General features: G+C 38.5%; 5 protein-coding genes across 12 annotated transcripts in view; 2 read left to right on the plus strand and 3 right to left on the minus strand.

Moving 5' to 3' along the window:
• Window positions 1–28,743, minus strand: part of hook3 (hook microtubule-tethering protein 3) — a 45,386-nt gene extending 16,643 nt beyond the window's left edge. Inside the window, exons 1-26 of one of the 7 annotated variants that reach the window (XR_005204368.1) lie at window positions 28,540–28,743; window positions 21,273–21,358; window positions 20,755–20,827; window positions 20,370–20,420; window positions 20,065–20,197; window positions 19,870–19,937; window positions 19,578–19,640; window positions 18,953–19,036; window positions 17,906–17,968; window positions 15,480–15,643; window positions 15,226–15,366; window positions 14,887–14,974; window positions 14,626–14,739; window positions 14,370–14,480; window positions 14,115–14,199; window positions 13,953–14,022; window positions 11,701–11,841; window positions 11,276–11,363; window positions 10,283–10,288; window positions 9,344–9,378; window positions 9,123–9,205; window positions 8,832–8,932; window positions 8,617–8,721; window positions 8,380–8,451; window positions 6,351–6,487; window positions 3,550–4,223 (exon numbers count right to left, since the gene is read on the minus strand). Coding sequence is in view for 6 of the 7 variants with exons in the window: in XM_037752396.1 (XP_037608324.1) it covers window positions 4,208–4,223; window positions 6,351–6,487; window positions 8,380–8,451; window positions 8,617–8,721; window positions 8,832–8,932; window positions 9,123–9,205; window positions 9,344–9,378; window positions 10,283–10,288; window positions 11,276–11,363; window positions 11,701–11,841; window positions 13,953–14,022; window positions 14,115–14,199; window positions 14,370–14,480; window positions 14,626–14,739; window positions 14,887–14,974; window positions 15,226–15,366; window positions 15,480–15,643; window positions 17,906–17,968; window positions 18,953–19,036; window positions 19,578–19,640; window positions 19,870–19,937; window positions 20,065–20,197; window positions 20,370–20,420; window positions 20,755–20,827; window positions 21,273–21,358; window positions 28,540–28,596 (2,235 nt within the window). In the remaining variant the exon portion in view is untranslated. Of the gene's footprint in view, window positions 1–688; window positions 6,488–8,379; window positions 8,452–8,616; window positions 8,722–8,831; window positions 8,933–9,122; window positions 9,206–9,343; window positions 9,379–10,282; window positions 10,289–11,275; window positions 11,364–11,700; window positions 11,842–13,952; window positions 14,023–14,114; window positions 14,200–14,369; window positions 14,481–14,625; window positions 14,740–14,886; window positions 14,975–15,225; window positions 15,367–15,479; window positions 15,644–17,905; window positions 17,969–18,952; window positions 19,037–19,577; window positions 19,641–19,869; window positions 19,938–20,064; window positions 20,198–20,369; window positions 20,421–20,754; window positions 20,828–21,272; window positions 21,359–28,539 lie in introns of those variants that run through there. The other 6 variants (XM_037752396.1, XM_037752397.1, XM_037752399.1 and 3 more) reach the window with 6 other exon arrangements.
• Window positions 28,744–33,100: 4,357 nt separating this feature from the next.
• Window positions 33,101–38,833, minus strand: rnf170 (ring finger protein 170). 2 transcript variants are annotated; one of them, XM_037753249.1, is made up of 7 exons: window positions 38,618–38,833; window positions 36,745–36,908; window positions 36,147–36,222; window positions 35,797–35,911; window positions 35,521–35,594; window positions 35,053–35,184; window positions 33,101–33,938 (listed from the first exon to the last, which is right to left on the minus strand). In XM_037753249.1, the coding sequence occupies exons 2-7, from the start codon at window positions 36,882–36,884 to the stop codon at window positions 33,669–33,671; spliced, it is 807 nt and encodes a 268-aa protein (XP_037609177.1). In that variant the 5' UTR covers window positions 36,885–36,908; window positions 38,618–38,833; the 3' UTR covers window positions 33,101–33,668. The 2 variants fall into 2 exon arrangements, with proteins under 2 accessions (XP_037609177.1, XP_037609178.1); XM_037753250.1 differs by lacking the exon at window positions 38,618–38,833 and adding an exon at window positions 38,452–38,475.
• Window positions 38,834–41,518: 2,685 nt separating this feature from the next.
• gpn3 (GPN-loop GTPase 3) lies at window positions 41,519–45,809 on the plus strand. The gene is made up of 8 exons (XM_037753248.1): window positions 41,519–41,689; window positions 41,835–41,943; window positions 43,760–43,927; window positions 44,091–44,215; window positions 44,314–44,429; window positions 44,718–44,814; window positions 44,907–45,035; window positions 45,697–45,809. The coding sequence occupies exons 1-8, from the start codon at window positions 41,642–41,644 to the stop codon at window positions 45,760–45,762; spliced, it is 858 nt and encodes a 285-aa protein (XP_037609176.1). The 5' UTR covers window positions 41,519–41,641; the 3' UTR covers window positions 45,763–45,809.
• A 1,823-nt stretch (window positions 45,810–47,632) lies between these two features.
• Window positions 47,633–51,873, plus strand: arpc3 (actin related protein 2/3 complex, subunit 3). The gene is made up of 7 exons (XM_037752958.1): window positions 47,633–47,791; window positions 48,151–48,250; window positions 49,380–49,456; window positions 49,901–49,969; window positions 50,247–50,373; window positions 51,181–51,275; window positions 51,582–51,873. The coding sequence occupies exons 1-7, from the start codon at window positions 47,786–47,788 to the stop codon at window positions 51,642–51,644; spliced, it is 537 nt and encodes a 178-aa protein (XP_037608886.1). The 5' UTR covers window positions 47,633–47,785; the 3' UTR covers window positions 51,645–51,873.
• A 568-nt stretch (window positions 51,874–52,441) lies between these two features.
• On the minus strand, window positions 52,442–58,208 carry ube2g1b (ubiquitin-conjugating enzyme E2G 1b (UBC7 homolog, yeast)). The gene is made up of 6 exons (XM_037752959.1): window positions 57,966–58,208; window positions 56,017–56,119; window positions 55,820–55,917; window positions 55,164–55,342; window positions 53,910–54,022; window positions 52,442–53,781 (listed from the first exon to the last, which is right to left on the minus strand). The coding sequence occupies exons 1-5, from the start codon at window positions 58,006–58,008 to the stop codon at window positions 53,936–53,938; spliced, it is 510 nt and encodes a 169-aa protein (XP_037608887.1). The 5' UTR covers window positions 58,009–58,208; the 3' UTR covers window positions 52,442–53,781; window positions 53,910–53,935.
• Window positions 58,209–69,966: the final 11,758 nt, after the last annotated feature.

Raw genomic sequence — 69,966 nt, forward strand, 5'->3', positions numbered from 1 at the left:
GATACACCTGCGTTAAATTATTTTTTTGGCCACTTGGGGGCAGCGGAAAGAAGTGTACAACATAACCATGTTACGGACAAGGTGAACATGTTAGCGAACAGTTGCTCATTTGCACATCCAGCAGATAGGGGTAAACATTATCATTCATTTGGAGTCGTGTTTCTGGCCACCCGAAGAATCTTAAGTCCAGTATTCACTCTCTTTTAGCTCTGTTTTTGGTCTCTACCAACTATTGGGGGATATATCTGCGTTTTTAGCTGCTAAATTCACCATTATGTACGGGTTAAAATTATTATTATTATTATTATTATTTATTTTTTCTTCAATCATTCAGCGGATGGAATATTTCTTTTCTTCCAGATGTCTAGATGACTCGAATGTATGCTAATACAGTACATGAGAAGCACAAATTTGGGCTTCGGGCCGGTCAGCTAAAGCCGATGAGAGCTGCAGTTTCAGGTGCTGATTCTCTGTAGGTTCATCACTACAAGCGTCCCCTTTAACATTTTCACATTGTCATTTAATACATTGTTATTATAAAAAATATCAATCAATTTTGTTCGCAAACAATGGTATTTGAGGTCATGGATTCATTTATGCCCACAATCCGACTTTAGTCCATATGTGTCCACCTGAAATAAAGAACCTATAAAATAGATGCCAAAAAAGGAGAAAAATAGACGAGCAGCCTGTTTTATACAAGCTTTATTTACAATGTAATTTCCAAGTTTTGCAGTGTAGGAAGCACATTTTTCATCGATAGGTCCTCGTCGGACAAATGCTAATATGAAATCCATCTAACTTGACATGAGTTTTATTTTTCTCATTCTCCAAATGGCCACACACCCCTCCTCTACCACTGTCACATTTAGTATGTACATAGTGTGTTTGTATACAAGCAATATAAAACTTGGCAAATGGAAGGTTATTTGCTACTTCAATATGTAAAGAAAAGTTTTCCCAATGAGTAAAAAAATACAGCAAACACTGCACACGCGTAGTGAAAGAGAAGATTCTGACCTGTTTGACAGCCTCGTGGTGTTTGTTGTGTTCCACCTCTCTAATAACACTTTTGACTGTGAAATTAGCAGTTAAGTAACACTGGGTACTCATTTTAGCTCAGGCATGAATGTAATGCACCACATTATGACCGGGTTTTGTACTGCATTCAGGGATTTGTACTCAAACACAAATATTAGGGAAAGATTCAGGGGTTAAAACTCAACACCTTTTCTTTTTTATTGAGAGGAAATTGGCATTAATAAGGTCTGAAAATGATGCAAACTTGCTGACTTCTGAAGCCAGTTTCTCTGGTGATACTACTGTGGAAATCTTTCCCCCAGTATCTCATTATTTGCCAGAAATATTAAGTATATACACAGACACGTATACGCAACAAAATACAGTGGCTGACTCGATGGGGGGGTAAAAGGGGACAACATAATGTCTTCTCATAGGGAGATATAAAATAACAAAAATGGTTTTCCCCAACATCCCTGATGTAAATTTAAACAGGTCAATCACAATGTGGATGTGTTCCATTATATACAGATTTCTTACCGGATCAATGACTCCCGGGGATGGACGGTTAAAAGAGTTCTGTGTAATATAACTTACAGCTGGATGTTAATGGCGAGTGGTTTACAAAACACATTTTTGGACAGATAACTGGACAAAACATCATCATTACTTTGCAACTGAATAAATACTGCGAATGTTATTTCACCGCTCACTTCTGGAAAATGTATTTATTTGATGCCTCAAATGTAGAATGTAATTTGATTGAGATAAGTTAACCAAATATCTGCGCTAACTTCATTTTTAATGCAATGACACATGCATCACCATCAGTTCATGAGCCTTTTCTATGCTGCTGTCGCTAAAACACTGAAAAATATGATCATTTTGTAGGGTCACAGTAAATTCACCAACAATTTAGTGAATTAAAAGTGTAAAAATGTGCTTTTTTTTTTTTTTGTTAATGAGAAAAACATTCAGTTTCAAACATGACACGGTTTTCTAAGAAACTCCTCTTCCTGAAAAAGACTGGAGGTAAATGGATCCTTTGCACCGTTTTCTCCATTTTTACACTGATCTCAGATGACACTGTTGTCATTTTCATTAGCTGGAGACAAACACTACACTATTTTCAAACCCCATCTCCTCCGTTTGTTGCATAAGACGAGTATTTAACAGTATCTCGATGTCGTATGGAAACTTCACATCCGCTGTAACGGTATAAGTGGTGATATAATAATACTACTGATATATAAAAACAAAATGTAACAACACTGCTGTACAAGCGGCAAAAGAATAAATAAGCCAGTAAGATAAAAATGCACGGCATGAATTAAACCAAGGTTACACAATATAACATTTATGAGTAAAATAGGTTAAAATACAGAGAAGAAAAGCCCTCATTAAGCCTACTTTAGTTGAAGATTTTTGTCAAGACTTTTTTCTTTTCAAATAAAACTGGTCTTTAAAAGGTGGCATGCCTCGCTGCCTTTACTCCTAAAAAGACCAGCCATTCTTGTTTTTTTTTCAAATGTAAAATGTTAAACAAAGGCACTAAAATTGGAGGATTTGACCATCTCTCTCATTTGAAAAATGTATGCACTTATGCCAATAATATGCAAATATCCTTAGGTTCAGGTGTTTATTTTCTCACCATGTTTGCCAACATACTTTTAATATGCTCTGGAAATAAAATTTAAATAACACATTTATTTAAAAAGAAAGCTACACACAACAAACAATATGACTTACAGCAACACAAAGTGAAGTTTCCCTATTACTGATACCATAATGTGTGTCTTGTATAACTCATTCTGTTAACACTGCACATGTAAGCAGTCAACTTCTTCCGTTGATGCCAAAAACTGTTGCATTAATGAAACACTGTAAAAAGTAACGCAGGGTTACTATGACCTAAATAAGGGTTTGATATGCGATCAATAGGATCCTTTGACTTTGTTGCAATGCTTTCCCTTTCTACGTTCTTTTAAAACAGTTAGCCCTTTCAAGCCAACAAAATGAATGCACTGCACATTAGCCTGTGTGAGCTAATGTACAGCTTCACATCCTTATTTTTAAAATATTTTATTATTTATATAATTTTATCATATCGGTATTCGTGATTTATGATAAAATGTATTAAATGTGTGACAAAAATGCTCCGTCTTGCTTTTGGCTAAATTAGAACACAGGTTATTTGCTACTTAGACAAATAGTAGTCAACTACAATCAAGCCACTGACATTACATTTTCATATAAAGAAAAATTGCAAGTAGGCTTAATGGGGGCTTTTGTCCTGCATAAAAGCATATCTGTAACAATGTTATTCGTTTTAAAAAACACTTATTTTGCCATCCTATGCTCCTACTGAAAACTGTCCAACTGTCCTACAGGGCAACACAGTAATGCCCCGTAAGCTCTCCTTGTTGTACTCACTAATACTTGAGGTAAAAACCACTTCTAAGATGCAATATGTTGAGGACGCAGAACCATTGCAGGAGATACACACTTAGAAGTTTAAAGGGGAGATACTTTTTTTTTTGTTATGCAGGCTGATTTGCAGGCTACACCTCTCAAATATTCCTCTCACGCCGACTCTCCTCCGACCGTGTAAATAAAAACAGATATGTGGAAATACGTCATTGAGGTATCCTGAAGCAGCCGGCCGACGTTGAGTAACACACGACAGAAAAGTAATACATCAACTGTTTGATTGACTAGACTATGCTGCGATATTCTGCCCCTGTCCTTGGTGTTTGTAACATAAATTGTAACAGACTTGATGCGATGTGGAAGCATAAGCAGGCATGTCCATGAAGAGGGAGGAGAGGAGAGGAGAAGAGAATGGAGAAAGGGTAACAGAGAGCAAGAGAACATTAGGAGCGAGGAGCTGAAAGGGTGGAAAGGAGTTTTAATTTCTGGCCTCCTCAAGGCTTGTCTGGAAGGTTACAATGATGCATGATACTGCAGAGGGGTTGTTAGTGCTCATGCTGCTGCTGCCGGTGTGCTGGTTATTCGCACAGAGTCATGCAAACAGTAGGCAGACAGGTAGTTCATGCATCGTGTGCCTCAGCCTAGCCCAGCCTAGCCTAGCCCAGCCCAGCCCAGCCCAGCCCTGCCCGGGGGGCCAGCGTATAAGCCAAAGACGGGCCGGGCCGCACGAGGCCTGGCCAGTTCATTGGTGCGCCAGTCATGCAGTGACATTGCTGTTGAGGGAGGAGAGAGAGAAAGAGAGAGACAACAGTCAGACGGCAGGGTTTGTTTAGCCTGAGATTCTGGCCTTGATCTAAACACATAACACGGCAAACGAACAGGGTTAATTCCAAAGCTTCTAAAGGTCCATCATGTTAAAGGTATAATATGCAAACAGTTGTCGGTTGCTGTTTGTAAAACACACCGCATTCAAAGTTGGCTTTTCCTCATCCTCGGCTCAGAAAGAGAGAGCGGCTGTGGTCGAGCGCGCTATAGAGTGAATGAAGAGAGGGAGCGGCGTTAGTGAGAGCAAAGCAGGGAATCGAGACGGGTTCTGATTGCATTCGCGGAGGGGACGTTCCTGTCACGCTACAAGCACGACACTGTTTCGATTGGCTCGTGGAGGACAGGAACGCACACTTTTTCTTTTTCTATACTTTCTCAATGCACCGGATTCTGGCCATATTACCATACGTACTTTGTCATAAAGACACAAAAATGGCAGCAGACAACAATAAGCCAAGATGAGCATTATTCCTATGACTCGGTCAATAGTTATCTTGTGAAGGCTACGTGAGGACATATGGATGTTTATAGTGGCAGTTCAAGCACACGTAGTATTTGGATATTGTGAATTTCTGTATAGCCACCTCGCCTTCGGCGAAAAGTGCAGCCATACACCCTGCAGGGTCTCTGCAGAAACAGACACCACCACACACTTCTAGTGCGGCATAAGTGATGATTGAGAGGGATTATTTTTGTATCAGTCTATACATTGATTTTGTTTTAGGAAAATGCTGCATATTATACCTTTAATAAGAGAGCATTCATGATGTGCCTTAAACAAAGTGACAATGTAAAACGAGCGGAACAACAAATGGGTTAAAGAAAGGGACAGCTACAACAAGCATTCCTATCCAAGATTCCTACTTAAAGTGACATGGGGCAATACAAAACACCCATTAACGCACCTTGAACGACCTTTTCACTATGATAGCAATCAATTGATTCTCACGACTAGCTCTGACACGACTTCAACGCATCTTTCTGTCATGTGAGGAGGGACGCCTGCAGTGTTGCAAGGATAATATGGACCAAATACTGTGGTACATAGATTTAAATTGAACACTATGGCACATAAGGTGTTGTCTGAGACAACCTGGTAAATGCTGGTAAAGCTAAAACCGTGTGAACTGACGCCCTTTCCCAGTATGCTCGATGGTGCTTACTTAAGAAAGATAATGAAAACCAGTCTACACAGTTACGAAGCACATTGATCTTTTCCCGCACACAACCCAGCTGTGGATTGATCACCGGGGAAATGACCATTCGCAATTATTGCAGTCCCAAACCATGTAAGTCCTATTAGAGATCATTTAGCTAAGCAAACATTTCCATGTGATGACTATACATCTTCCTATGCCTCAATGTATTTGTTGCTCAATATTGCATCTAAATTCAAAAAATTCAAAACACGATGACACGACAGAAGATCTCCCCATTTGAAATTCAAACATTGACACGTGTAAAATGAAAATCGCTGCTGAAAGCTACATCGTGAGGACAGAAAATCTGTCAGCTCCAGTTGAGAAACAAGATGATCCTCAAACGCTATGACAGGTAGAGATGTGCGTAGATACTGCATGAACAGGCAGAGCGGTTCCTCTAGACAACAAAAGATGATGAATGAAGAAGATGAGATTTCTTCTCAGCTTTTGGGGTCCAAATGAACCTGGTTGACAAAAGTTGGCCACAGGTTGGGGAAGGTCAGTGGGTTGAGAGGGAGGAAGCGATTAGTCAGACCCTACTAAATATGCTGGGGGTGTTAAAAGGGTAAGAGCCTGGCATCACAGGAATTCAGGGTAAAATATGCTTAGTCAGGGAAAAAAAAAAAAAAAAAGTGGTGCGAGATTTTGGGCAGCCTTGCCTGGCATCTCTACCTCATGGATCTGATCAAGAAGAACAAAAAAAAAAAAGAAAATCAATAGGCAGAATGCAGGAAAACAAGAACGTCCATTAGAAATGAATGGAAAATGCCTTTTAAAAAAAGGCACATCTACTTGTATGTTAAGTTCAGGGGATTTTGTAAGGTAGTTTGTCGCAGTATTTGTTTTATTTTCTGCCCTGCTGCTACCATCTACCTTGCGGTAGCTGGCTGGACGTGGCCCGGATAGGAGCGGCGCGTGCTGGTGGCTTGTCTCTGCCGGGCCAGGAAGGACTGACCGGAGCCGGTGTTGGCGAGTCTGTCTTCAGCCGCCTTCTTCTGCAGAGACATACCCTGTAAAAAAGATACAGTACAATGTTCTTAATGGTCACTATACGTATAACCAGGCGGTGAGTAGATAGAGACTCAATATGAGCCAGAACAACACACAGTCAGTAAGAGAATCAGCTACCATCAGTGCAACTAATCCTGATGCATGAGAAAGCAAACACAACCTCAAACACGATATTAGCACCAATTTAACAACTCATGAACATTAACACCAGCTATTGATCAAATGTGTAACAGAGCAAACATTGTTTTTTAAGCTTATAGAAAAGCATACGCTGCCCTCTAGTGGTTAAAACAGCTTCCTGCATGAGTTAAGAATGATGATTTCTTATATTACATGCAATCCTAGGTAATGCAAAAATATCAGAAGTATTCAAATTCACACATAAAAACATGCAGAATGTCATGTGTAACAAAGAAAGTATGATGTTGTATAGATTCTATAATGTCTATCAAATTAGGAAGTGAGCACAATTGTTTTCTGGACAATTATTTTTGCAATTAATATGTAGGTAAGTGTATGTTTTTCAGTGCCTTAGGTTAGGATTTAATGTTTTACTGCTGGCGACTGCAAATAACTGTCTTTGGGTCAGCTATGCATTACTTTAGGGCTGAAATTAAATGATTATTTTCATTATCAAGTCATCATTTTGTAAATAAAACAGTGAAAAATGCCCATCTCTGTATCTTAGAGCACAATGAGACATCAATAAATGTCTTTTTTTTGTCTGACCAAGAGTCCCAAACCTCAAGATACTCAGTTCACTGTAATGCAAGACTCAGAAAAGTGGGGAATTTTTGAGAAGCTGGAACCATCACATTTGGCATTTTTGCATTAAAAAGGGCTTTAGGGGAGACACCCAAGCCAAACGTTGTTTTTCATGCACTGATCAAATTTGAGATTTTGGGCTATTTTGCTTCCATAATATGTCTTCTTTCAGAATAATGGAAAGAAAACATCAAAAATACATATTTAGATGTTTATTTTACTACTTTGTCTATTTGCATCTGTAGATTTCTCCTAAATTCACCAAAAGTTAAGATTAGATAATGCCTCATTTGCATATATACATAAAAATTTCAAATCAACTGGAAGAGTTTCATGGTGATATCTATTAGTTCAAATTGTTTAACCTATTCACCTGTAGTGTCATCAAAATGTATGGAATCTTACAATCCATATCTTTAAAGGCTGTTTTCTCAAAATGAGGTTTTTCTTCATACTCTTGAGCCCGAAATCCGCATTTACATCCATTCCTATCTATATTCTGAAGGTTTTTACAGAGGGGTTTGTTCATATATCATTCATAGCCTGATTTATAGAACATTTTATTCCTAAAAACATGGTGCAAATGTTTTGTTGTATGGCTGTTGACAGTATTTTCTGATTTATGGAGTGATAAAAAGAGATATCTATAATTCCCTCCCATGACATATTAGAGTAATATGTCAACCAAATGAAACAATAATTTTGAACTTGGCTTCATCCAATGTTCAGATTTCTGTTCTGGAAATGTATGCAGCATATTAACACATATTTGATTAGATTATGTCTAATTTGCATTTTTAAACTTCCATTTTCAGAAAACTGTGTTAATGTAAGTAATCAACTGGAGAAGTTGTCATGGTGATATCTATTAGTTACATTTGTTTACCCTATTCACCCTCAAAATAATCAATTTTAGCCAATAAATTTAGTTTTGATTGACTAATTATTAGATTATGATTAATGGACTAATCGTTGCAGTTCCATATTACTATGATATTATGGACTTTTGTGTATTATGACTTGGGAATTATCACTCTTCCTGGTAACAAATCTCAGCTGAATATTAGTGTGTGCCACATTTAAAATAGCTACATCAACAGTTTCAGGCCGTAAAGGTCTTTCTTACCATGTTGTACCAGGCTGACACAATCAGTTTCTCCTCGTAATCTCTCTGGCTTTTTGTTTTGTCCATCTCTTTCTGTTTGGAGGAAACAAAAAAGACACAAAAAATGAAGTAGTGAAACTGATTTTTTAAGCTACAATACAGTGTTGTCCAATTATTTCCATTGTATTTCCCAGGCTTCCTCTGCCTGGTCCACCCCTTTCCTTTCCAGACCATCCAACTCTTCTAACCCTCGATTACCTCCAATGAGTGCAACATCCTGTCCTTCTCCTGCAGCTGGTTCTTCAGGGCCTGGACCTCTGGACCTGAACCCTGGTTCTGCTTGGGGTCCAAGGTCCGGATCACCTGGAGAAGACACATTCAATCACATCGCATACGTTTTCTTGTTGACCCACACCTACAGCGACCATCGCTTGTTACTAAAGATAGATGTTGGTAATAAAAAATATACTCACGCTCTTGGCTTTTTCCAGGTATTTCTTATATCTCTCCTCCATCAGTTTCATGTCTTCATCTTTCTTCTTCAAGGCCTCTTCCAGGTCCTCCACTCGTTGGGCTGAGAGGCAACAACAGCATTTTGTTTTTGCTAAGTTTATTTGTCCTTTGCTATGCTTTTTATGTCTCTATATGTCTGCACCACAACATAATACATTAAATCATTTCAAATTTAAAAAAAAAATGATCAGAATAGATGGTAAGAGAGGATGGAGGTCAACAAGCGTCACACATTCAGAATTCAAACTCACAGCTGGTGGTGTATTTAGGCTCCATTTCGTCGATGAAGGCATTCTTCTTCAGTAACTCATTGTTCAGCTCTCGTAGTTTCTCCCTGATTAGGAGTCAAAAATGGGTTTTTTTTAGGCCGGGTGTCGTCTAATACTTCATATTAAGCATCCTATTCGAATCAAGTTTCGTGTCATCTTGCCACAGCAAAACATATGTTTGGGTTTGTAAGACAGTAACTTACATGTGCTCCTCATATTTCTTCTTCAGAATGGAAGACTGAAAAAAAGACAAATAAAGGATGTGTTTTATAAAAGCATTATATTACAATCTATACAATTTAAATCTTCAAAAAGGACTAGAAAGAGACACTCTGTTGGATAAATGCAGGAGTTGCAGTAGTCTTCTTCATCTTTATACCTGCAGCCACATTTGTGTGCCATGCTAGTTCTCTCACTTAGTGTGAAAAGGTTGTAATTAAAAAGGCACCACAATACAACATTACCCTTCTCATCCAACAGAGGGAAGTGTTCAGCAGACAATGTTTGGAAAAAGGTCATCATAGTGGTATTATACCACAGTAAGAGATCTGGAATTACTGTAAATGAGGCAACCCAAAACAGAAGAAATGCAGACCTCAAAGCAAAACGTTCAGTGGGAGATAACATGATTCCCAAGGCTGGATGATCACAAAGAATATTTCCAATTACAGGAGTTTTTTTTTTTATGATTTACCACTATCCGTGTGGTGTGCAGCCGAATCATGTGAGAGCAGAAAATCTCTAAAGGAAGAGAGCATCAAGGAAAGGGGGAAAGTTGAGTTTCTACAGAGAGGAGAAATCTACACGTAGAAGATGCCAAAAGGAGTGATTAAAAGATGCTTCTCTGTTTCTAACAAGGAAAAAGAGACCTGCAGAATCTCGACACCTAGCTAGGAAAAAAAGTACTCATGTGCAACAACTCAATCGAACAAATGCATGAAGTTGTAATTCTCTTTTGCAAAAACTGCATTTTGTAGTTTTTGTTTTATTCTCTTAAAACAAATATACTAACACATCGCATTTTTTTTACAATCTGCAAATGTGTTCTGAGTTGTTACACATTTGTTTCAGGAAATCAAAAAAACTAACACCCTGAAAGAACAGAGTCTGAAAGAGGGAACTTGTCAGGAAGTTATACTTACTATAGTCTGTGAGTGGGAGCATTATTTGAAAAGAAAATGCACAAGTATTTAATTGATTGGTAAGAATCATCCATGCGATAATCTGTTGAGGAAGTGTCTTTCCCGTCTTTGCAACCGACATTGGACACACCAGCTCCTTAACCTGACTGAAATTATACTAGTTTTTCTACTTAAATAAGCAATTCCTCTATAATTGTGATAATGTGTTAAGGCAATTGTTTTTTTATAAATTGTACTGCGTCTATAAAACACTGAAAGTGAGTTGTCAAAATACTGAAAATAAGTGTTCAATCATGAGTGAAAAGACAGATTGGTTAAAGCAAGACGGACAACATTTGTGATGGGATGCAAAATCTACACAGGCTTGAAGGAATGGAACCGGCAACCCGCAAAAGAATGATTTTAGTATTTTTAAATCAGGGTTAATTATGCTGTGAAGAAAGATGGCGTTTAGCATGCATGCAAGCTCTCTCTCTCTCTCTCTCACATATAAAGCTTCTTGGGAGGTGCTCCAAACCATCCTAAATACCAGTTGTCCCCTAGTAGGAACTGGTTTGAAGGAGACAAGGAACAGAGAAGAAAGCGATGAAATGAAACACAAGTGTTAATACGAACTGGAACAAATTTGTGTTACTGGTCTAATCTCACATTTAATTAATTAATTCACTGATACTATGAAGGCTATCTTTCGGCTACAACATAGAAACAATGTAAAAGAGCACACACAAACAGAAAAACGTGATCGTGGATACGATGAGTGTTAGAATGAGTGTTAATGTTAGAGTTAGTTGAAACAAAATGCACTGGGGCAAGCGTACACACACAATGTGTTCACATTCGCAATTTACTTTTTCAAAATAAAATATCAAAAGCGTTCAGGAGGAGCGGTGTACTGCAGTCGTGTGTGGTATGATGGGGAATTTGACTCTGTGGTTGCTGGCAACATTTCAACTTGTGCACCCCACGATGCAGAACAAACACGTCGTTACTTACATCGTCTGCTTTGGAACCCTGTTCTTGAAGGTTCTTCTGTAGCTCCTCTACCTGACCCTGTTCCTCCATCAGGCGCTGATTGTTCAACCTAGATAAAGAAAAAGACCAGTTTAACGAGATAGACAGCAATGAGCAAACACCAGAGAGACAGGGCTGCTGGCTAAAAAGGTCATTGACTGAAATTCCAGTAAAGACAAAGAAAATCTTTGTGTGGGGGGAAAGAAATGAGAGATGGATCCACGTTCCCAACACAGGGAAACACAACTCAAAACTACAAGAAGAGACCAAAAGACTTTCATTCAATTTCGATAAGATATTGAGCACGAAATAGAAAAAATGTAAGTGTTTTTCCTAGGCAAATGCAATAAAGGATTCAGCCTCAAGTGTGTTTGCTCTCGCTGCATGTTTCCGTGCTCTTTGCTGACCTGTTCTCCGTCTCCAGCTCATTTTTCCTCCTGTTGGCGTCCTCCAGTAGACTCTGCAACAGCGCGATCTTCTCATTGTCTGATCCCTCCTGGGCAAGCTTCAACATCTTGTTCTCATGCTGAAGACGAATCAAATGTTCTCTGTAAAAAAAAACAACGTCGGACAGAAGCGAAGTGTTAATTTCCAAACAACGCTGATTAAATGATCGCATGTAGTTGCAAACAATATTTGTTTACACCGGTACTCATCAATTCTGTAGAATATTTACCTCGATATGTCACTCTAAAATTAAATCGTACATTATATTTACCACTGGTGAGAATACATTATTACATCAGTTCTTCTTTATGCAAACACATGCAACACATCTGCTGGCTCTGTTTAGTTAATGCTAAAACAATAGCAGCAACAAGACTGCTGTAATGTTGCTGTAATACTACAAGTGTTGGACTGTCAGACTGAGCGACATTACCGTCTACAGAGCTAAAAATATGTTTGAGACGCCCACCGAGAAGCTATATAAAAGTTTATTATCTTGCACTGCTTTCCTGATGACGAACTTTGTACTCAGGTGAACACAAAAATGTTAGGTGGAAAGATCCTTGAGATACTTCCCTCCCTTCAATCCAGCTACCAAACAGATTAGATTGGATCTGTTTTTTTGATAGTGTTGAGCTCTTGGGATTTTTAGGGTGTGGCTGCCAACTCCTTTCCAACTGACTAAATGTTTCCAGACAAACTCACAGCTGCTGGCTCGCAAAGGTCAGGCCAAAGAAGGCAAAGAAAAGATTTGAGAAGAGCTTATTGGGAAAATATTACATCAACTTGACCGGATTTCTTCTGTTTCTGAAGTAGATCGAGAGAATAACTACAATTCCAGCTGTTGTTCTGGCTGTTTTTATAGTTTAGAGGAAACCGACAGGCAAATCGGTCCCAGATGCTGCTTATAAAAGCAACAGGTTGAATCTGTCAAAAAAGGCCCTTATTCAGCTTTTCACACTCACTGTTGGATGCTGAACTGACAAAAAACTAGACATAAAAGAGCATGACTCATCATTCATTTGATATTTCACACAGAGCTCTTCTCTCACAGATATCTCACAGCTATTGCAACACTTTACTTCCACCTTCAAACGCTTGCAGGATATGACATCACCTCAGGATACAACAGCTTTTTTGTTACTCTATCTCTAGAGGGTAATGATTAGAGGTTGACTCAAGTAATGTTTTTTTTTTTTTTTTTCCATTAGTAGCTTTTAGAGGATTTCAAATGTAAGTCCATATTTATTTTGGTTCACAAGTGTTGGGAAACAAAAAAAAATCCAGGCATGGTATGCTGCCAGCAGGAAAACCCAGCCCAGCAGCAGCCAGGCTGATGTAACTCACACACAACTATTACATAAGTCGCTACAGAGCGAGACAGCTCTTTTTAGGCCAAACTCGTCTACCTTTAAAACAGCAGAGAGAGAAAGAGGAGAAGGCTAGAAACCATCTGGCTACAGAGTGAACAACAGCACAACAGACACACTGAACACACACACACACACACACACACACAATATCAACAACATCAGCAGAGGATCCAACTGTCTTCCCCCAGAGCTGCAACAATTAATCGATTTGTTTTCAACTATCAAATTAATCGGCAACTATTTTGATAATCGATTAATCGGTTTGAGTAATGTTTTTAAGAAAAAAAAAAGTCCAAATTCTTTGATTCCAGCTTATTAAATGAGAATATTTTCTGGTTTCTTTACTCCTCTATGACAGGAAACTGAATATCTTTGAGTTGTTGACAAAACAAGACATTTGAGGACGTCATCCTGCTCAATATTTTTCAACATTTTCGGACATTTTATATGCCAAACAACTAATCGGTTAATCGAGATAACGATCAATAGATTAATTAGACAAAGCAAATAATCACTAGTTGCAGCCCTATGACCCTGTCATTGTAAAGCACCTCTCAAATCTTATCCTCTATCTTGACTGATATCTGTTTAGCACGCAAGTTGTAATATTGGGTGCCATAAACTGTGTCCAAAAACTTGGAACCAAGTCTTGTAAAAAATATTTTTTGAACAGAGAATACAAAATACTTTGATGTGATACTTCTTCCTCTGTAACCTACTGAATATAAACACATTAGATGTCCTCTAAGATATTTGTACTGCATCAGCAACTATAACTAACATCATCTTTTTTAAATCACCGAAGCGAAACAAAATGTGGTGGGGTTTAAAATTCCTACCGAATCTCTGGGGTGGTGATCTCAGCAGCCAGCGAATCAGAGCCGTCGTTGCTGGCCATCGGGAACAAGCCTGAAACGAACAGTTAATACAGGTTAAACCCAACCATTTAGGCTTGACCAAGTAGATTATCCGAGCTTCTGTTGACAAGTTGTTCATGTTACCTGATGTAAGCTGTCCCTCCTGGGCTTGGACACAATGTAGCTCCTCAATAGTCTCCTTCAGAGAGTCTCTCTCCGTCCGCATACGCTATAGAGGGGGAGGAAAAGAGCGGGAAGGAGTTATAAAAAAAAAAAGTATGACAAGAGTTAAATAGTGCAGGGTCTGGAATGAAGATACTATGCTGTATCAATTTTCCCCCCCACCCCTCCTGTTGGGTCATAGTGTACCAGTTCTTCTATTGATAACATTGTACATACATCTTTTTCTTTCTGTAGAGAGTCCACTTTCTCTTTGACGCGTTTGTACTCAAACTCCATCTTGTCGGCCTTTTTAGACTCTTCCGACAGTCTGTTCTGAAGTTCAACCACCTGTGCAGAGAAAGGACATATACATATGTGTGAGTACTATTAATAGTGACAGAGTTACATGTAGGGGGTACATCACCAAGCCAAGGGCCCATGTAAATAATGATTACTGCATGTGAGGAAGTCAACACGGCTGCTGGTTGGGTACCTGTCTCTTGTATGTCTCCAGCTGGCCCTTGGTAGCGTTCGCCTTCCGTAGCTCCTCTTCCAAATTGACGCTGCCCTGCATTAACACCGTGTTCTTCTCCTCCAAAAGCTTATTCTGGAAAAATTGATACAGGAAATGTCAATTTGTGCCGTCTAACTTGGACATACAAATATTGCCAGTTGTTAGACTAACAATGTGTAATGTACTGTGTGGAACATTTAGAAGAGCTTGTCACAATAAAAGGCATTGTTGTCCGTGTACCTGTCTCCTGAGGAGTCCCATGTCCTCTAGTTTCTTCTTGTAGTGTTCCACTGTGCCCTCCAGCTTTGACACTTTGTCTGATGAATGCCTGGGGAGGGAAACAACAACAAGCACTTTCATTATCGAGGTTCTGTTTGTGTAGCGGCACACCTATAACAACAGAAGCTTGAAATAACAGGATAGTGGTTCAACAATACATTATTTGGCTTGCATCATCTCCTGTTTTTCTGACTAATTTTATTCCCATTAGGCATTTGGAATCCCCTCTCTTGTTTAGTATTCTTTACTCAGGTAATCGCAGTATAATTAGAGCCCTGATTTTGCTTCACCCCTTCTTACCTGAGGACATCCATCTCGTCCTTGAGAGACTGGGCTTCATCAGCCAGCGACGCAAGCTCTTCGTTCTGCGACTTCACGTCCAGGAGTTCTTTTTCAAGCTCTTCACAACGGATTCGGTAGTCATCTTTTGATGCCTCCAACCTAGAACAAATTAGGGATAATTATCTTTCAAATCTCAGATTTTTGACATCAGCATCAGTCAATTCAACTTTTTTTATATGACAAACTCTCGCTCCTTCTAGCGACGTCCGCACCTGAACGTTTCTTCCTGTAGTTGCTCCAGTTGTGTCTGCAGCTGGAGGTGTCTGCGTCCAGCAGGGCTGTTTATATCCTCTATGGAGTCAGACTGGTTAAGTCTCTCCATCAGAACCTGGTTCTCTGCTAGCAAACTGCTCTTCTCCTCTTGCAGGGCTGCCACCTGTGGGAGGGAAGAGAGGGAAAAAAAGGAGGGCGAAGAATGGAAATAGCAAAAAGAAAACCGGAAACGGGCAGAAAGGAATGGTTGGCATGGAGGACAAAAGGGATAAAAGGGAGCACGAGAGGTGTAGAGAAGGAGAGAGGGAAGGAATGTTAAAGATAGAGAGAAGAGGGGCAGAGAAGGGAAATAAGTTAGTTTTCAAATTGTATTTCTCAAGCTACTTAAATGTACACGTTTCTCTTCACAGCATTCAATCCATTAGATTACTATATCACTGCAGCATTGATTCTGGTAATAAAGCAAGCACACACCAAACACACTTCAACAGTGGCAAACCAACAAACTCCCAACATAGCAGAGAGGGCTACATATGGTTTGATGTTGCCTTCTCAGTGTGATAGACAGGGTTTCAAACTCCACACAAAGCAAAGCAGAAGCAGATTGATTTTGTTTGTTTTGAATGTAACACTAATGACAGTAATTAATTACTAAGTCTGCTGCACCTCAAAACATATACGAACTGATCTTAATATTTTTTAAGAGAAAAAAGATCTGTAAATATGAATCCTTTATTAATTACTTGGCATGTAAAGCCATTACCACATACCGTAAGTTCTCAACTCTGACTGTTTATGAATATGCCAGGATCAAGTCAATAACCCTTCTTCAAAATATTGGGACTTTAAAATAAACGTCAATAGGCATTTCTGACTTTTCTTCTGACACACTAACTATGTTTTTTTTTTTTTAAATGTTGTTTAAGGGCCTTTTCACAAGCCAACATTTAGTCTGTTTTAATCAAACTCTGGTGTGATTCGTGGACGAGAAGGGATTCATGAGCACAGTAGATCGGTGCCGAGTCAAAGTTAAAACACTTCAACAGCAATATATCAAAGTCTGTGATTCCCTACATACAAGTGGCAGCTCTCGAGAGGAAAAAGACACATTTCGCTACTTCATACATGCCCCTCAGGTCAGGTGAAACTGAACCAGACTAGAAATAGAAAACAAACCAAAAGTATCAATTTCACTATGATTTGGATAAGCTAAACAGACTATGGCTTGTGAAAGCACCCTAACACTTCTATGTGTAAAATGTATGCCATTTAAATGTCGGTAACACTGTTACGTGGAAGCGTTCTGGGAGAACTTGCACCACTGTGAAAATTCTCTCAAGAGCCTATATAACAACTAGTCAATATGATTAAGATAAAAAATATGTAAGTAATTAATTTTTATTGTGATTAAGGTACTTTATAAGTAATGAATTGGTATTCTTGATTGATAATGAATTTTTATTTTGATAAGGATAATTATATCAGTAATTCATTTATATTTTTGTATGACAGAGATAAAAAAGGTAATAATTATTATATTTAGACAAGTTTAGGAAAATTAATTAGAGTATATGTTTAGCTCAATAAGGAAGCTGGTTAATTATCTATGAACGACTTATGGAGAAGGGGTGGGATTAAATAAGTTTGTACTTCTCACTCCTTTTCAAATATGTAAACCAAGGCATCAAGTGTTTGACAATTCCTTTTGCTTATGCTTTTCATTGTATGTGAATATTACTTTTTTTTCTGGCTGTCCACTTGTTTGTATGATCATTCTGTTTTTTTAATTTTACATTTTTTTTGTTGTTCGAAAAATACATTTTGAAATGAAAAAATGAAAAATATATCAAAACTGTGTTCAGAACCACTCAAAAAATTCCAATTCCTGCAGGTATTGAGTTACAGTATGGTGCCGCTTACTGCTTTCTGACCAGAGTCCTATTTTTTTATATATATGAAAAGGTTTTTGATGTGCACTTATATCATTTTTCATTCCTAGGGGGAAACGAATCAAAAATAGTAACATCCCATATGAGTAATATACAGTATGTGTAGATACTTCCCCCTTACGGTCTACTATTGCTGTGGGAAAGCAATGAAACACACCGAGGTAAAAAAGGCAGAGGATAATAAGTGAAGGGGTGACAACTGACACACCCACACAGATCTGCAGATGTGGCTGGTGTGCCCCAAAGAGGACCGTGTGTATACGTGTGCACAACAACACTTGTGCACAAACGTGTACACACACACACATGCACACATACAGTAATTAGGAGAAGGGGTTGGGGGGGGGAGATCTGGATTTCGAAAGAGATGCTGGTGCAAGCAGACTGAAAAAATAAAATCCAGGACTATTAAGACACACCACACACCATGGATGGAAGAAAAAAGAGGCAGATAGAAAAGAAAAGTGTGGATTTACCCTCTCTTCTAGCTCATTAAAGTCTAACCTCAGTCTATCACGCTCCTCTTGGACACGGAGGGCCTTTAAAGCAAGGCACACAGTGTGGAAAATAGTCAGGAAATAAGAGGATTCAAGACAACAGGAGAGCAGGTGACACTTTAAAATACAGCTCCATCTTTCTGTGTCATTAGCGGGAAAATAAATGTAAATAAATATGTCCATTATGATTGACTGCTATGAAGATAGATATAGATAGTGTGTTTGAGCAACAGCTCATCACTGTTAAGGTAAAAAAAAAAACAATCTGACAAGGACATCTTTACGTAAATTGGAAAAATCCATCAGTAGCAACAGAATCAGCTGTTTTGATACCATATGCAAAAATAAGAGCTGCTTTTAAAGTGTAACCCGAAAATAGCTATAAGAAGTATGACACAATCAGTTAGATAGTAAAAGAGTTACAAAATATAGCAGAAAAAGTAAGAATAAAACTTAACTTGGAGGACGCGTTATACCATGTTATTTTTTCTGTATACTTTGAATATATTGAACGTAATTAACTACGTTCCTGCAAACAATACAGCTAGTGTACATAAGTGCTCATTTATCTTTTCAGCTTAAAAATTGCATTGCATAATGAGCTAATGAGCAATGCCTAACACTCAACAGTTCAAATTATACATTTGACCACAGCTGCATTTTCCTACAATATTGCTATTTGATTCATATTTGGAAACTCTATGATGGAAGAGAAGGATCATTTTAATTTCAGCACCATGAATGCATAAACCAAATAGACCCTCTCATAATAACAGGCGGCAAATAATAATGTTTTAATGTCAGACTTTAATGCCAGTTATTCACATGCTCAATAGTGTGCCACTGTGATAACTAACTGACCTCTACAACCTCGCCAGGCCCACTGGTGGTGTTATGTCTTTCACGTTAGGTCATTCAGACACACGATAAAGAGTGCCCGCACGCTGCACTATGGTGTCTCCAAAACCAGCGATCAAACAGCCTAAAACATGGGGGGTGGGGGAGTTACAACTGCATAAAACCAACCTGCATGTCAAGCTCCCGACACCTCTGGGCGATCTCCTCCTTGGTAGACAAAGCGTCGTTCAGCTCCTCTGCCGTCTTCTTGAGCTGAGACCAGAAATAAACAATAATGAAAAACCCTGCAGATTTTATTTCATTTCCACACCATTTATTGTCCACTTGGATGAGACTACGTATTTACATCTCAAGGACATGTTGGATCAAGGGCTAAATAAATACCCAGAAGAAAAAAAAAAAAAAAAACAGAGTGAGATGTGTACTTCTGCTGAAGCTAGCTTTTCCACACATCCAGCTGTTTTACGGGTCTGTGGCCGAAAGAGGAGGAGGGTCAAGATCTGGGTCAAGTTTTACAGTGAGCACTTTGTACTTGGGTAATGACATTGGTGTTGAGGTTTCAGTGGAAAATCCTGATACTGGAGGGTATCTCTGTGTTATTTCAAAGAGTTTGGCGTGTGAATGTTCAATAATGTACCTTAAAAGTCAAGTCTATTTAATACGGGCCAGTTTCATTTAAACTTTCTATTTTCTTAAATCTGTCTTCTGAAATTTGAGACCCCATTGATGGCACTGTTAGAAAACAAACATGTTTCAACAGGCATCACAGCTAGGTTCCATAAAGTCTCCATACCTGTCTGTCTAGATCCACGTACGAGTCAGTTCCTCCCATCACTGGAGTCTCTTTACTCATCAGCTGCAGAAACACAAAAGCATAGGTTAAGGGTTGGAAGAAGTTATGTGTACAGTACACGGTGCCAACACTTGTTACACCTTGGTAACCATGACAACCAGCCCACACCCACAGGATTACCATCAGATCCTGCAGATGTGCCATCCCAAATCCCACCCCGTAACACTGCTTCTGACAAATCCCACCTTATTCTCATCATTAATCAATTGTTATAATAAGCATGATAGTTCACCTCTTGGATGGCCGTCATGACGACATGCTGCACCGACTCCTCCATCATCATTATGGTCTGGATGTATTCTAGAGCATGCAAGAGAAATAAGACAAAATGATGAGTCAGTTGTATCATAAAAACCTTGTTTTCCAGTATCAAATTACATATCACACACATGTTGACAAGCACACATACAGAGTATGGGATATGCACCTTGTTTCTGTTCACAGTTGACAGCACAGCCCAGTATAAGCTGAAGCATCCTCCCGAGCTCTGATGCGTCAGAGTGTTCTCCGATAAGGTTAACATCTGGTAGTGTAAAGTCGTTAATGTGCTGGCCTAGGATCTGGACGGGCACAAAAAAGGAGTTTTCAAAATATATCATTATATGAAAACAGGATTATCATGGTCTGTGTTGTTGCTACAGGGATTAAGGGTAGTATCTCTACTAGCAACACATCTGCTTATGTAATGTGAACGCTGATCAAATCAAAATTATTATAGTAGATTCTTCTTACCTCCTGGTTATAGTCTAGGATGCCTTTCAGAACTTTCTTTAGATTGCTGATCTGAAATGAGAAAGCATTTATGAAAGGTGTCCCTAGAATATTAGAAATACAACTGACACAGGCTAGATTGAACCAGAGCTTTAGTAATACGGGTGACACACAAAAAGGTTAAGACAGATATATCAGTATTTCAAAATGTGACAAAGTAGTAGTGGGATCACATAAGTCCATAGGAACATACAATACCAACAAATAATTACCATTTCTGGATAAACACATTATTCATTTACACTTGAAAAGGTCTGCTATGTCATTAACTAATGGGAAAAAAATGGTCTCATAAAACCTAAACCACACACACCTACTAATAAAACAAAGACTAATTGATGCTTACCTTTAACCTCCAGTTGTCCCCAACGTCTGGCTTGATTCTACTAATCCAAGCGTCATTGAAATACACTAGATCTCTAGGAAATTCAGACAGACAAGAGAATAGGGATTAATAGCGTAAAGTTTTGATTTGAGGGGGGGCATGTTCAGAATCTACAGGTTTTACCACTGTAAATAACAAAAACAAAGCAATACACACTTTGAACTACTGTTCATTTGGGATTTTAGATGCCATTAGTGTCAAGCCCTGACAGTAAAAAAAACGAGTACTGGCACATTTTCAGAATTTTGGTACCGAAGCATCACTTCTCGTGACATCCCTAATGTTATTACTTTATTACATTCTGGTCTATTCACTCAACGTATAATTCAGTCTCCACAGGAACAGCAAAACATGCCACCATCAATGTAAAATAACATAGAAAGAAAAAGTATTTTTTTATAAAAATGAAATTGATATAACATATAATGCATTTTTCTTATACACCAAACAGATGACACACCAAACGGATGAAAACTTACATTTTCTGCAGAGCTTGGGCCATGACGATACCGCTCGTCAACTCTTCTACTGTCTTGCATGGAGCCTCCACTCCAAATGTCTGGATCTAAACAACAAACAGACATACACGTTGAGTGCTTGGGTGCATGATAAAACTGTTACTAGTTTATTGATAATCACACCTAAAATATAATGAGCTCCCTGAAGGCCAGAGTAAAATACAGACACAATTGTGCAGCTCAAACCTTACAGTTCCTGCAAAGTTTCTCACAAATCATTGCTCAGTTTCTCTTACATCACTCGATCTTGATTTCTCACTTGGTGTGCCATTGATCCCTTTCCCTCCTATGTATCCTTCTCTACTACTTTTCCTCCAGGCTGAAAGTCTGTTGCCCAGACAGAAGTGAAGATTTTTTCAGTCTACATGCCAACAGTCTACGTGCCAAAGGAGGGGAAATTGAGAGCAGGAATGTTGGAATTCTGACAGGAAGAAAATGACGAGGTTTAAATTCTGCCTGCGCGTCTTTCCGTCGGTCTCGCTTTTCATTACGTGGCTCAACGTGCAGCTCTGCTTAGTCACAGATTTACCAATAGCAGACGGCAACAAACAAGAAATTCTGCAGATTGGTCAAATAGTTTGAGAGGTTAAATCCCTGATGTAGCGTTTTCTCCTGGATCCACATGAAGTAACTGGGTTGAAAATGACCGGAGCAGAGAGCTTTAAGCCAGACTCAAGCTGGACTTTAATACTTCTGGATACATTTGCAGCTCGTCATTGTTTCCAACATAAAACTCATTCATTCACGTTCTTTTTTTTTACTGTGAGAAGCAGCTGCAAGTGTTGGGTACAATATGCCATTTTGCTTGGTGCTGTCTCCACTGCTATGTAACTACCGGCTGTAGAGCAAATCTTCTTAAAATAAACATGATGCAAGAACAACACCATCTCCCGACTACTGTGTTTGCCACGATGCAAGTATTCAAAGTTGAATTAACTGTGCTTGATTGATTCTTTTAAAATGATTTACAATTCTTTCCATAGGTCTGAGACATGGAGCAACATCTTATTAAGCCACAGGAAACTATCTGAGAGCCCTATATTATCACTTATTGGTAGAGACAGAGGTCAGTAAACAAGAAAACATTTGATAAACAGTAAAGGACACACTTCACATGGCATGAGGGCAACATGACACTCAAAATAACATCCACACCTTCACTTGATAAATTCAGATAACACTTCCGAATGTAGTTTAGATTGACTTCTAAACATCTAACTAGGAAGTTCCACTCAAAGTTTCCTACGTTGTTGCTGAATGACTGTATGTATGACAGCTATCAAATGGCAGACTTGTCAACCAGACGACACCCTCCTACACCTGATCTAAAAATATCTGTATGTATCTGTATCAACAAATGTAATCATCATTTTATTGACATCACAATATGGCATGCTGCAATTTTCAAACCGCAGGAGGCGCAATACTTGTTAAAGCTTAAATGTGTGTCAAAATACCATTATAATATTAAATATCGTGGTGCTGCAGAGATGTCCTGTCCTAGACATCATATTCAACAGACTTAAGAAAAGATCAAACAATCACACCATAATCATTTTAATAGGTTTTTCAATAAAAAATGAGAATAATGATGTAAAAATTCAAAAGTCAAATTAAATTGATATTTTTTTCAAAATCATGCAGCCCTATTCAGGTAGCCAAGTAACCAAAAAGAGAGCCTCTCTGTGTATCAGTAAACAGCCAGTAGCTAAAGCCAACCACTGGCCCAGAGCCAACACAAAAACAATACCCCTGATTATTACATAACACCGGTTACCACTGTGACTGTGACACGGAGTGAACCTTAGCCGCTCCAACAATTACCCTGCCAAATTTAAATTACAATCTAAAATGTATACTACATACCACGATCAAGATATTACAGTCTTCCCTGTGATGCTACGCTATCTTGTAGAGTGGGTTACATGCTGACTTCCTGTGTTTACATAGCCTACTATTAGAACACAATACTGGCAAGTGATTTATGTTTTAATACATATTAGAATGGATGGCGTAGTGATAAAACTGTTGGCGTCAACAATGTTGTACTGCGACAAGAACAAATTACTTTTCTCCAGGAGTGACAAAATGAATTGGAAACAAGCCAAGCGTCATGGTAGAAACTTGGTGGCTCTCCACCACAGAAACATTTGGTCTGCATCATTTCCCTTTGCAGGAAAGAGGTGGAAGGAAAGAAAACTTAATCGCTCACAAACACAAAGACAACCCACAAAGGTCAGACACATTTCACCAAGCATGGCAGCATGACAACCAGACTATTAGAAAGCCTATCTGAGAACGAAAGGGATCAATGGCCCTTGACGTACATGTGCCTGGTGCTTGATGTCATGCTGGAATATCAACCAACACCTGTTTTGGCTGGTGCTGATGAGTCAAGGTACTTGAGGTCCAACACATCCAAATATCGGTTGTATTTTGACTGACTGGCCAACAGTATTGTATCCTCCTTTTTGCAGGGCTCTGTAGCTTTACACCCTAAACTATTGTCCCCAAGCAGTAATAGGTTCTCGTGGCCACATGAGCTCCACATGCTTGACTGTATGTTAGGTCAACAAACATGTGGTGTACATACCACTGGATAACAAAGCCCTTTTAACAGGACGTTATGCCCATGTGATGTCTCTTGAAAAGCCACGGTGGAGCGATGCTGGTGAGTCGCTTTATGCTGTATGGGACATTGTTGCCGTCAACGGGCCTTCTGTGAAAGAAGAAGCTCTCTTTTGCCAGCAGCTCTTGTTTCAGCTACTGATAGCACATAACATTGTGCTTTTAAATGTTCGCTATTTTGTGTAGCGCTTGATGCCTTGAATGCTGATCAGGAATGAGATAAAGACGCGTCCATAACAGTCAACAGGCTAAAGATCAAATCTATCGCAGACAGAGGTTTGCCCTGATATCAACATCATTATAGACAAGAATCTTTTCCGAATATTCATCTACAGTGGATAAGAAACAATAACTGCATGTTCAAACTTCATGGATAGTAAGGTTTGTCTAGTTACAATTTGCTGGCTGAATCAAGAGGCCAATTATGATGATTTGGTAAATAATACAGAACAAAGACAGAAACTCTGTTTAGTCGTTGTGCTAAAGCTCTGAGCTGGTGTTCCTGGGCTAAAGGTCATTGACCTGTGGCCCAAACAGTGTAAAAGGATTAATAGGAGCTATCCTCAAGTTGTTGATTAATTCAGTTGTCAGATAGATATCAGAAGTCTTCACAGACAGCTCTGTGCTACACCACGTCATCATGATCAACTCTCAATCAGTTTCTTATGATATTAATCGCCAACCTTGAAGCACTGATCGCAGAAAAGGAGGCGAACAACCACTTCTGCATCTATTGGTCTAATATTTCCTGTATTCTCTTCATTATAGGGCTGGGCGATATGGCCAAAATCTTTCATCTCGATATAGGTATTTTAATATCTTGATTACACTATATATCACGATATAGAATGTTTTCTGGTAGTTCAAAAAATGAATAGTCTATATGAAATAGCGACATGGTAAAGCCAATACTCCTGTGTGAATTACCTATTTGGCAAATGAGTATTGAGAAATATGAGAAATTTCGGTTAGTATGTGCTTGTTATTATCAATTTAGACAAATTAATTGAGTATCACGATATATGACTTCATCACAATATGATTCCATTGAAAGATGCTAAATAATCATAGTGAATTATTGCCCAACTCTACTTCATTATTTTAGAAAACAGCTTTTACAGCTACCATGGTGTGCTGCTCATAGCTAGTTCAACAGCAATAACCATTTGAACAAGTAGATGTACATTTTGGTCACTGAAGGGCCTACATGCCTTCTCAGTACTGGGTGTCTACGGTCAGAACATATTGTGCCATTTTATCTCTACAGTATCTTAGTTCCTGTTGGTGCCCAATCTGTGTGTGGGAGCTGCAATGTGATGATTGAAAACCAATTAATCTGGAAACAAAAGCATCATGTGATCTGAGGGATTTTCAGGTTCTAGTTCAGCTAGATCTACTCATGTTCCACGGTCTTGCCAGATTACATTCAGTCTGCTTTGATCACATCATCCATAGCAATCTGCTAAAAGGGCAGATAAGAAGAGAGCCCGACAGAGTTAAACTGAAAGAAGTTCAAAAGAGACTGCCTGCTTCGCAAATGTCCACGATAACTAATATCTTCATTGAAAAGTGTCTGACAGTGTATGAGACCGTAACAGTTTCAGACAGAAAATGCTTCATCAAAAGGTGCATTTCCCATGATAACCCTCTCAGCTTTCTGAGTCACATGAACAATAACAACATCGTAGCAGCACACAAATGGCCACGAAATAGAAAATAAACAATAGAAATGTAACGTAAACTGAATTTCTTATCTATTCAAAATGAGTATGTGTTCATATTTTGAAAAACCACACACCTAAAGCCATAAAAAAAACAATCTTATCCTTGAAAATATTGGCTTAAGTCCACTACGGACATACACAACTCAGGCGGGGTGGACTGAGGTCAGAAAAGGAAACCCACACCTAGTAGTTTGTGGAAACAGTTGGCAAAGGAGTTGCTGAGGAAAACACAACGTGTCACATGATGACTAGATTAGGACTAGTGATTAGAGTGAAGCAGATAATTTCCCATTTAAACTATTATGTCCACATTAGATTCCGTCATACAGCATATTGGTCAGCTCTTTGGTTGGATTATATGCATTTCTCCAAAAGGAAGAACAGTCCATGCCACATGCAAACCTTGTACAACTTTGACAGCAACAGTGAATGTGCACGGTGCCTGCTGAAATAGTTTCAGCTACAAAAATAACCAAGACACAATGCAATGCGACCAATGCACCTAGTTGCTTTGGTGATGTGTAACCCAGCGCATCAATTCAGTGTAAAGCATGAGCAAGCCATAAATGTCAGACGTGAGTATTTTTAGGCCGTACTGCTATATTGTATGTATTTAGGTTTTTTTTCTTTTGTTAAGCGGTCTTTTCCCTCTATACAACAGAGCTATAGAGCACATTTGTATGAAATGCTTTATTACAGTTATTAATACAAATGGTAATACACATGTGTATTGTTAACTTAAATTACAAGATAGCTCATGTTACTAGGGCCACAGCAAGAGCTCTATTTAACTGAAATCAATCATTTTCTATAGGCTAACAAATACACTATTCAGGCAGGATGTATATGTGAGTAAAAAAATAAAACAAATATCTAGACTGCAACTCCTAAAAAATCTTAAATACCTTTATTTATTTGTTCATCTTCACTTAGTGACTTAGTGACTTAGTACTGTAGCTTCTTATACTTCTGTTATTAATTAATGTATTGTTCAAAATAACATAATAAATGACCACTACTTTGGTAGGAGCTTTGTGTCTTTCAGTATCCCTTCAATCAAAACTACTTGGACCTGTTATTGCACTGGCCTAAAGCAGAAACCGTTGCCTAGATATCTCTACTGCTATTTCGTAAGAGGTACAGACAGTATCATGCGTTTCAGTCACAATCAGTCACACTCAGTGCTGTGACTTCACAGTTAACAGGTATGTGAGGAATGTTTGCCAACCACATCATTACTAGGAACATGAAGGAAATTCTGAGTTGCCATACATAAGCCGAGCCATGACAACAAGAGGAGGAGGCGACAGTAAATGTCACATTAAACACACAATCTCTGAGAAGCCCACGTCTCAATTTCACAAAAGGGGAATCCAGTAATTGATTTCAAGTATGATTAGGTGACATGTATAGAAGCACATGACTATGCAGAAGGAGGGGGTGGCTTGCTTGTACTAAGCTCCACATGCATGTTTTCATCATACACTACTGACATTTATGCCAGTAATGTATATAGTGGAAACATGGAAGTACCCAGAATACACAGTTTCCATCACATGCCATGTCAGCCAACCCCATTCACAATGCTGTTTACAACATCTGGTTGTGATGAAAAGCTGAAGCATTATACATATGCAGTCAGCTGCACTATAAGTGAAAGTCTTTACATTACAGTTTAGAGATGTCTTTTTATATCTTCAGATGTGTGACATTAACAGTGAATGTCTATCTGCTTGAATATCATATTCATATCAGCATCAATCCTCTCTCTGCTTTATGTTATACCAAAGCACTCAACAATGTAAACATGCTACAAATCGGTAGCATGTGATCCTACAAATCTGATTCCCTTTTTTCGGGTGGTCACAGATTTCGGTGTAAGCTATAGCCTGTATTGGACATTTTTTGAACAAGAGGAATTGGGAAGGGAAAGCTACAGTGGTCAACAATGACAGGAAGTCATCCTCAAAGATGAAATGATTAGATGACATGTATAGAAGCACATGACTATAGCTTGCTTGTACTAAGCTCCACATGCATGTTTTCATCATACACTACTGACATGTATGCCAGTGGAAACATGGAAGTACCCAGAATGCACAGTTTCCATCACATGCCATGTCACCCAAACCCATTCACAATTATGTTTACAACATCTGGTTGTGATGAAAAGCTGAAAAGCATCATAAATATGTCAGTCAGCTGCCCTATAAGTGAAAGTCTACATCACAGTTTAGAGATTGTGGACTTTTTCTTCAGATGTGTGACATTAACAGTGAATGTCTTGAATATCATATTCATATCAGCATCCCCCCCCCCCCCCTCCTCCTACATCAATCCTCTCTCTGCTTTATGTTGCACCAAAGCACTCAACAATGTAAACATGCTACAAATCGGTAGCATGTGATCCTACACAATCTCTAAGCTATAGCCTGTATTTGACATTTTTTGAACAAGAAAAATTGGGAAGGGACAGGTTAACAATGACAGGACTTCATCCTCAAAGCAGACACCGAAATCCAGAGGAAAAAGCCTTCACTAAAGACAGCGTTGAACCATAACAAGGCCAATGTCTCTGTCGTCTGATCCAGCCGGTTACAACACACAACAGAGCATCAGGAAAGTTGAGCTAACTAAACACCCATTTGCACATAACCCAACATTATAGTCTAGACCGGGTAGATGGTTGTCTGGCTGGCGGCTAGGAAGCTACACATCAGCAGCTCGAGCAGCTAACAGCTGGCCTGACTACGTAACCAACGTGTCATGTTCCTCTAGCCTGCTAATGTTAGCTCATCCAGCTAGCAGTAGCTTCTGTATGCTAGCTAGAGAAGTCTGTCTGTCAGTGAACAAAACTTCATTATTAGACCACCTACCCATGTCAGGAGGCTTTCACACAGCTCCACACGATCCAAGGGCCCCGATGTAGTCATCGTTAACTAACGTAGAGCGACTTTGAGTGGTGAACAGAGCCTGAAGTTAACAGTTCACAGGCTTCATGTACTCCCGACGTCTCTCTCGCGCTCTGTCGGCTCTCTGTCGGCCAATAGTCGGGTTCGCTGCTTAGCCAGTCCGGCGTCTGCCGGAGGAGGACTGGGGCGGGGGGCGGAGTCTGTAGTGCATAAAGGAAAACTCCCAGAAAAAAAAAACTCCATGTTGAGCAATTTAGCCATGGGACATGAATGACACATAAAAGGTGTGTATGGAAGTTTTATTGGACTTTATTAGTTGTAATTAACAGAAGACATTTCACAAATATGTACCATGATCTGCAAATATTTCACTATCCACAAATATGTATTTTTGTATTTGTGTTGTGTAAAGTCACATCCACAAAAATACAGGGAGTTTGCAAATACACATAACTTTACTGTGTAAATACCTATTTTAAGGTTTACATGTAAAGTGATATCTACACATTTGTGCATTTATTTCTACACGTGGAATGCTATTTGTGCATTTGCAGATGCTTCCTGTGCATTTGTGGGCCATTTGACATTAACAACTTCTGTCCTGTTTGTTTACAGAGTTTTGTCCGATTGGTACAGAAGCAGATCTTTAGATAATAGTTGTAATCCACAGAAGACAATTCACAAATATGTACCATGATCTGCAAATATTTCACTACCCACAAACGTATTTTTGTATTTGTGTAAAGTCACATTTGTGTAAAGTCACATCCACAAAAATACAGGGCGATTTGCAAATATGCATAACTTACTCTGTAAATACGTATTTTAAGGTTTACATGTAAAGTGATATCTACACATTTGTGCATCTATTTCTACACGTGGAATGCTATTTGTGCATTTGCAGATGCTTCCTGTGGATTTGTGGGCCATGTGACATTTGCAATTTCTGTCCTGTTTGTTTACAGAGTTTTGTCCGATTGGTACAGAAGCAGATCTGTAGATAATAGTTGTAATCCACAGAAGACAATTCACAAATATGTACCATGATCTGCAAATATTTCACTATCCACAAACGTATTTTTGTATTTGTGTAAAGTCACATCCACAAAAATACAGGGCGATTTGCAAATACACAAATAGCATTCCACGAGTATAAATAGATGCACAAATGTGTTGCCCTGTATTTTTGTGCTATGTGACTTTACACAACACAAATACAAAAATAAATGTTTGTGGATAGTGAAATATTTGCAGATCATGGTACACATTTGTGGAATGTCTTCTGTGGGTTACAACTAATAAAGTCCAATAAAAACTTCCATAGGTGTGGAGTCTTACATTTTGAAGCTTGGTAAGACAAATATGAAGCTGTGTATTGAAGCTGCATTTACAGCCACTTTCAAGGGCAGGAAAAAAAAGGACATGGGTAAAATGTGGAAGTGACCTCACGGTCAGTTTCAGTTGTATTGTGCTTGACTGGTGCATATTGCCAAAGAAATTTGTAATTTATCAAACAACTATTAAAGTGGCAGTAGGCCGAATGTTTTTGGCATCACTGCGAGAAACAGGCATTACAGCGCTCCCTAGTTTGACCATTTGATCGGAGTTCTGTAGTGATTGACAGCTGCTCAGAGATGACAAAGCTCCAGCTCGGCTCTGATTGGTTGTTTTCCAACGGTCTATGAAATTTTGCAGATGCCATTTGGAGCACCGGAGGAGCTCAAATTCTGCTGCTTTAAGTAATTGCCAAGGAGACAACTTTGGACCTTTGGGGCCCCAGACCTTCAGCATCTGGTCTTCCTTACTCGTGGCACGGCCAGAGAAAGAAAAGGCATTAGCATGGGCTATGTGGATACAAATAGCATAAATATGTTAGGAGTCATCTGTTACAGATTTCTGACAAAACTAGTAATTTAGGGCAGTGGATCCCAACCTGAGGTCGAATGATTATTGGAGGGGTCATGAGAGGATTACCAGCATAGGAAAGCAGAAAACGTATTTATGCTACACAAAATAACATTCATCTAACCTCTGCTTTTTTTTTTTTTTGTACTAATTACTGGATAAGTTTACCTCTTAAGGTCTCTAAAATAATGTTCAGTTAAAACAAGGAAGAAATGCACTCATGGAAGTGGTCTGAATAGCTGTCTCATCTAAACCTCTTCATTGAACTGTGTCAGAGCCAAGTTTGGAAAAATGTGCAGCGCTCACTTCAGAACAAAGATGGGGGGGTTGTGCGCACAGACAAGTCTGTATACCATGCTTGGACAGATTTGTCTGGAGCATCACATGACCAACAAGCTCAATGTCATGGCAAGTTTACTGACTGACATATTTTTATGGATTCCATCAACAAAGACCATGTTATTGTTTCAAAGCATCACTGGAAAACCTTTGATCTTGAGAAAGGCAGAAAGAGTATATGACATTTTTGAAATTCTGATGCACTGACTCCTCCGGCACCTATACAGTATTTACCCACCAGGATATATAAGACTCTCACCTAACCGGTTCTCTGCTGGAGAAGAGCAGATACATTTACAAGACATGCTGCTTTCATTGGCTTCAGTCTGGCTATCACAAACAAAAGGGTGGCGGTTGCTCAAACACCCCTGAGACAAACTGGAGGAGACGCTGATCAGTAAGGACAGCGAGAAGGAATGACAACGCTCGGCATGTGCCACACCTTTAACATGACAACATGACATTCCAAGAGGGATTTATCTGAAGCTGTCAAACAAACTGAATGGATTTTACAGTTGACTATTAATCCGCCACATGAGCCTCAACCCCCGTCTTCTTCTACTATTCATGAACTTGAAGGCCAGTGCTTGCTCAGCAAATAAGAGCCCCAAGAAAGCAAATGGCCTGGATACAATTTCAGTTCCCACTGTGAAGCAGCCATTTTTCATCCTGAAGGTCAGGTCCCCTCATGGACTCATAGTAACTTTAATGTGCCAAGGAAAAGCTTAACAGGAACAGAAAAAAAAAATCATATTTCTACGAATTTGAGAGATTATCTACTCTTGATTATCTCTATTTTGCTGTTTCATCCGCAGCATGCAGAATAATTTTTTGGCCTCTCCTCTGTTAGACAAATAATATCAGAATTAGGGGCTGTCAATCAATTAAAATATTTAATCGAGATTAATCACGATTGTCCATAGTTAATCACGATTAATCGCAAATTAATCACACATTTTTATCTGTTCCAAATGTACCTTAAAGGGAGCTTTGTCAAGTTTTTAATACTGTTATCGACATGGGAGTGGGCAAATATGCGTGCTTTATGCAAATGTATGTATATATTTATTATTGGAAATCAATTAATAACACAAAACAATGACAATGCGTTAACGCTGACAGCCCTAATTAGAATATAATAGTAATTTAAGGGGTCACAAATCAAAAAGGTTGAGAATGAGAACTGCTTCTTTACCGTGGACCAGCATCCCTTGGCTTAATAGAGCTCTTCAATCAATCACGTCAACAGCTGAAGATTCCACTCATTCATTTTACACCCATCTAGTCCCCAAGAAAATTGTACCTCTCCAAATAAGTATATAGCCATTGTATTCATTTTTAAATATTGATCAACTTTTTAATTTACTAACAGGTTAAAAATTAGAACACTTATGTTCCAAAAAATGATTGAAGAATCTGAAAAAACTTTGTGGTTTGCAGAGTTGTTCACCCACTGACTCTGAGCCTTAGGACTGTAACAAACATCTAAACTCACAGTTATCTTTAAAGGTACAGTGTGTAGGATTTAGCGGCATCTGGTGTGGTTGCAGATTGCAACCAACTGACCTCTGCTAACTCCTCCCTTTCCAAGACTGCAGTAAGGTGAGCCGAGGAGTGCAAAACCGTGGTAACGCCGTTCGCCTCGCTCAGAGACCAACCCTTACCATAATAACACTACTTTAGGAGCAACGGAAGTCGCACGGCGACTGGCGTTACCGTGGTTTTGCATTCTGCGGCTCACGTTACTGCAGTTTCACAATCGTGTCGGAGAACTACGGTGGCCTCCAGGTAACGAAAAAACGCGAAAGCCTTTCTCTAGAGCCAGTGTTTGGTTTGTCCGTTCTGGGCTACTGTAAAAACATGGCACAGCAACATGGTGGACTCCGTGAAGAGGACCCGCTCCGATGTGAAGGGTTTGTTCTAAGCTAACGAAAACAAAATAATTGTTAGTTTTCAGGTGATTATACACTAATGAAACATAGTTTTTTTTATATTCCATTTCTGCTGATAGATCCCCTGAAATGATACACACTGTTCCTTTAAAGGGCAAGGTAAGTTAACATTCATAACTTGAGCGAGTTCTCTTTGATACCCTTAGTTTGCCTTATTGAGAAGTTATTATGCAATGGTCAGGTTGTCCGGTGCATCGTCAGTTCATGTGGATGTGTGCAGAAAGGTTAAGATCTGATCAATAAATGTAAACAGTTGGAAGTAGAATGATTTTCACGCAAGCACGAAAAGCTGTTTTTTCCAAGTCATAATGAATATGCATAGTCACAGGTTACTTAAATAAGTGCATTATCAGTTTAATTGACTGAACAGGCTGAAATAGCCACAGTAGGATGGTTCTAGTAAACACAAGTCGACAATCTGGATGCAGACAGCCAACTTTAAATGCATATATAATCAAGACACTGTCATTAATACAGTACATCCAAGATCACATTATGGTACACATTAAGAATGATATGTTACATTAACCAAATAACTGCTTTTGGCGATGCTGTCATGGAATTGGCTGGTAGTAATGTTCATTTAAGATTGTCCCTCAAGTACTTGATTAGACCACAGACCATCCTTATGCTGTGTTGTCGTTCGCCTTGATGTCATTCAATCTATGAACCCTTAACGGTAAATTCTATATACAGAGTCAACATTCAGCTGACCCCTTCTCCAGTGATTAAGTAACATCCCAGGCTTCAAATTAAACCTCTCCGAGTGAACCAGCATTATTGATCCAACTGTCCTGTGATTCAGTTTTCATATGTCCACCTACAGATGCATGCGTCCCCTCTTCCCGAGCCTGGTATGAGCAAGCCGAGGCCTCCTTTTTATATAAGAGTGAACACCTAGCCATTCAGTCTCTGCGTGACCACCTCTCTGTACATGATAGAGATGTACACGAAGAGAAGCAGGATCACGAAGAAATCGTCCATGAATCCCAGCAGACCGAACAGCGCCTCGGGCAAGATGTCGAGCGGCGAGACCAGGTAGGTGATCGCTCCCACTAGGCAGAGGAGAATCCGGATCCTGAACATCCAGAAGAGGCCACCCACGGAGAACATCTCCCTAAAGGCGTGACGAAGCAGGGTGGGCACATCTCGCAGCCTGTCCATATACTGAGAGGACATGAGGAGAGAAAATATTATGAGAAGTTCTACATATAATCCCCCGATTATAATGCACTGCACAAGTCAGAGTCTCATTTGCATACTTGTATCTTTTACCCTTAGACTGTATTATATAGATGGGACGATGCGTCTCCACTTGCTCCCAATATACAAAATCAAAGCCAAAATATCCCAGAGAGTCTGCGCAGTAGTGATCGCGGTCTGGAGCCGCGGTATCGAGGTCCCGCCCACACACCCGCCCGAGCCAATCACAAGCCGAGCACGGCCGGAGCTTGTTAGCGTGAGCCATTTAGATGCTACGTTAGAACCACGGTAGCTGTTTTGCTAGAAAGACACAACTAACCATAATATCTCTATAACTCGGTTATGATCAAATTGACACATGTTCTATAACACAGACTCGTGGCGGTTATGGGAAATTAAAGTTACATCTCCTCTCTCGTACAATTCCCGGGCCTCCAGCTCTGCCACTGCTTCGCTCATAGCAGCTGTCAATCACAGCTGTCAATCATGACACCTCACCTCTTTTTTTTATAGCATCAAATAACTAATTAAAACCAAACTTATCAGAAAAAAATAACACTTGAACATGCATTAGCGTGATAAGAACTACCCAAAATGACAGAAACTATCTTTGGGAAAAAATTATTTGACGTGTATTTTGACTTTTTAGTGTGGGCCATGTCCCATACGCTAACATGAAGGGGGCGGGCTTTATGACCTATACTGCAGCCAGCCACCAGGGGGCGATTGAGATGTTTTGGCTTCACTTTTGGGGAGCTGTCATGTCGTCCATCTTTATATACAGTCTATGCTTTTACCAGCAGAGCCACAGATTATGCAGTCTGAAGGGAAATGAACAAGAAAATTCTCTTTATGTTTTAACACTCAAAAGCATAGTAACTCATACCGCTTTTAACCTATTTTAATAACTTTTGTAACAGGGCAACAGAAATGTTTTTAGTAGCACTTATTTCTATTTCAAGAATTGTTGCTAATCACATATATGTACACGTAATTTAAATACAAATATTGTAAAGGAAGCCAAGTTAACCTTTAAATACTGCAGCCTAAATAATGTATCTGGCTATAGTATACTCACAGATCTTGGCTGGCCTGAGAACCTGCGGTTGTAATCGTTGATGTCTGCTAACATGAGTTGAGGTTCTACCTCGCCATCCTGGACCCTCTCAGGAGTGGATTGCTCATGAAATAGTGGGAAGAGCAACGTTACCTGCGCAAGGAGGGGAAAAAAACTTAACACATGACAACATACTGATGCCAAAAAGGATTTTTTTGGCACCTCATACATGAATAAAAATATATGAATGAGGAGAGAGTGACAGCGTGTACCCGTGATTTTAACATTGACTAACAGAAAACAATTGGGCTTAAAATTAAACGGTATTTCAGACCTAGGGACAAACATGAGTACAGGTCTTAATAGATGATCTCTATGGGTGAATTTGAAAGAAAGCAATGCTAGCAGCTACCTGTCAGGTATCTACAAAATGGTAATATAAAAGCTCAGGTTAACCATTCTACATCCAACATGTATTACAAATCTCACCATTTGTCTGCAGATGGGGCAGTTAATAGCACCCAGCCATGTGCCATACCTCCAGTAGGCTATAATGCAGGAGCCTAAGGAAAAGGAAAAAGGCAGCACTTTACAACATGAACACAGCATAAGTACAGATTAAAGAGCTAATAACTATTTTAAGACATATACTGTAGTCCTTCTGTGTATTATCTAAGGCTAAGCCATGTCAGCAACAGAATGCAGCTAAGAAAACATACTGAAGTAGGGACAATTACATTACTACAATCTGTACAACAGTTTTACCACAGAAAAGGTGTCCACAGTTGGTTTCCACAGGCAGAACAGCCTGCTGTAGACACACGGGACAAGACATGTCTGCGTAATACTGCTGCCTGGACTCCGACTGAGGATTTTCATCCTGATAGAAAGAAATCACATACATCAAAAAAAATCAAGCACTGATATGAAAGTTTAATATGCGAGTAATCACGGAACAATTTCATCTCCTTGTTGACAAATAAACATCATACAAATGTATTAAAAAGTAATCAGCAATCCTGCAAAACTATAAAAGGGAATTACATTTTCTGTGAAACATGTAGAATTTGTTGATGGTTAATTAAAAAATGTATTTGTATTGCTTGTATGCGTACCTGCTCTGTCTGGAGCTGTTGTCGGACGGCTCGAACATGCTCCTGATTCTCAGGATGAATGTTCTGCTGCTCTTGTCTGCAAGAAGGGCCAAAAGGAAGACATTTGGCATCATAATATTCCTCGGCTGAAGCTAATGAGTTTAACAGCATATAAAGAAGCTATGCAAACTGACGAGACGATTTCCATTTAGCAAATTATACAGAAAGCTGATGCAAAAAAACACCAAGCAAAGTTTTGGTAACAGTATAATTATTTTGTCAGCTACAAGCTACATTTAAAAGCACAACTCTGTTTCATTGTATTACTAAATCTGAAATACCATTTCTATCACACAGATGACCATGAACAGAAGAAACAGCAATGCACAGAAGAGATGCAAAACTAAGCTTGCAGTACAGGCTGTTTAAATTTGAATTATAGAAAGATGTATAATACAGTAGTTAAATGAATGTTAGTTCTGAGCAGTGCCATAAGGCAAACTAACGGTTTGAATACTTCTATTCAAAAAGAGTTTCTCAAAAAGTTAGGGGCATTATTTTTGTCTGAATAATCCAAAATTTGCAATAGATAACATCAGGAATTTGGATTTGAATTTACCTGCATAGCAGAGTGAGGAGGCCTGCAAGGAAGGTGAAACTGAGCACCACAACAAATAAGACCTGGTTGCTAACACCTTCAATGAGGGTGTCCTCATCTTGGATCAGGTAGTCCACGTCCCCACATTGACCGTCCTCCATCACCCACACTCATAGCCTACAACACTACAAAAACACAGAGGCAAAAAATAGAGGTTAGCATTTCACTGGACACTGTAAAAAAAAAAAAAAAAAAGAGCAAAATAATATAACAACATGCTTAGCTATATAACTGCATAAAGAAACAAACGCTAACTGCCATTGCTATCATGAGCTTTATTTGTATAGCACATTTCAGCAACAGGGCAATTCAAAGTGCTTTACATAAACATTCGAGAACATGGCGACAAAGTGCAAAAGAACATTAAGACATAATTAAAACAGTTATAAAAACATTAAAGATTAGAAAATAAAAACAAGTTAGAAATAAAAGCTAGGATCGAAGCTCAAATAGAATATAACACACAAGAGTAAAAGCTCTAGTGCAGAATATAAGATCATTATCTGGTTTAATAAAAGGCAGCAGCAAACAGGAACATGTTAAGCTTTGATTTAAAAGAACTCAGAGTTGGAGTTGGTTCTGCAGGTTTCTGGGAGCTTAGTCCAGATATTTGGTACATAATAAAAACTGAATGCTGCTTCTTCTGCATGTTTAGTTCTGACACTGGGGACACTAAGCAGACCTGATCCAGATGACCTGAGAGGTCTGGATGGTTCATAACATAGCAGAAGATCAGAAATGTATTTTGGCCCTAAACCATTTAGTGCTTTGTAATCCAGCAGGAGTATTTAGAAATCCATTCTCTGAGAGACAAGGAGCCAGTGTAGAGACCTCAGAACTGGACTGATATGATCCACTTTCTTGGTCTTAGTGAGGACTCTAGCAGCTGCAGCTGTCTAATCGATTTTTTTTTTAGGAAGACAAGTAAAGATGCCTTTACAGTAATCAAGTTGGTTGAAGATAAATGCATGGACTAGTTTTTCTAGTTTAATGAGAGCCAAGAAGAACATGTCATTTCTAATTCATCAGTATGTTTCAGATTTAAGGTATGGAAAAGGTGATATTTTAACAGTATTAAGCTGCATACTAACATTAGTTAACTATCTGCAGCATTAGCTAGTGAGACTTGAAACCTTCTTATCGTTAGCTCACATTGTCAAGTCAAACTGAAGGTTCAAATATTACCTTTATGTTAAGGCAAAGGCTATGGCAGCAGTGGGCACTTGCTTATTTGCATTTAACAGGAGTGGGTATATTAAATTAAATAAGGATTAATGAATTTTGCAAAGACTCAAAAAATTAATTTGTTCTTATATATACTTATTTTGTAATAATGTGTATTTTTTTTCTATTTCAAAGGTTTTTCACCTAATGACTAATGGCTAATAATATTCCAACTTTCAACTCAACCTACAAAATAAAGGAGGGAAAAAGGAAAACCTGTTTGTCATTGAGTGGATTCCAGTTAAAAAAATCCTCAAGTGGATGTTTCAATCTCTCTCAAGTTGGGAAACTGCACACATTAAGCAATAACTTGACACACATCAAAAGGTGACATGTTCAGTATTAAGCTACATACTAACATAGAAAGTGAAACCTTCTTATCATCAGCTCACATCTAACAAACTAGCTCGCATTGCTGCACTATTGACCAAATTGTTATCATACCAAAATCCCAAAATATAACCATGAAGCCTTTGTTGTTGTTTACTTTCCTGACATTATCACTTAGCACTGCCTGACATCAGCTTACAATTAAGTCCCTGTACTCACACCAGCTAGCTTAAGTTTAGCATTACCGCCTAATAGCCTTGACAGGATGACGATGACCTACCAATAAGAAGTCCTGCTTTCTGTTAAAGGCTTCACCTGCCAACTCCATTCACTGTCTCGAGCCTCGGCACGCGTTCTCTCCAGCAGTGACAGACTTTAGAGACGCAGTAGACAGCAGTACCGTTGCAGGATGGTGAAGTGCGTTTGCATCAGCTTTGCAGGCTGGTTGGTGTTGTTGCAGTTTGTTGCTTCCTTTTCCTCCTCCTCCTCTTCTTCGTTTTATTTCTCTGCTTCTTCATCTTCTTCTTTGGTGTTTATTGGAGGTTGGCAAACCATCTTAGAGGTGCATTACCACCACCATGTGGACTGGAGTGTGGAACAGGAGATTGTGCAGAAACAAAATAAAACAAAATAATAATAAAATAAATAAATACAAATAAAAATAAAAATGAATAAATAATAATAATAATGATAATAATAACGAGGAAAACTCTAGATTCGTTTAACTTAATCAGTTTCTCTTAAAAACTGAATAATTTCACAGAATATGTTATCTGCTGTATTCCCCAATAGACCTGACAATTAAAAAAGTCCTGATGTTTTGCCTTCCTTAGTGACTATAAAAGGTGATTCCTCTGGATACTGTAATTCCTGCAGTGTATCAGTACATGTTCGACAGTTTCTGGTTGATTACAATATGTGCATTTCCCAGTTGGGTGCTTGCCTTTTCTATATAATGTATGGTTAAGACCTGTATGTCCGATTCTCAGTCGAGTGATGACATTTTCTTCCCATTGTTCTGCTTCTTCTTCTTCTTCTGGTATTATAGCAACGCTTCTAGACATATTAACTACCACAGGGTAGTTGGTGGTTGGTAGTTTTCATATTGGCCAAGCATATCTATCTATCTATCTATCTATCTATCTAATTCAATTCAATTCAATTCAATTCAATTAGCTTTATTGATCATGACTGTCAGGTCAACAATATTGCCAAGGCGTCAATTCAATAATAAATAAAAATGAAAAAAGAACAAAATAAAAACAAAAACATATACATACATATATACAATTCATTAAGCAAATTACAATATATAGATATTTAAAAAGAGCATGCATGTAAATGGAAGAAAACAATAAAGAAGTAATTAATGTTTGTTGTGTCAAAAAACAAAAAAAAACAAATAAAAAACAATTAATAACAATATATTGCAATATCAAAGGATAAATGTAAAAAAACAACAACAAAAAAAAACATGAAGTAGAGGACTAAATAAAAGGCAGAGTGTGAATTACATCTATTATGTGTTGTTGTGGTTGTCTCTTATGCTGTGACATGCACTATCTATCTATCTATCTATCTATATATCTATCTTCTTTTTTTTTTTTAAACAGAGTTTATTTCTGAATTTTGTTAATACAACTCTGACAATCCACTGCACAAACATGTTTGGACTGATAGATAGCCCACCCGTGACAATACCCGAGGGCACAAAAAAAAAAAAAAGTGTACAAAAATAAATATGAATAAATAAATAAATACACACAAATAAAAAAAAAAATCATAGTAAAAAAAAAAGAAAAAAAAAGATAGAAAAATAGATAAATAAATAAAATAAAATAAATAAACATAAATAATGATAAATTGTTAGAGGTCTATCTATCTATCTATCTATCTATCTATCTATCTATCTATCTAATTCAATTCAATTCAATTCAATTCAATTAGCTTTATTGATCATGACTGTCAGGTCAACAATATTGCCAAGGCGTCAATTCAATAATAAATAAAAATGAAAAAAGAACAAAATAAAAACAAAAACATATACATACATATATACAATTCATTAAGCAAATTACAATATATAGATATTTAAAAAGAGCATGCATGTAAATGGAAGAAAACAATAAAGAAGTAATTAATGTTTGTTGTGTCAAAAAACAAAAAAACAAACAAATAAAAAACAATTAATAACAATATATTGCAATATCAAAGGATAAATGTAAAAAAACAACAACAAAAAAAAACATGAAGTAGAGGACTAAATAAAAGGCAGAGTGTGAATTACATCTATTATGTGTTGTTGTGGTTGTCTCTTATGCTGTGACATGCACTATCTATCTATCTATCTATCTATCTATCTATCTAATTCAATTCAATTCAATTCAATTCAATTAGCTTTATTGATCATGACTGTCAGGTCAACAATATTGCCAAGGCGTCAATTCAATAATAAATAAAAATGAAAAAAGAACAAAATAAAAACAAAAACATATACATACATATATACAATTCATTAAGCAAATTACAATATATAGATATTTAAAAAGAGCATGCATGTAAATGGAAGAAAACAATAAAGACGTAATTAATGTTTGTTGTGTCAAAAAACCAAAAAAACCCAAATAAAAAACAATTAATAACAATATATTGCAATATTAAAGGATAAATGTAAAAAAACAACAACAAAAAAAAACAAGGACAAGGAAGTAGAGGACTAAATAAAAGGCAGAGTGTGAATTACATCTATTATGTGTTGTTGTGGTTGTCTCTTATGCTGTGACATGCACTATCTATCTATCTATCTATCTATCTATATATCTATCTTCTTTTTTTTTTTTTAAACAGAGTTTATTTCTGAATTTTGTTAATACAACTCTGACAATCCACTGCACAAACATGTTTGGACTGATAGATAGCCCACCCGTGACAATACCCCGAGGGAACTAAAAAAAAAAAAAAGTGTACAAAAATAAATATGAATAAATAAATAAATACACACAAATAAAAAAAAAAAATCATAGTAAAAAAAAATGAAAAAAAAAGATAGAAAAATAGATAAATAAATAAAATAAAATAAATAAACATAAACAATGATAAATTGTTAGAGGTCTATCTATCTATCTATCATTTTATTTCACACTCTTGGTCAGGAGGTGGCAGTAGTGGTCTTTACTGGTGTGAATGTCCCTGAAAACAAGAAAAAGAAGAAGTACTAAGGCATCAGTACCACATAACACAGCTAGCAACAGCTAGCGAATAAAGGGCTTTACCTTCACCACAACACATCTCCATTGGGGGCAAAATGCCTCGTTTTGCACAGCTAGTGATGGGGCCGGCGGGCAGCGGGAAGGTGAGTTATCATTCAGCTACACGTGTTGAAATGCCTTGTTATGCTATTGGGGCTACAGTGCTATGCTAAGACATGAGGTTTGTCTTGTCATCCACATAGACTAAGTTCAAATGATATCTTCATTTCTTTCATCTTTCCATTTCAGAGTACCTACTGCTCCACCATGCTGCAGCATCTAGGGACCCTGAACCGCTCAGCTCACGTGGTCAACCTGGACCCAGCTGCTGAGCACTTTGACTACCCTGTCATGGCAGGTGAATACAGCATGGGGTTTTTTTTTTTCAGTTTACAAAATGATTTACATTTGCTTAGAAAGAATATACATCTAACCCAGAACAGATGGGTTAAAAAAAGTGTATTAGGTCTTATTTATAAACAACACACAGTTTATTGTGACCATGTCTTAAGCGTACAAAAACAGTACAAAACAATACACCATCAATTGGGTGTGCTTGTTTAATTGTATTTCATGTAGTGTGTTTACAGTTTTTCTCAATTGTTTACACACAAATACTGGTACTTGACACACAATGACCACAACATGTAACTCATGCACCAACCCCCTGAACCAATTCTGCTAAACTACAAGCACAATTCCTGCTTTACACTCAAATTGCAGTTCTAAAACACACTTTTTTCAAAACACTACACACAATTCTCTGCATTTGGCACAATTTTCATGAAGAAAATCTCGTTTTCACAAGGAACACACTGTCATTCAAAATTCTAAAGTCAATTGCCCTACTATGCACACTGACTCATCACATGGGCAAACACCTGTCACACAGTGTTACAATTAGCAATCAGTTGATGCTTTTCATGGCTGGATTCGACATGCTAAGCGATATTTCCCCCGCTGCTTGGCCAGGGAAAACATTGCTTGTGATGTGGATGAGGTGCTGTGGCCAGACCGAAACAGAAGAGAGGATGCAGCATAGTTTTTTTTTTCGTTTTCTTTTACTGTAACTGTATACAGTAAATTCTTCTGTTGTTTTGTATGTAGACCACTGTATGTGCAACTTTGTGTTGGTTGGGATGTACACTGTGTAAATTGTTTTTGTGGGGAAAATAAAATATATTTGTTACCGTGTATTTGTGTGTTCTGAGTATAAAAACAATATTCTAAAATATTACACACTTATGTATGTACTGTCTGTAGTAAGTGTAACACTGAACAAAAAAAGGCCTAAGTCATCATGATGAATGGAGAAGAAGTGTTTTCCATTCATCATAGTGTTTTACATTGAGCACATCAGTGTTCAACTGGTTCTTATAAATGTCTATTCATATGATGGTTTGTGTGTGTCATTTGAAAACAAAATACCATTTTGAGAAGAAATAACATTGTTTTGAATGTAAAGTTTCATTTTGCAGGAGAATTGAGGGGTTTTGCCCATTGTGTGTGTGTTTTTTGATTTGTGTGTAGAGTTCTGAGAGTATGAGGCATGCTTTCAGAAAATGTGTGTAAACAATCGAGAAAAACTGTAATTGAGAAAGTGATTCCTTATGCACTGCACTGCATGATGTTATGAGATAAATGTTCTTAAAGGAACAGTGTGTAGGATTTCAGGGGGATCTATTAGCAGAATGGAATGTAATAGGGATCGACCAATATGTTTTTTTCAGGACCGATACCGATTATTAATAATCAAGGAGACAGATAACCGATATTTTTGAACCGATATACATTTGCAGTAAAAATTAAAATCTTGGTGTCTAAAATGGGAATAACAAAAAACTTCATTGAAATGCGTTAAAGCACGTTTAATTAAAAGAGAACTTTTCAACATTATCTTAAAACAAAAAGTGAAGGGAGGTCCCAGCTTCTTATAAAGTTAACTGAAAATGTTAATAAATAAATAAACAATATGTCTCTGAAGTTTTATAAAGTGTAGTGATAATATCGGTCAGTTGGTTGCAATCTGCAACTTCACCGCTAGATGCCGCCAAATCCTACACAATGCACCTTTAACCACATGCTAAGATTTGTTTTTTGCTATTACATTTAGTATAGTTACAGCAACTGTTTCTTTGCTTGACTTGACCACCTCACTGTTTCTGTGTCCGCAGACATCCGTGAACTCATCCAGGTGGATGACGTGATGGAGGACCCGTCTCTCAGATTTGGCCCCAACGGAGGCCTGGTTTTCTGCATGGAGTACTTCGCCAACAACTTTGACTGGCTGGAGGAAAGCCTGGGTCACGTAGAGGATGACTACATACTGTTCGACTGTCCAGGTAAACATCTTGGCATGCTGAAGGGCCAGTGCAAGGTGGATTTACCCACTGGTTTGTGCTGGGTATGACTCTGTATGTTAAGAGTTGAGATGGGATGACATGTGTTCTCTTAACACACATTGTAAATACTTTAGGAACAATTTAAATTGGCTTCTTTTTGCAGGTCAGATTGAACTTTATACACACCTCCCTGTAATGAGGCAGCTGGTGGAGCATCTCCAGCAGATGGAGTTTCGAGTGTGTGGGGTCTTTCTGGTAGACTCCCAGTTCATGGTGGAGTCTTTTAAGGTAACAGGCGGTCTCTTGAGTGTCTTTGTCTGTTTATTTGGTTCCCCTTTTGTGTCTGAACACACTTCATTTCTGCATTTCCTCTTCTCTAACTGCAGTTCATCTCAGGAGTCATGGCTGCCCTGAGTGCCATGGTGTCATTAGAGATCCCTCAAGTAAACATCATGACAAAAATGGACCTGCTTAGTCCCAAAGCCAAGAAGGAGATTGAAAAGTAAGTGTCATAATGAGTACAGTACAACAGTGTTGTGTGTCTTCAGTTCAAATGAACTTGCAGCAGTGATTACCTTTAGTGTTGGCACTAAGACACAAATAACAGAAGGGTTATAGTGAGTCAAATGTTACTTTTACCTTGTCGTCTGATGTTTTTTTCCAAACCTAAACCTAGTAAAAGAGGAAAGTCAGCATTATATGTTCTTAATTCTTGAAAATCTTATAAATTAAACACGTTTTTCATCTGGAAGCAGCATTCATTATTATGTTTTGCATTGTTTTTCACTAGGTACCTGGACCCAGACATGTACTCAATGATGGAAGATACCTCGGATAACATCAGAAGCACAAAGTTCAAGAAGCTGACGAAAGCCATCTGTGATCTGGTAAGTGAAGCCCTTCATTTGATACTGCATTTCATTTTTTGTTCAGAATTTAGATTTTTTTAATGAGACTGTCTCTTTGTCTGTGTGTCCAGATTGATGACTACAGTATGGTGAGATTCTTGCCTTTTGACCGCTCAGACGAGGAAGGTGTTAACATAGTGCTGCAAAATATTGACTTCTCTATACAGTATGGAGAGGACCTGGAGTTCAAGGAGCCAAAGGTGAAGAAACAAACAAAAAAAAAAACACAATAAAATGTCATTTAAAGGTCCAGTGTGTAGGATCTGGCAGTATCTAGCAGTGAGGTGAGGAGATTGCAACCAACTGAAGCCTCTCCCGTGTGCCAAGCGTGTTGGAGAGCTACGGTGTGCCAACGCAATAACTCGAATGGCCCTCTCTAGAACCAGTTGTTGTAAGAGTAGTGTAGGTCATTTGAAGTAGAGCCAGTGCGTAGAGTGTGTGTGTGTGTACGAGGGGAAGTGAGTGGTGAAGCAAGAGAGAGAGAAAGCGACGGCAGCGAGAAACGTTATCGACTCCGGCCCAAGCAGGAAAAGTTAGGTGTTTGGTTTGTCCGTTCTGGGCTACTGTTGAAACATAGCAGTGCAACATGGTGGACTCCATAGAGAGGGGACCCTCTCCTTATGTAGATATAAACGTCTCATTCTAATGTAACGAAAACACAACAATTCTTATTATCAGGTGATTATACACTTAGGAAAACATACTTATTAATATTATATTCCATTTCTGCCAATAGATCCCCCTAATTGTTACTCACTGGTCCTTTTAACAGTGTGGTGTAATTACAATGAATTTGCCCATTACTATAATATTATGACTTATTCCTTTTGTTGTTTATTTCCATCCTTTCCTTTTCAACAGGAGGTTGATGAAGAGCCTGAAAACCTGAATTATGATGAAGCTTTTCAAGACAAAGTGGAGAGCTGAGACGCGGCGTGACTCCAGGAATTCTGCCAAAAAAAGAGACTAGAGTTTGAAAAAAAAAAAACATTTTGAGGCTGATGAAAACCAGGATTACACTACATCAAGTCCAGATGGAGAATGGCATGTGACTGCAAGGACAAGGAGAAAGGGACATATGTGGCGGGAAAAAAAATTACCGAAGAAGATCATGAATATCTTGTGTCTTGTATGTTCATAAGTTTTCGTTCTTGTGTGCCGTTTCGATGACTTCAGCCCATTCATGTTTCATTATTTCAAGATAGTGTTTTAATTTTAAAGAGCCCGGTATTAAATACATTTATTACTATATTTTTTTTAATAAAATATTTCACAAAATATAAGAAAACGGATCTAGTTCTTGTAATTTTGACGATGTTAAATCAAATCTCTAAATTGGGGAACACTGTGGTGTTTTTATGGGTCCCAGCACATGTAGGAGTACAGGGGAATGAGGAGGCTGATGAGGCAGCAAAAAGAGCCGTCAACAGAAGGACAGTAGATCTGGAAGTGCTGTGTAGAAGGGCAGAGTGTTAGAGCTTAATACAGCAAGGAATAGTCAAACTATGGCAAAAGGAATGGAGGGAGGGAAACAAAGGCAGGTTTCTTCTCAATACAGCCAACACTGAGGTGCACATTAATTACAAGAATGGGCAGAAGGGATAGCACAGTAATAACTAGGTTGAGGCTGGGTCACTGTGGACTAACTAACTAACTAATGCTGTGGCATGAGGATGAGGAGGAAGCTGGACGCTATCCTGGAGAACCCCTCCCATCCCCTCCATGATGAGCAAGTCAAGATGAGGAGCACCTTCAGCCACAGACTCATCCCCCCCTCGGCACAACACAAAGAGCCTGGGTCAGTCCTTCCTGCTGGTAGCCTTCAGGCTCCACAACCAAGGCTGACCCCCATAGGAGAACTATGAGGACTTTAAGAACTTTAAACATGCACTATCTGCCTTTAAACATGCACTTTCTGCAACCATCTTGGACACTAACCACTGGCGCACTTTACACTTACTTTACACTATACATCCTATATACCACTTTATAGACTGCACATATGTACATATTACATTTATTTATTGATGGACTGCACACACTATGTTCACCCATTCACTCTGTATCTTTTATATCTCTACAGTAGCCCAGAACGGTCAAACACTGGCTCTAGTTAGGGCCATTTGCGTTTCATGTCGGCCACCGTAGTTCTCCTACGCGCTTGGCACACGCGGGAGAAATTTCAGTTGGTTGCAAATCTGCAACATCACCACTAGATGCCACCAGATCCTACACAGTGCACCTTTAACACTTCTCTGTGTAAAATGTATGCCATTTAAAAGGTACAGTGTGTAACATCTGGCGGCATCTGGTATGTAAAGTAGTTACCACGTACCATAAGTTCTCAACCCTGACTGTTCATGAATTTGCCAGGACCAAGTCAGCAACCCTTCTTCAAAATATTGTGACTTTGTTTTTATAATTTTTTTTTATACCTCTACCTCTCCTGTGTTTCACTCTGTTTGCTGATGTTTGCTGATGTTGCTGCTTTGACACCTGAATTTCCCGCCGGGGATTAATAAACGTTCATCTTATCTTATCTTATCTTATCTTATCTTATCTTATCTTAAATCATGGGCTGGCACTGGTTGGTAAGCACCCAGATGGAAAGTGCATCTGTGGAGAGGCATGATCTGATGGACTGTACCAGATATATGCAAAAAGAAGCGTTATGCAGGCAGAACTGTCAAAAACTGGCGTCCCAGACCACTACAAATGACCTTTGGAGGGCAGCAACACGTCTCTTATGCGTCTAGTCTGCTGCAAATTACAACAGAAGAGGAGGAAGAAGAAAACTGGTGCTGCAGCGCCTCCGCGTGGACGGCACGCTACATGACACGCGGCCACTTCCTGTAAAGCTGAAGGGTGCGACAGGCGGAAGCTGGGTTCCTGCTAGAGCTAGTAGTATTTCTATTTCGCTGAGCAGTTGGACTGATATTTATCACTCAACATGCCGGTGAGTAAATTCTACACGATTATTGACAAGCAGAAGCTTACACTGTGTTACATTAGAGCAAAAAACATGCATATAAACACCACTGAATGACACAGGGAGGCCTTCGAGTCTAGTTAGCTGTGATGTTAGCATTTCCTCGCAACTCAGTGATGCTTTTACGTGTCATAAATCATCAATGAATCGTTGTAACTTCTCTGCAGATTCTTCTTTAGTGTAGTATGTGTGAAATAAACAGTTTGGTGTGGTGATAGCAGAGCTGTAACAGGAGGAGAGGACTGGAACAGAGATGCTAATGTGGCAGAGATAATGTACTTGGTGAATATTTACTTGACAGCAATCACTGTGTTTTGTGTTTGAAGGCGTATCACTCAACCCTGATGGTCCCTGAAACCAGGCTGGTGGGGAACATGGCTTTGCTTCCCCTCAAAACCCAGTTCAAGGGACCAGCCAGAGGAGATGGTGAGGAAGTGTGGATCCAATCAATCCTCTCTTTTAACACAGAAACACATTCATTTAGGTTTTATGGTTGCTATGTTGTCAGTTCCTGATACATCAGCTTTACTTCCATATATGGCCCTGAAGTGAGCATCCCTCTAACTTCAACTTCTTCAATAATGTTTTTCCAGCTTTCCAGTGTCTGTAAAGCTTGGAAATGAGTGTCCCCTCTCAGATTTTATAGGGTATAATTTTGAAGTATTGTATATATCACTTAAAAGATGTAATAATCCACAGAACAGAAGATTTGATTCGGTACTCACTCAGTAAATGAGTGCCAAAGTATGCCACTTTTCAGATTTATTAAACACTGTAATTAATATACAAAAATATAAAGTTAAGTGAGCATATCTAAGTTCAACTTCTTCAATAATGTGTTTTTGACGCACCGTTTCCAGCTTTCCAGTGTCTGTAAAATAAGATAAGATAAAATAGAACTATATTAATCCCGAAGGAAATTCTTGTGCCAGAGATTGCTCAAAAATACAACAAAATTACAAGTTCAAGAGTATAAAATACAAGTGTATACAATAAAAAAAGTACTATTTCTAGCACCAGTGCCTAAAAGAATAACAATTAATTAAGATACGTTTAGTAAAATGAGTAAATAAGATAAGATAAGTAAAATAAAAAAGGTAAAGTAAGCTAACAAACAGACAAATAAGTAATGTGGCACATGTTGGACAAAAGCTTGGAAATGAGTGTCCCCTCTCAGATTCTATAGGGTATAATTTTTGTATAATTCTCTATCGTATAGAGATCACTTAAAGATGTAATAATCCACAGAACCGAAGATTTTATTCGGTACTCACTCAGTAAATGAGTGTGCCACTTTTCAGATTATTAAACACTAATTAATAAACAAAAATATAAATGTATTGTTTGGTCAATTGGGAGTGGTTTCTCAGCAGCCTGCATATCAAAAATAGGGCTTCACCACATAACAAAAAAAGATGTGTGCTGACTAAAATGAGGAAATGACTCTCTGCATTGCTAAACATAGTTTGACAACACTTAAAAATTATTAAATGCATCATTATGTATTGATTTCAGAGCCTTTTATTTATTGATACTTTTTTTTCCTCCATATCAGGCGTCGAGACAGACATCATTGACGAGGCTATCTACTTCTTCAAGGCTAATGTTTTCTTTAAGAACTACGAAATCAAGGTAAGAAATAATTTACTGTCACTTGTATTGGCAGTTTGCATGTGTCCCTCGTTTAAGGGTGATGCAAGAAAATCTGAAATTTGTGTGCATAAAACATTGCTGCCTGTAGATATTCGAGACAGCAAAATTGAATAAAATAAGAAGTACAAGTATGTACCTAACCAGTTTGCTTGTTCCTGTATGTGTTTTCTCTTCCCCATCTCTCGGTCTGTCTTGAAGCAGCTGTGCTTTTGTTCTTCCACATGCCCCAGCTTGTTTCTTCCTGTTCCCCTCAGCAATGCATATTTGCTCAGGATTTAAACTATGTAACCTTGCATTGCTCAGACCTGACTGGAACTGTACTAATTACAATAACATTCATGCTTTTAGACAACATACACATTTTTCAGTCTAATTCCAGGTATTTCAGCTTGTAATTTGTGTGTATTGTTGTTTTTTTTCCAGAATGAGGCGGACAGGACGCTGATCTATGTCACACTGTACATTTCTGAGTGCCTAAAGAGGCTACAGAAGGTAAAATTGCATATTTGTTAATGTACAGAGTTTACCGTGGTGGATGTCTGTACTTTACACTGGCTTCGTGCAAATCTTAATATGAGTAGCAACCATTAAAGGGCTTGTGCTAGTTTACCAGATGTTTTTTTAGGAGTCATTATATAAGTAGAATGTGTTTTTCCTCACACACAGGGAGGAGGAATAAGCTGCTTGAATTGCCTATTCAAATGGCTGTTTCACTAGAACAGATGATCTAACCTTTTGCATTGGTGTGTGTGTGGTTTCTCTTTTACAGTGCAGCTCAAGGAGCCAGGGAGAGAAGGAGATGTTCACTCTGGGCATCACCATGTTCCCCATTCCTGGAGAACCTGGCTTCCCTCTCAACGCTATGTATGTTAAGCCTGCAAACAAGCAAGAGGACGGTAAGAAGCGGCACCATCAACTAATGCGGTTTCACTTTTCTGTTCTCCAAATTAGAGCCAGTGCGCTTGTACCTTTCTCATATTTCATTCAATTCCCAGCCTGAAGTAATATCAAGCCCAAAATAGCACTGCTGACCAGAGCCCCATCAACTTTTTTAAGGATCGGAGGTTGGAAGTGCTGGTTCATGCATGTGTGGTGTACCTCAACCTTATTCTTATACAGTGAGCCTGGATATTAAATCATCCCTGAGATGTTAATTTTACCAAATCAACACAATGTCCATGCTGGCTTTGCAATTGGAGTTGTCACAACTTGTGTTTTCCCTTTACTCCTAAACATTAACACTGGCATTTTTTTTTCTGTAAAGATAAAAAAAATATATATTAAAGCTGGGAGGTTAACAATTTAAAGGGGACATATTATGCTAATTTTTTGGTGCCTTTAAATGAAACTCGTAAGCTCGTGTTTACAACATGGAAAGTCGTGCGCATGATATGCTTGGCGCTCAAGTTGTTAAGTCGTGAGAACACCGCTGCTAAGCAACGGCGATATTATTGTTACTGTTGGCGTCTAGAAGCTACAGAGGCTAACAATTTAGCAAGTGGGTAACGTAATGCAGTAAATGCAAAGGCATAGTAACAGAGGAAAAAGATTAGGTGGTTGGGAATATCAACATTTTCCTTAAACATATTATAAAATTACGAAGAAAAACAATATACGACTAAAATTATAATATATTATTAAGTTATTATGCACCGAAAAAGTTGATGTAGCAATAATAAATTCAAGGTTATGCTTTTTTCCAGAGACTATGAGGGCGTACCTCCAGCAGATCCGCCAGGAGACCGGCTTGAGGCTATGTGATCGCGTGTTTGACCCCCAGACAGACAAACCCAGCAAGGTGAGTCTGACATCTCCAATATTACACTACAGCTTTATATATGCCCGGTTACTGAAGAGGTCATCATAGCAACCTGAGCTATAGCTGTTCCTCAAGGGGTCAACAGCAGCACGTGGGTACATCCAGAGTTGGTTGTTGGGAGCATTAACATATCACCTGTATATTGACGTATTGAATACAAGATCCATGTTGGAGTATCTATTGTTTTGTGACTTATGAATTGTGGGATGATTTTTTTGCCTCAGGTACTTTAAGTGCAGAAGCTTCACTCACTTTTGTTGACATCAAGTTTTTGTTTTTTTCCAGTGGTGGGTGTGCTTTGTCAAAAGGCAGTTCATGAACAAAAGTCTGTCTGCTCCCGGACAGTGATCGACTCAGGACTCAAGTTTCTATTCTACACCTGCAGGATGGATGGATTTTTCCTTTGGTTTGGGTTGTTGGGTGGGTGTGTGGGAGGGGGGGGTATGCTTCTGTGTTGCTAAGATGATTTTATACTCTTTGAGTTTCAGGATAATGTCTTCACTTGTTTGGATGTTGACCATATTGAGCTGGTGCTTAATTCAATAAAGCAATCATGGAGATTGGAGATAGGAAAAAATAATGTGTTACTGAGTTGTTCTTATTGCACTTCACACTAAAAACTAGGGATGCACCGATACAACTTTTTCAGTTCTGATACCGATAGCGATACCTGGGCTTTGGGTATCAAGCACCGATCCGATACCAGTGTTTAATTAATAAGCTGTATGCTTCACTGTGTGGAAGTGACTGGGATCATTCTTCCATGTGTAAGGCTTTAGAGACTTAAACATTACTTTCATAACTTTGTCACATTTAGTTTGACAAAGTACATAGATATAACATTTAATTATTTATCATTAAAATAATAAATTGTACACCAGCAACTTACTAAAAAAATCGAATTAACAGTAATTACAATTCAAGTCTATAATGTAGGTAGTATATAAACATAGATTGGCCCCGTTGTCACCGATATCCGATCCAGCTATTTGAGTCAGTATCGGCCCCGATATCCGATCTGGTATCGGTGCATCCCTACTAAGAAACAAGGCACATATTCAGATTAGCAGTAGCTCTGTTGGATTTCAGTGACCTGTAGACACATCTGCTAATGTTAGATGAAGACAAACTTGTATAACAATCACTCACACATGTCCACAATGAGGTTTATTACTTCTTTTCACAAAATTCATTGACTTAAAGTGAGTGCCACTGCATACCTATTATTCAAATTAAGTCCATTCTAGGCATAGAAATAGCTATTAAAACGTTATTAAGTCACTTGATCAGCTGATCATTTTGTGGGTGGTATAGGCCTTTACCACAGCAGGCATTTTGACTTGTTATAGTAGGAAAAGCAATGGTCTTACTAGTATCATTAACAATGGCTCCATTCTTTTCAAGCGTCCCAGTAAACCGGCATGCTCAATACCAGGACCCTGAAACTGAAGCAGCTAAATGGAATTCAGCCACTATTAATTATTTTTTTATATCTGTGTATTTCCTTCTGTGACATGTCAAAATGTCTTGTGTGAAAAATGCCTATTTTGAAGCGCTACTGTACAATATCAACACACCGCCTCTACCATAGGCAAGGTGAATGCATTTTCTCTGTACACGTGCAGTGTTCAAAGACGTATGGACTTTTCCCAAGCAAAGGACAAACAGTTTATATTTACACAAGTAAAAATGTATGTTCATTAAAAATATATATTTATTGGTGTATTCTCTTTGGTTTGTCCACAATAGTTTTTTTTTCTTTTCTTTCTAGATTTTAAACAAGCCTTCAGTTTTATATAAGCAGTCCGTATTGAGGATAACCTTTCGCTGGCAGTCAAAAGTTAAGGCAGCGCTGGGTGATAAAGTTTGTCCCCCCCAAGGGAGAGAAGGAACACTTTCTCTGCAGGGAAATGGGAGCCAGTGTCTGTATTTCCATCTCTTTAATCACTGCAAAATTGCATAATTGATGAAAATAGCCATAGACTGGGGGTGGCTCAGTGTGGCAGGTTGCAAAATCAACAAAAAACCCTCCATAACAGACGCTACGTTCTTAAAACAGTCTCACTCTAAATAAATAGGTAAATATATAGTAAACTAAACAAAATGGTGCATTTATCAAAGGGGATTTTTCTCCTAAAATCTGACGCATTATGTACACAACAGAGAGAATAATTCATCCTCCTGTGAGTGAAAACGCTGATGCTTGACCAGAAATAGTGTCTTGTGCAACTGATGGGGTGGGAAATGGGAAAAAAAAGTAAAATTTTGGCAGCATGAATGCTACTGCCATTCAGCGAAATTCATAAATATCAACCCCTCAAACTGCAAGACACAAATTAGTAGAGAAGTTGTGTTGTTTGTTTTCCAGCAAGTCTTTTTTTCTTGTTTGCGTTGACTAGTTGATGTTGACAAAAGATGTGCCCCCGTGGTCATCTAGCCGACTTTAAGTGCAACCAGTTGTGAAATCCCCCTGTGCAGTTCCAATCTGAAACAAAGTGAACATCTCGGTTTGGTTATATTGGTTACAAGGAAAGAAATCACCTAGATGAAGCAGAAAAACAACAGTAACTAACTGTGTGTGTGTGTTATTACACTTAAGGTGGTTGTACTTACCGGGTTTGATGGCTGGAGTTAAGGCCTCAGTCATAAGCCATCTCTTGACTCCTCCGCACACAGCGCGCCACCTTTTTCTTGAAAACTCCTTTAGGATCGTCCCGCCACTCTTTCTGCAGGACATAATATATATATAAAAACTCTTATCAACTATCTTGCTTAGTGCAACCCTTAACTTCCCCTTGTGCTTCGTTGAGAGACCCCACACATAACGACATATTATGATCAATTTAACAGTTTTGTTCCCATAGTGTGTTTTGTGAGTAACGATCGGGCCAAAACAGCACACCACACTCCGTTCATGAACAACAAAAGTCCCTACTCTCAAAACCTGTAATCTCGCAAAATCTATTTCTACTAAATCCTTTAGTGTAAACAAACACGACATGACGACGGGCAGAAAGAATTAGCCATGTCAGTTTTTGCACTACTTTGTACACAAAACAACAAGTTGGTTCTCCATTTCTGAGGTCTATCTTACTACTACTTTATGCTTTCCGTTTGCATTAGCCGCGTCCGCCATGACGGCGGTTGTTGTCATTCCATCTTCAGTCAGCTTGGTTCCCAACTGGCTATCGTTCTTTCCCACGTGACCATGTCATCGGCTGTCCTCGGGGTTCCCCACGCACACAACAGGATATCTGATCGTAATATTGAACATGTTTAATATTTGCGATTTGAAATCGGTTTGGCCAGGACGGACTTCCGAGCAGATCGGGGATGTAAAAAACACTCTTAACATACCTAACACAACAGGAATATCTGGAAAGACAATCTATAGAACCATCAAAGAAAATCGGGGCTTTGCTGTGTGTACCCGCCATTAACCACACATTTTGCACAACAAGTTCCCAATATAGCTGAATGATGGATGTTTACTTCACTTCAAACTTGGGTTTGAACTATTGCCTTTTTCTGTCTCCAGGCAGCATCTCTGAAAGAGATAAAGCCTTTTAACCCAACCAAGACTCACCTTGGCCTTGACAGGGACCCACGTCACTCAGCCCAGATGTTGTTGTCATTTCAGGGTTTTTTGTACCTTCTGGTACTTCGCTCCATTCTCCATATGTGTGCATACATATAAATACACAGATTTCAAATAAAAAGTTCCCTATGGCTTGTCAGATTTGACTGTGTGTTTATCCAATTACTCAAATTGAGTCTGGGACATACAGTAAATATATCACTGGTAAAAATCTGCAAACTAACCCCAGCTTGAGAGAGTTCTTATGAGAGAGAGAGCGGGGCACTTACAGCTGCATCCACGTTGGCAGGAGAGTCTCCATTGGGGTCTGCCAACATGGAGATCACACTGATCATGATGGTCTCCACCGTATGGATCGGCAGCCAGCGCTCCTCGGGCTTCTCGTAGCCGTACTTGTCCTCGCCGGGTTCGTGCAGGATGGAGATGCAGACGTCGCCATTTTTTGCCACTGGCAGAAAAAAAATGCAAGAATACACAGAGATTAATGACACGTTTGTACTAAAGCAGATCAGATACTATACTGCAGCTCTGCACTCGGCAAAAGTCAAAACTAGGGTTGTCAAAGCTAACGCGATAATAACATGTAAACGTTAATCTGTTGTGACACCACTAATTTCTTTAATCATGTTGACAAGAGTATTGAACACTTGACAAATCTCCCTTGAAGGTACATTTTGAACAGATAAAAAAAATCCTGATTTAATCACGATTAAATAGTTTAATATTTTAACACAATACATTTAATTGTGAAGCCAGTTACAGTAAGAGACTCTTGTCAAGGGGACTTTTATTTTCAAATAATAATAATATAAACATCTAAGGGATTGTTATAGCCATTTTCAGTACTTTTCACAACAACTGCAGACAAAACAAATATTGAATTTTGAATACTTTCGATACAGTGGCTTGGTAAATTCATTCTTACCATTTGGATGCCAGATTTCTGTGACGAACTTCATCTTGGGAGGCCTCAGAGGATAGTCACGGGGGAAAGTTAAGGTGGCTTTGAAGAAACCTCCTTCACTGCGTATGACAAAAAAAAAGGATGGTGTTAAGATGTACACTGAGATTATGAGTGAATATACAGCTCAGTAAGTTCACCAGTAAAATGATTTCACTCACAATATTGTGTCTTGAGGTCCAATGACGACCACTTCCCACTGATAGATGTCATCATCATCTACGAGACCGGCTGAGAAGCCTTGCACTGGGTTCTTGTTGAGCTCTGAAATATAAAAGCTGCAATTAGTCTGATGTACCTTTAAATAAAAAAAAATTAGTTTTCTGATGAGGTTTGGACGAAAGCTTTAGATAAGATACACTCCTCTTCAATTTGTTTACGACATACAATTATTCAGTTCAAGGTTTTACATCGCCGTCATTGGTCTAAAGTGAAGTTAGCTAAGTTCACGCCCAGTATCGACCCAATGTGTGACCGATGCAGGCAAGCTCCAGCCACCCTTTCACATCTGTTCTGGTCTTGTCCAAAACTAAATAGTTTTTGGCAGTCAATATTTAAAACCTTTTCAGATGTTTTGGAAGTACCCGTAGAACCTTCTGCTATTACTGCAGTATTTGGACCACAAGACATACATCTTAGTCGCCAGGCAAAGAATATGATAGCTTTTGCATCTCTCTTAGCTAGACGACGTATACTTCTTAAATGGAAGGAGAAGTATCCTCCGACCTTTAGGATGTGGTTTAAAGATCTCATACATCATTTGGTATTGGAGAAGATTCGCTATACTACAAGAGGGTGTGCTCAGAAATGTTATGCTATATGGAGACCCTTTTTAATCTATATAGAAAAAAATGGATACAACTGAAATTGAAGTTTTAAACTGCTGACCCCATATTACATATAATCCACAATTTATACTTAGTTTTTTTTATTTGTTTATTATTATTATTATTTTTAATTTACTTATTTTAATTATTTTTTTTGGTCCTTTACTTTTTTTATTATTATTTTTTGTTTTGTATATGTTTAATTTATGTTGCTATCAGATTCAATTCATTTATATGTATAAATGTAATTGTTTATGAAATTAAATCGTTTTTTTATTTATTTATTATTGTTATTTTTAATTTACTTATTTTTATTTATTTATATATATATATATATATATATATATATATATATATATATATATATATATATATTTCGGTCCTTTTCTTTTTTCTATTATTAATATTATTATTTTTTTGTATATGTTTAATTTATGTTGCTATCAGATTCAATTCATTTATATGGATAAATGTAATTGTTTATGAAATTAAATCGTTTTTTATTTATTTATTATTGTTATTTTTAATTTACTTATTTATATATATATATATGTATATATATATATATATATATTTCGGTCCTTTTCTTTTTTTCTATTATTAATATTATTATTTTTTTGTATCTGTTTCATTTATGTTGCTATCAGATTTACTTCATTTATATGTATAAATGTAATTGTTTATGAAATTAACTAACTCTTAATTAATTAACTTTTAACTTACACTTTTATATTCTTTTATTCATTTTTATCTTATGCACTCTGTGCTCTTTTATCTTGCTTTTATATACGTAAAAGCACTTTGAATTGCCTTTGTGTATGAAATGTGCTATATAAATAAACTTGCCTTGCCTATAAAATTATTTCTGTGATTTATTGGATTTTGTACAGAATAACAATAAAAAGAAAAAAAACAAAACAGTTCAAAATCTGGTTTTAGATCAAACATAGTATAATCCACATGGGGAATAATGTAAACCAGATTATAGTTGATGCATTTCCTCATGTATTGACAGCACCCTGATGTCAGGTAGAGACACCAGGCAATGCTTTGCTAGCAGTAGCTACATATCTGGCCTGCTGTGTGGTGATTTAGCAATGCCTTCAGTGGTTATTGAGCAACAGCTAGCCTTAGTCATATCCTCTGTCTGGTACATGTAAACTGTGTTGTCACTAGCAGTTTCTGTATGTCAAAAGCTCATCTAATGAAACAATGGTTGCTCTGATGTGAGAACTTAACACACAGTAAGATCAGCTCTAGTAGCAACAGTTAAGCTAACTCACCTCCTAGTTGTTTACGTAGTAACAACGTGGACCGTTCCGTCATTTTATAGCTATATTATGTTTCGTATATTAGTATTAATCAACGCCAACTAACTGTCAACACGGTTAGATTAAACATTGGGCAGATAATGTAGATTAAAGCAACACCCGTCCACGTTTTCTCGTCTGCCTCTCTGTCTGACAAGAAGACCAATAAATAACATGAGTCGAAAATATGGCGAGAGGTAGGTTTCCCCTCAGTAAAGCATTTCAGGCTACTTTCTTCCTGGCTTTTGTCATGCGCTTTGTAGTATTAGTCACCCAGTGAGGTCCAACAATTTATTTGTAGTTAATGTTAAACTCAAAGCGATGGCTGGGATGTATAGAGCTGTTGATGTTGGCAAAAGAGATGGATTTTTTTGCTGACGCAGCTCAGGAAGTGTTGCCTGTGAGGTGTTACCCAGGGCGTATTGATCCCATGTTCTATATTTTCTTCTTCGTGTAGCTTTGCAGCAGGCTATATCTCCCCATTGGTGCATTACTGCCTCCAACAGGTTGTAATTAATACTACACACGTTCTTTATTTGCATGTTTGTAGAAAATATGTATTTTATTTATTTATTTATTTATTTGCACATATATAAAACTGCACAAAATCCAGTCAATAAAAAAAACAAAACAAGAAATGTGTCAGGAGAGGTCAAGAAGCCACAGGCTTATACAAAGGACCTCCCCCCAATCCCAAGAGAAAAAAAACAATAACAAAAAAGGAAGAAAGATCTAAACTAAAATAATTTTAAAAATACAACAAAAGTTAAACAACAACAAGAAGTACACAAAATGTTCAGAAAAACCTAACCGAACAGTGGAACACAATCCAATAAAAACAATGGAATACATACAAAAGAAACAGTGCATAAAAAAAGAAAATGTATCTAAACATATCAAAAGATAATTAGACATCATGAATTAAGAATTAATTATGAATTAATTAAATGTGATGATAATTTCTTTTTAAAATGTTCTAAGGATAACGAGCTCTTGATAACATGTATTTTGGTGTTCCATATTTGTACACCACGATATCTGAGGGAGTACTGGCCATGTTTTGTTTTGTAAAAAGGCAGGTGAAGATGATTAACCTGTCTAGTATTATGTGAATGAATTAGAATTAGATTTAAAGAAGTTGCTAAACGATGATGGTAAAGAAGAAGGCAAGAACATATATTTATATATAAACACACATATCTGATGAGTATTTATGTCATAAACTGAAAGAATGTTCAGTTTCCTGAACAGTGGAGCAGAATATAAAACCAAAAGTTAAAACTATAATAAAATAAATCAATACTTCCCTCACCCCAGTTATATTCCTGGTAATGTGAAGAAGGCTTTTTTTTTTAACATCATTTAGATCATTATGTCAGGAAATGAATTGAACAGTAAACAAAATAAATCAAAGATGAAAAATCAAATTTGTTTAAAAAAAAAAAAACTGTGGCTATGATCCTGCCTGCACAGATCTCTCGACTCCATCAAACACCTTTGGTATGAATCGGAACGCCGACCCAGGTGTTTGACCTCACTTATGCTCCTGTGGCTCGTGTGTGGCCTATAAAACAGCGTCTCAGTCTTAATGATCATTATTGCCTCATCACTTACCAACAAAATGTGTCTTCTGCTGAAATAACAGCATACGCTACTCTCCTTCCCCCACTCCCTCTGCCATTTGTTGTTTCTTTCCCCTCCTAGGCCTATTTACTGCTTTCAAATCCACCTCATCTCACTTTATTCGTTATCTGCTACATCCACAACGTCATAGCCTTCCATTGTGCTTCGATCTTTAAAAATACAAACGCACTCCCCGCATCCACTCAATTCAGCGCCACTAAAAGCTCTAAAAGGATTTCAGGCTTGACCAAAGATCATCCCCCCAAGCAGTGATGTCAGTGCATTGGCTGAAGAAAATACCTGCTGCGGCATTACTTGTCTTACTCTGGTGCCAGCAGCCGTTCCTATATATACATTTGTACTATAAATATATCTGTGAAAATCTGCAGGTACAATACTCACTTAGACTTTTCATAACCTCATGATCATTTGGCTTTCCACAATCTTCCTTCCTTATCTTCGGTACATATAGATCTACAGTATTTCATGACTTGATAACAGGGCATGTTGTAATACAGGGCCAGCAGGTTGCGTGACCTTTCTCCACCTCGCAGCACCTCCACATCCTCACATGCTGTGCTCACAAAGCTGCCCTGTTCTTCTTTACTTCTGCTTGCTCTGGGTGAACCTATATGCTAATGTTGTAGGCTACATATTGGCGCCCTATATGTTCTTGTACGCCTTAATGGTATTTCAAATATGTAACATGTAACAGGCTTAGTGAATAGCAGTACAGAAGTCACATGTTGGTGTTTCATACTCCCATATCTACCTACTTTAGCTTTTACAGTCTCTTGCATGCTTTAACCATAGGTTTTAACACATACTAGGGAAAAGAAACCACTTTATAATCTCTCTGAACCAACCTCGCTTCTCCAGCTTGTAAACATTTACTACCCTCTTCATGATCTTTAACACAACAGCTGCCAACTCAATTGGCCTGAATCTTTTGTATGTGACATCCTTTCCTGGTTTTAAAATGAAAAAAAAACAACTGCATGTTTTCCCCTTGACATTTAACACTAAGTCATCTAGTCGCTAAAACATCCCATTACTAAGGTCATCCATTACTTTAATGATTCAGCTTTGTATTGACCTGTGCAGTTTGCCCAGTAAAAAATACATGGATGAGAGCTTTTCTAATTTATCACACATTAGGTTTCCTTAACATTTCACTCCTCCTCCTCACCACGTAGTATTTACCCAAGACCTCAGATTTAAACCTGCAGCAGGCAGAATGTTTTTGGCATCATTGGTCAAAAATGCCATAATAACCTTTCAGCGTATTGTAAAACAAGTGTTCTGAGAGAAAAATAGCCTCCTGCACCTCCTCTCGGCTCTGTTTTCAGACTTTAAAAATGTTCTAAAGTGAGAGACTTTGACCAATCACAGATAATTTCAGAGAGAGAGAGCGTTCCTATTGGCTGTTCATTCAACGGAGGCAGCTGTCAAACTAGGCAGCGCTGATCAAATATGAATCAATATTCTGTTACTGTAATGCCTATTTCTCACCTCAAATGTTTTCAGAAACATCTTGCAGTGTACTGTTTAGCTGTAAAATGAGAAAGTTTGCTCCGGCTGCTGGGCGGTGCTTGTTTTTTTCCTCAACTGATCTCAACATGGCTGCAGAGTCACAAACTTTCTCATTTTACAGCTAAACAGTACACTACAAGATGTTTCTGAAAACATTTGAGGCGAGAAATAGGCATTACAGTAACAGAATATTGATTCATATTTGATCAGCGCTGCCTAGTTTGACCGTTTGATCGGAGTTCGCGAGTGATTGACAGCTGCTCAGAGACGGCAAGGCTCAAGCTCGGCTCTGATTGGTTGTTTTCCTCCGGTCTGTGAAATCGTGCAGATGCCATTAGAAGCACCTGAGGCACATGACTTTTTTTCAGATTACCTGTCTCATGCACTACTGTCAGGATATAGTAACCGTTTCATAAAAAATAACTTTGTTAATCAGATTTGTTCCAATCTTGCCTACTGCTGCTTTAAATGATTCAGCTTTGTATTGACCCATGCAGTTTGTCTAGCAAAGAAATATGTTTGGATCAGAGCTTTACTCCTCCTCCTAACCCCCTCATATTAACCCAAGACTTCAGATTTGCATGAAAATGTGTTAGTTGTCTCTTACATGTGGTACTAGAGTCCCCATTTTATCATACTTGTGTTCTAATACTGTGCCCTTCTTGACCACCATGCTTTCACCACTCATGTTTCACACCCACCAACAATTTAGCAGATTTAATTATGGTTTTCAGGCCACTGCTCTTAACCTACTCTACCATTATTTATTCTGCTGGATGTTTTCTCACAGCTCTGAGCTTTATTCCTTTCACCAACTGCATTATCACTCATTTCATTCATTCATAACATGATGCAGAAAAACTGTAAAAGAACCAGTTTATTCTCAACAGATTTCTTGCCCATTAGCAGCAAAATAAACAACATACCCACATTGTCTTTCATTTGCATCCTGACTGACTGATCTTCCCCGACAAAGCCCTCTGCATTTCCTTCATATATCTGAGTGCAACTCCTCTACGACAAGCTCTGACTCCTCGAGGAAATTCTCTGTTGCTTCAACCAGAGCTCCAGTCACCTCATGTCTTTTGCTTGTTTTTTTGCCCACAGGCACTCATGATAAATGTAGAGACAAGACAGTCTTCTAATCAAATATATATCAGGAGGAGCTTCTACTTGGGTTGGTCTTGAGGGTGGTATCTCCATGCACACTTTCACATCCTGCTGTCACCCCAATCCTTGCCACATCGCCCACATCGTCTTGCATCCCTGCAGACTACAGAATCATTTGAAAGAGGACAAGGGCAGGTGTATAGATTTGATAAATAAAGAGGCATACTGAAGCGGACACTTGTTGGTTTGGAATTTTCTCTTCATGGTTTTGGTCTGCTTGGGTTTCCAGCATTTATTTGTGTCTATCTGTGAAATGTAAACAGAATCAAAGCCTTTTAGAAATTGTCAGATGGTGCAATAAGCAAAATGCAGATTAAAAAGTACCTTTCAACACATTTATCTTTGACAAAGAAGCAATAAAAATAGACAAAACACACCAGGAATTACTCCAGGGGGGGCATTGTATCAAGTAATATTTTATAACAGAACATAATTGGGCTTTTGGGAAATGTGGTCATGGAACAGTGGACTAGCTCTAGATGGGTCATGATATTTTCTCATCCAGTCTACGTGTGTTTTGCAGACTTGGAGAAGGCTTACAACCGTGTCCCGCGGGAAGTCTTGAGGGGGGCACTGTGGGAGTACGACGTACCAAGGCCGTTGCTACAAGCCAGAACCGGAGTGAGAACTGTGCCCATATTCTCTGCAGGGAGTCAAACACAGTGGATGTTGGGCTCCAGGTTGTCCCTTGTTACCGATTATATTTGTGATTTCCAGGAGAGTGTCCGGTTTGGTAATCTCTCTAAACAGATTCTGCATTCACATGTAGAATCTCTAAGCAACGGCATGAGATTTTGGTACCGGAAGCATTCTGGTTTCCGATTGTAGTTCGAGTAATATTGACTAATCATGTTCGAGGGCTTTGTTTGAATGCAGGTAAACAGTCCGTGTGGAGAGCAAAAGAAGCAGAACGCATCGGCTGAAATGCAATGTAGGAACCCACTGGCTATCGTCTGACGATGATTTCGTTTTTTATTGGTTTAAAATTAGCTTGTAAACTGGCTACGTGTGAAACAATCCGGTTGTACACGTCGTCTCCAAACTACAACGCCAGCCTTGCCTCTCAAATTGCTAATCAGACTGTAAACAATGAGCAGCACATGGAAAAGGAAGTCTTGGCCCGGATATCTGCTGGCTACACCAAGACCCCAAAAATAAAGCCCCCAGAGGCTTATTTGTCATCAGACCGGAAGCCTCTTTGCAGATGATGTGGTTGTGTTGGCTTCATCAGACCGTGACCTTTAGCACACACTAGGGAGGTTTGCAGTCAAATGGTCAGGATGAGAGTCAACTGGCCAGATAACGGTGGATTGCTCACTCCGGGTAGAGAGTGAGTTGGTGCCCCCAAGTGAAAGAGTTTAAGTATCTTAGTGTCTTGTTCACGAGTGAGGGTAAAATGGAGCATGAGATTGACAAGGGGACTGATGCGGCGTCAGCATTAACAATGGCATTGTACCGGAACAATGTGGTGAACTGAGCTGGAAGACAAAGCTTTCAATTTATCTACGTTACAACCAGCACCTATATGGTCATGAGCTTTGGGTAGTGACTGAGAGAATGAGATCACGGATACAAGCAGCTGAAATTAGTTTCCTCTGTAGGGTGGCTGGGCTCACCCTTAGAGAAAGGTTATGGAGCTCAGACATCCAGAGGAGGTAGTTCGGGCATCGAGCCAGTCTGGGCGCCTTCTTTTCTGAGGTTTTCCGGGCACGTCCAACTGGTAGAAGACCCCGGGGTACACCCTAAACACACTGGAGAGATTATATATCTCATCTGGCTTGGGAACTTCTTGGGATCCCCCAGGAGGAGCTGGAAAACATTGCTGGGGAGAGGAACATCTTACAATCCGGCCCTGGATATAAGCGGCAGAAAATGGATGGATGGAACTTTGAGTGTTAATAATACCACTGGCATATGAGAGAAGCTATACTTACTGTATTATATGATGGTCTCATTTTGTATAAAGTAATGATGCTATTAAATGCTGTATCGTTAGGCAGTGATATAGCACATTGATGTTGAAAAAAGCTGCATGCATTTGCCTCTGTGCACATTATCAAAGACTGTACTGAAACCAGAGGGGGGAGAGATACAGAGCCCTGGTCAGTGGCTAATAGCAGGTAATTTGTTGCATTGATCAGAGCTGTCTCGTTGCCGTTCTGAGGTCGAAACCACATTGGAGTATGCTATTGATACTCTTTAAACTGAGAAAGTGAACAAGTTGCTGACCTACACCTCTTTCCTTGAGAATTTACTATGAAATGGAAGATTAGACCCCTTTGAAGTGCACACTACTTGTGATTGAATTGAAGCCCGGAACCTGGAAATCGGAAATATAATTGCCGTATTTTCACTAAAATGTCCTAAAGGTCTGATGAGAAAAAAGATCAAGTGGGAGATTGCAACTGGCTCTGAGAAAGGAATTGAATTATTTATGTTTGTTTCAGCCTGGTTACGATAGATCTTGTCAAAACGAGGGACGACTTAACAGTGAAGGACATTTATTAAAAGCAAAGAAACACTCTTATACTTTGGGATTCGACATTTCACACAAACTACCTACTGTATTTTTGGTCCTAGACCTTTACTGTCTGTGTATTCTTTTTGCCTTTCTAGTCTAAACATAAGAGTGTGCTCATGGAGAGCCTGGCTCTCTGAACTCAGTGGGTAAAGCTTTATCTTTGAATGTTGAAAGGGATTCAAGGCAAACACAAGTTTGAGCCTTAGGCGCAGCTGTTTCTAAAAAAATAGTCCAGGTGGACCAGCATTTGCTGACTCAAGTGCTACTCCACATGAAAGTATGATCAAAGCTAAACTAGATTCCCATGGTTGGGCACAAACGATGGTCTGACCTGTGAATCTGACCCTGTGTGCTGTTGTTTTAAATTTGTTTTAGAGTGAACTGCAGAAACCTTAGTTGACTTAAAACGTAAAAAATGATATTTCTGCCGCTACGCAAAAATGTCAAAAGGAGTAGTTTGACGACGTCATCATAGAACGTATATTGCTAAGAAGTGAAAATCAATTATACGTTCCATTTCAATGCCAGCGCCCAGAAGCAGACCTCTGCCTCCGCCATTTTGGACTGTAATCGACTCGTTTACAATAATGACGCCAGTGCTGTGCAAAAGCAAAACAAAATTAAAAAAATGGCCTGTGTTGACCAATAAAAATATTATAAATATGCATAATATTATAACTATTTTACTTACTTACTTATTAATTTTATTTAACTTTTGTGTCCGGCCGAGAAAATTAGAAAGTTTGTGACCCTGCAGCCATGTTGAGATAAGTTGAGGAAATACCAAGCACCGCCCACCAGCCGGATCAAACTTTATTATTTTTACAGCTAAACAGTACACTACAAGATGTTTCTGAAAACATTTGAGGCGAGAAATAGGCATTACAGTAAGAGAATATTATTTCTCATTTGATCTGCGCTGCCTAGTTTGACCGTTTGATCGGAGTTTGCGCGTGATTGACAGCTGCCTCCGTTGAGTGAACAGCCAATAGGAACGCTCTCTCTCTCTCTGAAATGACCTGTGATTGGCCAAAGTCTCCCGTCATGGGTTAGATTTTTTTAAAGACTGAAAACAGAGCCATGAGGAGGTGCAGAAGTCTAGTTTTCTCTCACAACACTTGAATTACAAAATGCTGAAAGGTCATTATGAAATTATGCTTTAATAAAATTGAGGATTCTCTGGGTTCAAACATTGTTAGAAACATTTGGGATAATGTAAGTACACTACAAAAAATAGATATATAACAAAGGTAGAGTTATTTTTAGACATTTTAATGCGGAACTGTTACATGTTATACCTTTAATGAACGAACCCTGTCCACTGGTGCCTGGGTGTGGAACAATGCTATTGTTTCACAGCTGATACTGTAATGTTTGTAACCAGTAATTTCTTTGGCTGAATAGACTACATCTTTGTACATTTGCAGTTGAGAGTAAGTGCAATTTTTTTTAATCCATTGATGATTTATATTAGTGGATATGGGCTACTACTCATGAAACAACAAAATAGCATAGTGGGAGAAAATGGTTGTCATGGTGCTGAGGCAATTAGCCGAAAGGTTGTTACTATTATTGAACTGAGAGCTAGTGGGATTACTCACTCTCTTGGGACTGTGATAGTTGTAAAAAGGTTCACAACAGTTTGCAGCCTGTAACCAAATGTGTTTTCTTTTTCCAGTACATTGGGGATTTTGAACCTCGTGCACCCTATTATTTAGCAAACCAAGTGAAGTAATTAATAGATTAAAACCTCAGAGGTGCAGAGATTGTGGGCTCATCTCCATCAGTTTGTTTTTTTTCAATCCGTGACACGCATGATGTCAGAACTATCGCCATGAAATTTGCAGCGCACATTCGAGCACCAGCGGGAAGAAAACTATTGATTTCAGTGACCCTTTTGACCTTTTCCTCTAGCAGTGTTTGTTAAGTACATCTACAAGTGCTGTAGTGTCTATGCTCAGGAGTCCCAATTACTGGCATGACTGTTTCTGGCCAGCCAGTAAGACCAATTTAAAGTATGTTTCAGAAGACATCCATACAACTAGACTGAAAAAGGTGACCAAAGGTGGACTAATTCCTCTACCATTATTCATGAAATTTAGTTTAATTTATCTGAATTTATTGAACCAATCGCCTTCGTTTAGAATGTAAATGTTTGAATTTTTACTACGTTAAAGGTGCTCTATAGGACATTCAGAGCAGTAATATCTATAGTAAATAGCATGTATATCCAAAGATATAGAGGAGTCTACCTGAGCAGAGAATGAAGTCGCTCTCCCTCTGTGTGTGTTGCAATCCGAGCTTCTCTGTGCTTTGTTGACATAGCTGAGCCGGTCGCGCGTGCCTTTTAGTGCCTGTTCGTGCATGTGAGCGTATCCCACTGGCTAGCTCAAACAGTCAAACTAGGCAGCACAGATCAGATATGACTCAATATTCTGTTACTGTAATGCATATTTCTCTCCTCAAATGTTTTCAGAAACATCTTGTAGTGTACTGTTTAGCTGTAAAATGATAAAGTTTGCTCCGGCTGGTGGGCGGTGCTTGGTATTTCCTCAACTGATCTCAACATGGCTGCCGGGTCACAAACTTTCTAATTTCACAGCCAATCAGTACACTGCAAGAAATAAGCATTACAGTAACAGAATATTGATTCATATTTGATCAACGCTGCCTAGTTTGACCATTTGATCGGAGTTTGCGAGTGATAGCTGCTCAGAGATGGCGGGTTCCAGCTCGGCTCTGATTGGTTGTTTTCCTACGGTCTGTGAAATCTCGCAGATGCCATGAGGAGCGCCGGAGGACACAGGCAAAGGATTTTTTTTTCACCTGTCTCATGCACTACTGTCAGGATATAGTGACCGTTATATAAAAATAACTCTTTTGATCATATTTGCTCCAATTCTACCTAGTTCAGCTTTAAGTAGTGAGGTTATGAAACCCATTTTCACACGAAATTTTAGATTGGTTTCAAAGAGACGATTTGGTTTTAACTTCAGTTCATCCCTTGCTTTTTGTTTTTTTTAGTGAGGACCTGAAGGGCTCACATCTTGTAACAAATTTCATCACCACGGGGGCTCGCTGAAGGGAAAGGCTGTATACTGTAGAACTGTTTGAATCTTTCAGCACCATGGAGAGAGACATAGAGGGAGATTGTAGTTTTAACTGATCTACCCCCTCTTTCACCTTTCTCCACATAATCAATATAACACACTTATAAATCATCATTATTTTACTCCATAACTGACATGCGTACTGTAATTTCCACATCCATCCAAGCCAATGCATTATAATGTGAAAAAAGCAGACATGAGACCTTCTTTCACATGAGACTGATTATAATATAAGCTCTATATGGACTTTATCACAAATGCAAACCTAGCAACCTGTGCCACTTTGTATGGCTCAAGTAAACACCATTATCTTTATAAAATACTAGTAATGCACATGTTTCCAACAACATCAAATTGGCTCATTTGTTGTTTTCAGTTTCTTAAGTGGTTTATTTAAAGGATTTCATTTCCTTTTTTTTTTATGGGAAATTAGACATACTGTAAATGTGAAACTCATTATGACGTTTATTAACCTCACCACTCAACCGCCAGCAAAAGACAATAAACATCTCTGGTCATAGGCATCAGTCATGTTTTTTAGAAAAGGTAGATTATAATACTCTGTTGTGATGTGAAAGCAGCATATGTACTGACGTTACCTTTCAACAGATGGCAGTGTGACCCACATTTTAAACGGAAAGCTTCTGTGTCCTCAAATATGGATGAGTTTAAGATTACAACCTGCAACTTCGGTGATTTGAATTGTTTGACAGTTTACCTATTTATCTATTTTCCTTTTTTTCTATCCGCAGAAGGTTGCTGAGCGTGCAGTTTTTTTTATGTACAATCTTGCAAGACAAACACACCAGAGAGCAGCCTATATACTGCAACTGCGAGTGATTCCTGTAAAGTAAATGTGTGAGATAAGAACATCACTTTCCCTGTCCAACATCCTTCCTGATCATCTGGGAGCCTGCGCCAGCTATCTTGCACATGTTGCACAATAGCTTTCTAAGCCCACTTTCCAGGATGCAGACGCTCCTGTTATTCTGAAATTGCAGACTGTACATTAGAATGATTCAGGCTCATTATCTTCCCATTGACAATAAATATTCATTATGCTGTATGCATGGCAACTCTAATGGGAACAACACAATTGTATTGGACACATCAGTCAACTGAGTTTTAGACTGGATTTATATACATACAGCCTTTTCTTTTGACTGAAATTGTCAAAATGTGCAGTTTTCTGGGTAAATTCTGTAGAGAATTCATCCATGACAAGAATCGATAGAGTGTAAAAACTGCATTTTGAGAGAAAAGATAATAATTTCCATGACGAAATTATTGAATTCCAATTGTATTTATGGGGCAATATCCAAAACAAAGTGTAATAAAAAAGACAATCTAATCTGACAGTTGGTGAAATCCCAAATTTGGCGATTTGAGTTTGACGTTTTGACAGCTCCATGTAACTCTTGCCAGTGTGTGTTTTATTTTCACATTGATACGCCCTGCCTTAAATAATGGAGTATTAAATCCCCCGGGGACAGCTCAACACCCTGCATGGCTGATTACATCCTGCTTTGATTTAAATGCACTCATCCCTCACCAACATCGCTGGAGTCCCCCCGGTTGTGCCCGGAAATTAGTGGGCCAGTCGAAATGATTAATAAATGGCTGGTAAATAAATCCGATTTTGTCACTGTAAAACCGACACATCACAGCCGGGGGGGGGGGGGGGCTTCCAATATCGCCCTGCCTGTTCGCATTAGAGTAGAATTATAAAATTAAATTATATACAATGGTTTCCCCAATGTTCACAGAATACCTAAAAGAAAAGCATCTTTCAGAGACAAGACCATTGATTTAACATACTTTCTATATTGGCCAGCTGTGAATAATAAAGGGATAAAAAAAGAAGATTTACGTTACATGAAATTGAGTAACGGAGTAGTGGAACAGATGTGAGCTTCATTTTAAGGGGTTATAAGCAAAAAAAGCAAAAAAATGCTGTTGTACACAATCACTACTGAGTTTATCTTGTAACAAATAAAGATTATATTTGATGCTTGAC

The sequence above is a fragment of the Sebastes umbrosus genome, chromosome 19 (assembly GCF_015220745.1).
Source record: "Sebastes umbrosus isolate fSebUmb1 chromosome 19, fSebUmb1.pri, whole genome shotgun sequence".
NCBI lineage: Eukaryota > Metazoa > Chordata > Actinopteri > Perciformes > Sebastidae > Sebastes > Sebastes umbrosus.

What these genes read in the sequence shown, in the direction of transcription:
- rnf170 (XM_037753249.1), bottom strand. Translation starts at nt 36,884, where the DNA reads ATGGAGGACGGTCAATGTGGGGACGTGGACTACCTGATCCAAGATGAG. An exon ending in CTCCTCACTCTGCTATGCAG is followed by an intron (nt 36,223 to 36,744) that starts GTAAATTCAAAT and finishes CCCTTCTTGCAG; the next exon opens with ACAAGAGCAGCAGAACATTC. An exon ending in CTGTGGACACCTTTTCTGTG is followed by an intron (nt 35,595 to 35,796) that starts GTAAAACTGTTG and finishes CCTTTTCCTTAG; the next exon opens with GCTCCTGCATTATAGCCTAC.
- gpn3 (XM_037753248.1), top strand. Translation starts at nt 41,642, where the DNA reads ATGCCTCGTTTTGCACAGCTAGTGATGGGGCCGGCGGGCAGCGGGAAG. An exon ending in GCCAAGAAGGAGATTGAAAA is followed by an intron (nt 44,430 to 44,717) that starts GTAAGTGTCATA and finishes GTTTTTCACTAG; the next exon opens with GTACCTGGACCCAGACATGT. An exon ending in CGAAAGCCATCTGTGATCTG is followed by an intron (nt 44,815 to 44,906) that starts GTAAGTGAAGCC and finishes CTGTGTGTCCAG; the next exon opens with ATTGATGACTACAGTATGGT.
- arpc3 (XM_037752958.1), top strand. An exon ending in TTAAGAACTACGAAATCAAG is followed by an intron (nt 49,457 to 49,900) that starts GTAAGAAATAAT and finishes TTTTTTTTCCAG; the next exon opens with AATGAGGCGGACAGGACGCT. An exon ending in TGCAAACAAGCAAGAGGACG is followed by an intron (nt 50,374 to 51,180) that starts GTAAGAAGCGGC and finishes GCTTTTTTCCAG; the next exon opens with AGACTATGAGGGCGTACCTC.
- ube2g1b (XM_037752959.1), bottom strand. Translation starts at nt 58,008, where the DNA reads ATGACGGAACGGTCCACGTTGTTACTACGTAAACAACTAGGAG. An exon ending in GGACCTCAAGACACAATATT is followed by an intron (nt 55,918 to 56,016) that starts GTGAGTGAAATC and finishes TGTCATACGCAG; the next exon opens with TGAAGGAGGTTTCTTCAAAG. An exon ending in AGAAATCTGGCATCCAAATG is followed by an intron (nt 55,343 to 55,819) that starts GTAAGAATGAAT and finishes TTTTTCTGCCAG; the next exon opens with TGGCAAAAAATGGCGACGTC.